This window comes from Salmo salar, chromosome 20 (genome assembly GCF_965601325.2).
Source record: "Salmo salar chromosome 20, fSalSal1, whole genome shotgun sequence".
Lineage (NCBI taxonomy): Eukaryota > Metazoa > Chordata > Actinopteri > Salmoniformes > Salmonidae > Salmo > Salmo salar.
In genome coordinates, this window is record NC_138310.1 from 22,358,892 (window position 1) to 22,430,980 (window position 72,089).

Genomic DNA, 72,089 nt, shown 5'->3' on the forward strand with positions numbered 1-72,089 from the left:
AGATTTTTCTTTCATTATTTGTATCTGGCATTAGTGCTTAAGCTTTAGGTCCTAACTGTATGCACGCCAAGTACATGACAATCTCCAAATGCTTTTGGGAACTTGGGCAGAAAAAGCTAATGTAGATCCTAAATATTCAATAAATGAATTAGGAAATGTTGAAGAAAAACGTCCTTGTTCAATAAATGTTCAAGAGAAAAAAAGTGAACTGTACAGCACATTTTCTATATTTGCGGGTGAGGGTCGGATGCAGACCTCAGATTTTCACTTTATCACATATAGTCGGGCGGTTGCGGATGGGTTATTAGCAATTAAGGGTGGGTGTCTGGAGCCAACTCAAGCCATGTTAAATGATCCTGCTCTCTTTCTCTGTGACCCAAACTACTCATCTCACCCTTTCTCTCTTTCTCTCGCTCTCTCTCTCTCTCAAATCATAAATGAACATGGTTGTAAATTTCATCCATTCACACAGTTTAATCCAAAAAACAACAAACCTTGCGTTCCATCTCTATAACAACTTCTACACCATGAAAATACATGTTACAATTCCTTCTGGGTCACAAAATGATGCAATTGCTATTATGATGTTCAGTCTTTTTAGTACAAATGTGTTTCAGCGTAGCATGAATTAAGCTATCATCAGGAGAAGAAATATTGTTTATTCAATGAACCAATCGACTTTGGTAATTTAGCAATTTCTTAACATTGAAAATTTACATTTGACATGGTCTCAAGTCTGTATGAAATAAATAGCACAATTTTGCTCATTTACAGCTTGGCTGAAAAAAAGGGTTATGGTTCATAATTAAATGGCATACAAATGAATTGTGATAACCATGAACTCACTAATTACATAACAAAATGTTCTCCTGTTTAAATAAAGCTTTTCAGATTCATAAGTACCTTCAAGAGCATGTTATAGTTAAATAAATAGAATGTTTTCCATTTTAACATGCACAACCAATCTGCTTGGGAAAGTATTTACACCAAACGGACACCACAATGCATCTTTATTTTTCTGAATGTTTATATCTCTCACACACTCTTACTCAAATACACACACACATACCCACATTGTCTCTTGTGAACACACTGTCTATTTACTATGAACACAATATCTTCTCTTTAGGGCTAAAACTATCAATGTGATCAAAATGCTAATGCTGAATGCATTATAAAGTGGACACATCTCAACAACTCACAGGTTTTTTTTTCTGGGTTTTTCAGTTTTATGGTCATACGATTAACTATGAAGTCATGCATTATGATAACTGGTGGGCCTGTAGTATTTGGTTTGCCTTTTTAAAATCGGTGGCTCCATTGATTTTCTTTTTGTTGACAAAGAAAGGTGTGCAACTTTTCTGGCAGTAATATACAAATATGCTACCAATAATCTCTAGAAAAAAAAGAAGACAATTGTTTTTTTTTCCCAGGGAATTTCCACTGTTGAGAAACTATTTTTCTCTATTTGAGTCCATTGTCTGCACATGATCCAGGAGTCATTGGAACAGGTCGTTGCTTCTGTCTTGTCCATAGCAGTGTGGAAACTCCTTGATGTGAGGCAGTTGAGGAAGGCAAGAAGCAGAGTTTGTGGATGATCTGCTATATTACATAATATAATTTCTGTACGTGATTCTTTCATGATGCAAAGTAAGAGTTCTGCATGGAATAGAGTCGGTCAATGGGTCCCACACGTGCTTGCATGTTCATTTCTGAAGATGCCATGAAGCAGTCACTGAGGCTGGTTAAAGATGTGTCGCTGTCTATGTCATGGAAAATTGAATCATTACCTATAAAGAAGAGAAAGAGAAAAATAAGTTGCAACAATATAATAACTTACAGTCAAAGAAAATACTATACACGGGGCATTGAATAAAAGCAAACTGCACCTTCCAATTGCACTGATAATAAATCTGATATATTTATGACTGTCTTGCAAAGTGATAATTGTTAGTCTTGATGCCCACTTTGAATGATTGTTATTACATTCCATTATAATTCTGAAAACTGTTTTGACAATAACTCTCCGAAAGCATTGTCCTGCCCTCTCTGGGACAGTTACTATGGATCTGAGAGGACAAGAGGCAAGAGGCATCTATCCAAAAGAGCTCAATAATAGCAAATGTTTACGTATCTCATAATTTCTCTTCCTATTATTTTTCTTGTGGGAATTGTTAACTTTATTGCACTCCAGATTTTAATGACACTGTTACAAAAGACAGGGACAGAGTGATGAAGAGACATATCTTTTAATGTGTTGGCAATATCATCCTTCCCTCTATTTATCCCATAAAAACAGAGGAAGTGTGATGAGACTGGGACTTTGGGTGTTGCAATTGCAAGACACAAAATGGAGGCTTTCAGAAATGATATTAAGTTTAGTAAACGATCTTTATGGGGTTGGAGACACTGCTCAAAATTGTCTTCTACCAGTTTCAACCCATATATGTAAATTAAACAGAAGAATAAAATAACTGATTCAAGTTTTATTTAAACATTTGTGATTAATTTCCAATTGCATCCCTGTGTTGTCATGTGTTGCTGCCATGCTATATTGTTGTCTTAGGTCTCTCTTTATGTAGTGTTGTGTTGTCTCTCTTGTCATGATATGTGCTTTTGTCCTATTTATATTTTTATTTTATTTTAATCCCAGCCCCCGCCCCCGCAAGAGGCCTTTTGCGTTTTGGTAGGCCGTCATTGTAAATAAGAATTTGTTCTTAACTGACTTGCCTAGTTGAATAAAGGTTAAATGAAAAAAAAAAAAAAAAATCCCTGTGATTGTCACATTAATCACATACAATGGTTATTTCGCATCGTGGTACATTACTTCACTCATCATTCTCACCATTGTTTTGATAATAATTTACCGCAAGCCATTTGGATGATCTAAAAGCGCTTCACATAGTCCGCAATGCAAACTGTCAGATAGCATAGCATTGCATGTCACCAAACCCCATGCACAGACAGAGAGAACGTATTGAGTGATTGTGGGGTGGGAGGAGGAGGGGGAGTAGAAAACATGTTGGATTGATTTTGAAATTAACTTCAAAATAAACCAATGGCCTGTGAGTATGTTTGTGTCATCTCATGTGGAAGGGGTCTGCTTGTACTTTGTGCGAGCAGCCTAAGCCAGGCCTCTGTGGCCTGAACACATGTCCCACACTGGGGAGCATGTAAGGTTGAGCAGGGGGGTAGGGGGGGTGGATGCTCACCATATGGGTTCATGTGGTCTCCGGGCATCTGTGGGGGAGTGAGGCCCTGCTGGAAGGGGTCTGTACTGTAGCCGTTCTGATCCATGGCAACCAGTTGCTGCTGGGGCGGGGCCAGTGGCGTGAAGGAGTTCATCATACCCTCCATCCGATTGGACATCACCTCTGTAACACAGCCAACCACGTGGAGAAAGACTTTACATGAAGACTCTTGTGTTCCTGGGAGGAAAATCATCAACTCTAAATCAAATACAGAACATAGACCATGAGCACTGTCTCCATGGAAACCCTCTCTGCTCTGCTGTGGCCAAGGGAGATTCTCCCAGCATTCCCTTGAAGAAGGCAGCTCTTGACTCACTCAGCGGTGAGTGGGACGCACACACAGCCCTTGTGGGTTTGAGACTGGAGCCCACCACCCTGCACTTTCCTTTACAGTGGTGAGCCCTTGTGAAAAGATGTCTGTCATTCATTTATTTTGGGTTCCAGAAGTTTCCATCACATATGTCTGCTGTAATGCTTTCTTGTTTAAGTTAACTGTACTCAGTAGATTTTGTTATCTAAAATACATATATCTCCTCACATACTATCCTATCCAGTATTCACAATATGCACTTTTGGGCAACAGCATTTCAGGGCACACTGTATGCCTTTCTCTACAGAGTTTGACAAAATATTCTAGAGCTGTTGAGTAATAAAATGTTAATGTAAGCCTTGGGATTTCCACAGTAAAGAAAGGTAGCTGCTTTAGCTTGTACAGCTATATTTATGTGCTGTTTGCAACATCTCTTAAATCGTGTATCTTCTGTCTTGTGTATACTTTGTGTGGATTCTTCCTCCTCAATGTTATATATCTTGTGTTTTCTTACAATATTGTGAAACCAAATCCTTTCTTCATACTGGATGTGTGTCTTTCAATTAAGCTTTCGTCTGTGCCTGGAATCATATCATTACCACCCTTTTATCTAAGATCCCAAATATAATATGATTTGTGAACATTTTACTACCGCTCTAGTGATTCTTCCTCACGGTGTGGTACAGTGCCAAGGCATTAAGTGCAATATTTCTTCATTTTCTCTGTTTTTATTTGTCTTGAATTCTGAGAAGATTGCCCCTGAACACTTGTTGGTGTGGCTCTAACCCTGACAAACAGTGTGTATGACATCATTACAGGAGTGCAGTTTCTGAACGGGAACGTGAGAGTTTGACCTGGCTACAGCATGCGGACTACAGTACTCACACAGGATGGGTCATTTTATATACAAGACTGATTAACAGGTTTTCATTTGTAAATCTCCCCACCCACACACACAGCTGACACGGTCTCCCATGTACCACGCCTGACTGGGGCCAAAGACGCTAGCTAGCCTCCTCCACCCCCACACACCAGTGGAAACCAGGGCTAATGCGTGGGAGGTCACACATGAGCAGAAGCCATTACGACCGTTCTACTCCAAGGGTTCGCATGTTGCCTCAATTAATGCCATCTTTTGGAGTGGTCACACAGCGCTGCGGTATACCGTATGTGATTATCCTGCCTCTGTGTTTCTCATTGAAGTGCCATGCTGCACGTTTAGCTGGCTGAATCATCATTTTTATTTCTGTTTATGTGATAATCCCAGATCACAATTTTTAACACCATGTCAAATGCAAAATAATTGTCTAAAGCCATGGTAATACGGAAGCAGTAACATCTGTTTTTAAACTACTGAAACGGCTACTGAAAATGATACTGGGGCAGTGGTTATTGGACCTTTTCAGCCCAAACTGTAGACTGTATACTGTACCTTGGCCAAGCCTTTGAGAATTCTGTTGTTCTTGTTGCTGTTGCTGCCTCCTTGCCATCTTCTTCATCTAAAAAAAAAAAGACACAGAGTTTTAAGTAACTCCCCAAACGAACGTGCTGTTTTTCATTTGAAAACGATGCTTCTTGTTGCTCACCCCTGAGTGAACTACAGGAACACGTATCTGACTGTACTTCGTTATCAATGCCTTTTTAAGATAATATCAAAAAAGGAGGTGGGTGTAGACATCCAACGTATGACTGAGGTAGATTTGAATGCGTCGCACTTTAACTTTATAGAGTTAAATGGAACGCACTGAAATAGTTACATTTATTGTTGATATCTGTGGTGATTTGTTAGCTCCAATACTGTAATGTTTGCCCATTCCTGCCAATCCATGTGTACTGCAATGCTATTACTACATTGGTCTCTTGATTAGTAAAAAATAACATCATTATCACAAATAACACTTTCTTTAGGGTGGTTGTGCTCTCACCTTGGCTCTCTGGTTTTGAAACCACACCTGCACCACACGAACACTGAGGCCTGTCTCAGCAGCTAGGGTCTCCCTTACCTTTAACAAGTCAACACAAATGCATTTCAACATCACACAAGAAGACAAACACTTAACTACAGATTGTGGCAGTCCTTGTGGACCTATTGGCTACTGCCTCTTCAAAGCTTTGGAGCGGGTGCAGTGAATGCTTTTAGGGCCTCCACTATGGATGCAGTTCCTCTCTCTCAGAATGTCATTTGGCGCAGGACAGACGGGCTGCGTTACCCTCTACCTCAGTTAACACAGACCAGAGTGTTGCTAGCCACTTCAAAGCACAGCTCTGAGGTGCTGGAGATTTTTCAAATTTGAGAATTTTATTTGTAAAACTACTGTAGACCTCATGGCCTTCCTCCAATTGTCCACATGTCAGTCTGTCCATGGGGATATTATGAAGTATTAGTATTGGATTTGCATCTACTGTATACTACAAAAACAACTCAAAGTAAGCTTAAAAGATTGATTTTGTAGCTTGTCTTCTCACAAAAGCCAGCTTTCAGTTCATACTGTGTGTATACTGTAGCCGTGCAGACATTTACAGTAGTTTTCCCAATGTAGGTCATTCTTTCAGGTCATTCTCTGTAGCCTAAATACACTTGTTCCTCATAGCTACTTTTGTGCTCAAACTGCAGCTAGCCGCCTTCGTGCTAGAGGTTAAACAAAGTGTTCGTTTTCACCTCCATTGAGTGTTCAGTAGGCAGACAGTGGGATTAACTCTGTCTGTCTGGTGAAAATAGAGCTTCTTTGGTGGTGACTTGGTCATGTGGAGGAGAGGAGAAGGTCTCACCTTTCTGCAGGGCTTGGAGGACACCTCGAAGGAGGCTTTGAAGGCTCGTCTCTGCTGAGTGTTCAGAATGGTGCGGGGTCGCTTGGGCCTTCTGGGGTCCTTCCCATCGTCTCCCTTCCCCTGGCCTCCGGTGCCTTTCTCCTGCTTGATACCCAGATCCCCATCGTCGCTTTTCTCTGCATGGAGATACAACCATTTTTCATCAATATCAGTATGGGTTTGAGCTGACACCTTCTCAGAAAGTCTGCTGATAAATAGATGTTCTTTCCAATTCCAAGAGATTTCGACTCCGTAAGTGTATCCATAATGGAAGGAGACACGTGGTTTTAATAGTTTCTTATGAATTTATTACAATACGAATAGGCCACATGGACAATGAGACTTTCAGAGGACTTACCAGAAAAGCACAATGTTATATGCACATTTGTCATTGGATTTGACATTGTGTCATTGGTAATGAATTACACTCAGCTTTGGCTGTTTTACACCAAATAAATCTTTGGTAAGAATCCTACATAGCGGATCCACCACAACACGAAAAGGCAGCATGACCACATATGGGAAATTAACTCGAAATATCAAATATAGATTTCAGAACCTGAAAATAATAGTAAAATGTACACTGGGTCCCAACAGACAAAAAGACTAAAAAGATGCTATGCATAAAGAATACAACTGGAAAAGGTTCTAAGACATTCTTACAAAAAAGGTGGAAAGCTGATGGGTTTTGTTATAGTCTATTGTAATTGCATGTGTCCATAAAGGGATCTTGGTGACTCTCTATTGGCACACATAATGTGCCATCTCAATAAAATAGCTAGATGGCTTTATCATCACATAGTGTGATGGACATTAGATCATTAATCTAACAAGCAATATCAGTGTACATAATATAACGATACTCATACTTAAAATGCTAAACTTCATGAGTTTAAAAAGATAATGATCAAATCCAATGTTAAATAATGTATCCCCAATGCATTCATTACAAAATTCAAGGCCTGGGTGAGTGAAAGGCAGTGTTCTCAGAAACAGCAGCACTTTCAATTAAGGCAACAAATGATGTGGGCTTCCCGTGATGGCTTAGAGATGCATACATGATGGTTTCGTTCTGTCTGCTGTCATCTGGTTCTGATTCTCTACTGTAAATAGTGTGGTGTAGTATGCTAAACTGTATTTCACCAGTTGATTTCTATATTTTATTTTCTGTAAATGCCAAGGTTAACCTCTGTTCATGTAAAATCTTGAATTTGGAGACACTCCAAAAGAATGCCCATGTGATACACTAGGACAAAACAAAGCGTGGAAGTAAAATAAATATTCCTTTAAGTTGACAAAAGTTGACACAGACAGATGTGTTTGACAAATTCTCTGCCTTTGTGTGCATGTTTAAATGAGAGCCAGATGGGTCTGAACAGTGAGGCTTGGCGAGATGCCTCATTGTGTGGAGGCGAGGAGTACAGAGGAGAAGATAAGAGGAGCTCCACTCGGCCCTCTGCAGAAAGACCCTAAATCCTCCCGTCAGTCATCATGATACACTGATTTAATTATTTCCAGCAAAAGAGCCCGCCGGCACAAGGACCCAACAGCCATTAATACAGAGCCTGTTTGTCTTCCCTGTTTCCACTTCCTAGCCCAATAAACTTTTGCTCCCTGCCCATAATATCCATTGTACATAGAATAAAATGAATGAATGACTGAATAAAATCACTCAAAACTGTGGGTCTCACCCAGAATACGTTTTCATACTTTTCTGTGTTTGCGTGAGTGCGAGTGGGCGTTCTTCTGTTTCTGCATGTACTGTATTGTACTGTACTGACTGCGATAGGATTTGGTCTTACCTGAGTCGGAGTCGTCCGGGCTGACAGAACTGAGCAGGTCCTTCTCCTTCTCATAGTCACTCTTACACAGCAGCTGGCCCTCCTTCAGGACAAATTCATCCCCTTTTCTCAGCTGCCGGTCACACACACAGCAGGAGAAGCAGTTGAGGTGGTATACACACTCCAGAGCACGCATCACAAACTCTGTGGGGGCGATCTTCTCCAAGCATCCGCTGCACTTGGCGGCAAACAATCTATGGAAGAAGGTGAGAGAAAAGGCACCATTACTAATCAGATTAATCAAAAACGTACGTTACATTAATAATACAATCTGATCACAGAATCAAGGGGGGTCAACTTAGTCTCCCGAGCTTGACCTGTCATCATGGGCTTTTGATTAAGATGGTTTGAGGGTGGCAGGCCGCTGTGGCTGATCCTGTGGGCAGCCAGTACCAGCGAGTGGTCCCTTTGACTGGAGCTCATGTGTGTAAGTGACTAGGGTCCACCTATCCCCACGCCACTCCAACAGAGCTTGGTCATGGGCACCTAAATGCCTCTTAGCCTCAGACAGCTGACAGACACTGGGTTCAGTCAGTTATGATGCTCAATTAGAATCAGCACATTAAACCCTACATGTCCTTTTTTCTCTTTTTACTTGTTAATCGTAATCACTGTTTCTCTGTCAGATTAGCATCTGATTCTTTGCAGGTTGTCAGCATGGTCTGTTTGAGTAATGACTAGGAACTGGAGCATGCCCACTGTGTTCTCATACTTTTCTACACCCACTATATCTGATTAATCTCCTCCTACTTATCACACTGTTTTAAATCTCATCTGGCCATCCTAAACCAGCCTCTATGCTGCACGGCTACATTAACACCTCCATCTTCCATTATATCCTTTCAGGAAGATGTCAAACTGTTTGTATTGTTTTATTGGTGGCTGGGAGAGTTTTAATTCATTTGCTGTCGTTCAGAAGGAGAATCATTAACTGGGCAAGGAGGCAGAGAGTGTGGTTGATCTTGTCCAGCCGTGAAGCTGGTTTTATTAGCATGCTCTTTGTTTTCGTTGGTCTGGAGGACAGCTGGCAGCCGCCTATCTATTTGTGGTGAACATCTATTTCATTGTGCAAAGGATAGAGCGAGAGGGAGGGAATAGAGAGAGAGAGAGAGAGAGAGAGAGAGAGCAGCAATTGACATCATCTGCTGTTTCAGGACAGGGATGAGCGATAGTGATGAATATGTTTAAATATGAGGGGAGAGAAACCCAGGGAAGGTTTTGTCATGCTAATATTATTGTAGGTGCTGATTGAGAACTGATAGGGAGTTTGTGTCTGCCACACAGTTCAGTAGAGCAGCTGCTTGCATGGTTGAAACAAGAGACACGTTTGGTTGCTGTTTCTAGTCTCTACATCTCATATCAGCTCCATCGTTGAGCGGCCATTTACTACAAATCAGACTGTTGTCAGCAAGCCAAACTTTTCTCACTATAATGGCAAAACAACAGAGATATCAGAATTGGCACACGCATGCTTTAATCTTTCAATTATTACAATACATTAAGAAGATTATAATTAAACTATGGAAAAACCTAGAGGATAATCGCTTAGAAATATATATTTTTGACACATTTTGCAAACAAGCTGACTTCTTGTGAAAGCAACCTGCAGACCTACAGAATGATGCTTATCTGCTCAACGATGAAATTACTTTGATCCAACAAAATATGTAATTCATATAATCTTAAACATCACCTAATATTAATTTAACCTTTGTTTAGGCACTGATACCAAAGTCTCTTTTGCAAGGCAGCCCTGCATTACATGGGTAGCAAGCAATTACACATTAAATATTCAAGCTGTATCAAACAATAATAGCAGGGACATACATACAGACGTAGGATCTTAATTTGAACCAGTTTACTACAGCAGGAAAATAATCCAGCATTAACGGGAAATGTGAATTATTATGTGGATTATAATTAATGGCATTATTTTTGTAGGGGTTGATATATTTTCCGTTAGGGCAAATCAAGTCTGAAATTTTAAAGTGGAAATTGCAAACTTAAACATTGAATACACTAAAAGTTTGCATTTCCTGCTATGCAGGACAATTCTCAGCAACAACAGAGTGAACAAATTAAGATCCTACATCTGTAATCCAATACCTACCGCAAAAGTGTAGGAGTAAAACAAAAAGTCCACATGGATCAACCTTACAGTTGCATGGAATGTTGGCTATCGCTGTTTAAACAAATCAAAATATTCACAAGATAGATTCATAATAAATCATAACTTTAGAGAGAAGGACTGTCTAACTGTTGCATGCTGGGATTGAGGGACATGAGGGGATGAATGTGTGGTGACCAGCCCAAAGGTCCAGCTCTAATGTTTAGCTAATGATTGGCATCTGAGAGGAGAAAGGCAGAGGAAATGACTTGTTAGTATGGTTTTGATATGTCCCAGATTCCACATTCACCTTCAACCGCTCTCTCAAATCTTCTCACCCAGATAAAAACATTCTTATTCAGACCATTCTTTTCTTTCTTTCTTTTCCTCTACGATTCTAATCTTGTAAGCCATTATTTTTCTATTTCCCCTCTGTCACTTTGCATTATTTTTGGTGCTGTAATTCCTATTTGTCCCTTCTGGAATCTTCCTGTCCTGCTTTGTCCTCTGGTCTAATCCGGACTTCTAGCCTGTTGTCGGCCCCTGTACCCCATTCTCAGTGGGGTTCAGATGGAATATCCATGCATGACGCCCCTTCTATGGCAACCACACCTCCACAGGAAGGCAACGGCGACTTTTCGGATGGGCAGAGAGGGCCTTTCAGAAGCTGGCAGCAGAAGTAAATCCTTCTCTAAGGAACAAGGGGAATTAGCAGGGAGCACTGGACTAGGGATTTAACCCCTCTCCTTTGAAAGGCCCAGTCACTCCGACTCCCGCGGCTAGCTACAATCAAACAGAGGGGGGGTGGGGGGTCGCGGTGCAGAAAGGAGAACACAGCTCCCTGAATGACACAAGCACTGGATTGTGGAGGAGCCTAATCTCACTTTAATACCTTTCCAAGTTCAGCTCCTAAAGAATGCTCTTTAAAACAACACCAGTGTGTGAGCAGTGAAGGACAACCAGAGGGAGGCACGCTATTCAACCGCCATAACATTACCTGATTAGCAGATAGAGGCCCAGGCGGTGGGGAGAACATGCCCACGGGAGACAGGGGAAAGACACAGATGATGATGATCACGCTGATTTGTAAAATACTATAATAAACACATCAACTATCAAGGTCATGCTGACTCCAGCCCTAAGATGAACAGGGTCTGCAGTTTGAAGTGTAGGCTAAGCTCTTTATAAAAGCTAATGGGGCAAGAGGGACAAGATGCAGCAGTTGGTGTAGTGATGGGCTAGCGTGGTTTATCAATATCCTTTTACAAACCGACTCATCATATCACTCAAAAATGACCAACTGTCTCAAGGACTCAAAATGCCATTTGAAATCAGAATCTGCCCAAAATGAACCAATGAAAAAAGAATGCATCATGTTTCTGCTGCTGCCCATAGTGACCCGTCTATTTTAGCCTGCGTTAAGAAGTCTCTTGTTTGTTGTGTGCTCAGCATTTGTGCTGTTGTTCATTTACTGAGGACGGAGATAGAGCACGGACCACAAAGAGGACCACCAGCAGGATCCTCTGTCCCTGCTTTCGTTTGCAGTCAGGATCTGCGTTTCTCTCCTCCCACACCTGAGCGCACAGATCAGCCCATAAGACCCTCTAGTGTGGATCAATGACCACGTTTCAAGCAGCAAAGTGCCAATATTTGCTGAGGCGTTCTCAGCATTGGACCTCATCAGTAGAATAAGAGATAATCTCAGCAGATACCTTTAAGATGGCTCCCAGGGGAATCATTCATCCTTCCATCTCTTAGCACTCAATATCTTTGCTTCTTATTTTTTCTCTATTTATTCTTTCTTTCTTTCTTTCTTTCTTTCTTTCTTTCTTTCTTTCTCTCTCTCTCTCTCTCTCTCTCTCTCTCTCTCTCTCTCGCTTTCTCTCTCTCTCTCTCTTTCTGTCATGCTCACATTCTAGCTAGCTGTACTGAGATTCACAAGAACCTATACTCTCACCTTGCTAACAGCAATGTAAAACAGTAGATGGAACAGCAGCATTTCATCATTACTATGGCGAATTCAGCTATGCACCCTCAAAGCACTTTACGATGGAAAATACTCAACTTTTTGAAAAGCTTCCTCAGATAGAGATATTTAAAAAATATATATCCCTGGTCTGGTCAAAGGATAAGCTCAGTGCAGCTGAGAGGCCTCAGCCTTTGGAGTCGTGGGTTTTCATCTCCCTGTTCCTCTTCTTTCTTTCTCCTGCTAAGGCCCACTGCAGACGTATGCACTTTCCCTTTGAACAGATTAGAAGCAACTTAAAGTGTGACAACATCTTAAGCTTTCACCACATGTTGCCAATGATTTCCCACTAAAGACATTACTTTCAATGCTTCTGCCACAGTGATAAGGATCAGGCTGAGAGAAAGGGATAAAAGAGGAGCCCGGAGGATGAGAAAGAGGTATGGAGGAGTTTGTGGCTTGATAATCATGGTACATTTAGCAACACATGGTCTCGTCTCACCTACTCCCCTTTTGCTATTAAACAACCAGAGAAATAGCATAACAATTTAGTGGGAGAATAGCCCAGGCTATTATGTCCTCGCATCCCCTTCAAAAGAAAGAAGAGATCAGGATTAACCCACGGAACAGCTGTAAACAATCACTTTGAAGATGGCCCTCCTTGTTTCACTAGGAAGCGGGTGGGCCTGTAAAGCTGGCCATGTCAATCAGCCAGACGTGAAGGATGTGGTGTATGGACCAGGGTCACAGCCACAGGAAGGTCTCCGGACACTGAATGCAGACTGAGGACCTGTGGAGCAATCGGTCAACACCGCATGGCTGGAAGCTCATTGATTTACAGGCTACATCTTTGGCTTGACCTTTCTCTCCAGCCATCCATCTCCACCGCAGTCCAACAAGAGCCCAAGTTGCCTGTCTCCTGGAAACCAAGGAGAAGGGTGGAGGCAGCGACCAGAGGAGAGAGGAGTGGAGGGAGAGACCAGAGGCCAAGGATACTGATAAACAGCAGCTCCAGTTAAAAACATGGTAACTCTGTTCCAAGGAAGACTGAAGTGTAACAGCATGAATATTAGATAAAGAGTTGAACAGCTTTACTGGTTGTGGATGTATGTTACGTACAAAAACATTTGATGCCCAGATGTTCCTTTGTGCATAGATGGCGATCCTTAACATTTAGAAAATGACTTTGTTATGTACAATTGTGTTGGCTACTAGACAGCACGTTAGACCACAGAGGCACGTGTTCTAAATATAGCAGCCTCAACTATAACCCTACTTTGTCTAATTGCTTACAGTGATAACCACAGTTGTAAAACACAGCATAGAGAGGGACTTGCGAGAGTATGGACTGTCATCATAACTAAAACAACACTAAACTTGTTAATTTACACTCAATTACATTTCAAATCTAGGGCGTAACAAAATGGTCATCTAGAGCACCATTACTTTTAATAATCCTAAAGGATATGGCTCCATAGCAGTATGGTCTCAGCATGTATCTTAGGTTGGTGTGTATAGACGCGTGTAGAAAGTAATGAAGCCAAATAAGAAGTGCCATCCTTCTCGTCCCCAGGGCTAGCTCCAGTCAGCCCTAAAACCTGCTTAATCACCCCCCTCTCCGCTAACAAAATATTAGCATAGTAATGGACTTCAAATGGAGACGCTTTGTTTTTTAATTAAACTCTCAGCAGGTAAAAGTAACCCATTAGAGGAAAATGTACACACCACTAACGGCTGAAAGGTGCCTTCTCCATCACTTCTCTCTCACATGGGCTCTCCCTCTATACTATATAGTGAGGCTGGCATTTGTAAGATGCCTTGCTGAAGGAAGCTATGAGCTCATGTGCACCTGACCCAAAATGCCAATGAAAACATATGGCATAGTGTTTGGATATCACTATGTTTTAAACATTAGTTACATAGTGAGTCACAGTCTGGGCTGAGGTGTTATTCTCATCACTTGACCCCCACTGCTGGTCTGGCTCAGATGAACACACTGTTTCTATGACTACATGATCTCCTATGTACTGGAATGCTGAAAGATTTCTTCAGGCAAGCCTGTGGCCACACGGACAGCCAGCCGGCTAGTCATGTTAGATTGGGCAATATGACTGTATTACAAACCTCTGCTTTTAGTCACATTCAAATGATCACATGCCAACAATTGTGTTTTTCCCACACTAGTCACGAGATGAAACAAGGTGAAACAAGTTGTGTCATGTCGTTCAGTATCAATATGAAATGTCTTCACATCGCTTTAGATGGCAAAATGCATGAACTTCTATGGCAGGTGTTTGTTCCCTTAAAATTGAAATGTGTCTACCGCAGCATGTTGGTCTTCCAGGTTCACTAGATGCTGTAAACCCTGTGGGCACAACCTGACAGTCAGCTGTGGGAGGATAAAAGGACCTCTCACTGGGAGAGCCTCATCACACGTATAGGAAAAGGCCAGACACCAACCAGAGCCCTGGCATGTTACTGCTGCCTATCATAAGGCTCTGTCTATCATTTACCAGACATTCTGCGGCACTGGCAATCAGAACACAGAGCTAGAAGCAACACCTACATGCCTCCAAGCATTGATCAAGATGTTGTGCGCTTAAGACTGCAGTTCTTTGGGATTCCTTACAGCCAGTGCTCCGTGTCTGTACTATGGAGTTCCATAGGGTTGATGTTGAGCTTAAACGCCTGCTTGTGTGACATCAACACCATTTTTCTCATGAGTTTATAATAGATGCAAATTACACCACAGAGTTAAGCTCTGTCTTTGTCACTCTGTAGTCAAGACAGAGAGAGAGGTAACGTTCTCTGCATGTTAGGGAAAGAGTTGTGCTTCAAGCACACAGTGAAAGAAAAGCTCATGTTGAAATGTGAAAGGACAGTGAGATTGCTGGCCAGCAGAAGAGGCTGAGTACACAACTAAGCGGGTGAGCAGGCAGCCAGGTACACAAGTGCTGTTTGGACAGCTGTAGTTTCTGTGGATGGACACTCAATGCAACATCGCATTCAAGCCCTGCTTCCACACAGACAGTGTCATCACTCACTTTGCATTATAGAGTGGGGTACAGGGTTGGGTAGGTTACTTTCTAAATGTAATCCGTTACAGTTACTAGTTACCTGTCCAAAATTGTAATCAGTAACGTAACTTTTGGATTACCCAAACTCAGTAACGTAATCTGATTACATATAGTTATTTTTAGATTACATTCCCCTTAAGAGTCATTTGAATAATACAAAACTGTATATCTTGCTGGATAAATCAATGTTAAAGTTTACATAGCTGGACATATATGGATGTAAAATTGTACTTTATGTGTTGGTTATGTGGGCCTCTTCTAACCCATCACTTTTTACTATATATAATAATACAATTAAATGATATCTTTACATTAATATATATATAATTTATGAGTGCAAAAATGGATGGAGCAACGACAGATTGTCTATCAAAAGTGTGCGAGTTTGAGCATGTGTCCATTAGGCCTATGTATAAAAAAAAAAGATCAGCATGAATTAGATTGAGCAATGAAAGCCCATAGGCTGTGATCCGCACTGTGCAGCTGTTGCAAGAGCGCATTTTTCACTGGCTGTCCACTGGTTTCAAAAACAATGATTGATAGGCAGCTTAAACTTCTTGAATTCAACCATTATTGGGTTCAAATACACATTTAGATTTGTGAACAGCAATCCACAACAACCACAATCCGTAAGGCGCAAATAGCTAAATGAGAGAGCAGCAGTGTGATTCACATCAATGCGCTATGTAGGTACCAATAATACGTGATTGTATCGCCGTAGACTACACCACTGCTGTCATCCTTACCTCCAAGCGTTTATTCAAATTGGATAATCTTTGGATGTCGCACCATTGGAAGACATACCTTGGACTGTAGCCTACAAAAGCCTATTCGTGCTCTTTTCCCGCGATTCAAACACATTTGGTGTGTCATCACAGTGGTCAGACTCGTTCGGGTGGAATACAGCCTTTTTTAAATGCTGATTTGAATGTCATTGAGAAAACAGAGAAGTGTCAAAGATTTTTTTTCGCAAACATCCTTTCTGAATTTAAAAGTAATCCTCGAAGTAATCATCTAGTTTTTCCAAAGTATCTGTAATCTGAGTACAATATTTTTGCTGGTAATGTATTACAGTTACAATTGTTTTGTAATCCCTTACCTGTAACTCCCCAACCCTGGTGGATTATTTAAAAAAAATCTAAGAAATGAGCGAGTTTTACGATACATAGGATAGACTAACTTCCTGATTAGTGCATCTAGAAAAGAATAGAATACAACTTTATTGTCCATCCTGGAAGGACATTTTTCTTTGGCATCACCTTACATTAAAAATAGCAAATACACATCCATTTTCATATCACACATTTTTAAGCCAGTCAGTCCATCATACAGCATACACTAAAAACATATGGAGACACTGATACCTTCACTCAGAACTGACCGCTGACCCAACTGCACTGTTAAAATAGATAGATAAGTACATATACCGATATAATTTACGTTGTATTTAGTAGTCCAACAGTACAAGGAACAAATGAATGTTTAAACACATTTACTAACTAATAGCATAATATTCAAGGTAGTAATCAATAGACTGTCTATAGGTTTTCGGTCCATTACATCATCGTAACTGTCTCTAAACAGGACTTTTATCTTCAATTCAAAACAGCTGAATTTATTTGTCTACAAATGAGGCAAAAGGCAGTGAATTACAAGGCTGGTATTAATCGTGATCTGCTTCTTCTCACTCCCCCCAGTCAGTCCAGCCGACAGTAACTGAAGCTGTTTGTATGGCCCATCTCCCCGGCCGCCCTGCTGGAGATGTGACATCTTTACAGCACATGCTCTGCAAATGAGAACCCGCCGAGAACAGAGCGAGGGCTGGGGACAGCTCCCATTTAAAGCCACTGTAAATTCCTCCGCACCCATTTTATATTTTTAATAACTCTATCGCAGGTCCTCTGTCTGTCTGCCCCTTCCAAGCGAATCTAGGTGAGGTGTAGCAGACCCCCCATTAAGGGCTTGGCCCACTCAATGAGGCATCCTGGGTGATTGCTCCTTTAGAGAGGGGGAGCTGGGGATGGCTAGCTACACTGGTAGTAATAGCTATCAGATGTTGTGGGGTATACTGCTGCCTGTAACTGCCCACATCTACGGTCTACGGTCTGCTGCCTATAACTGCCCACATCTACGGTCTGCTTTTCACAACAGTGGACCTGAGGCTTGCTGTACTCAGCCCAGGTTAGGGCAGTTAGGCCAGAGGAGGCTCTGAGTCTGTGTGCTCATTACCAGCTAGTGCATCTGAGGGCTGACCTCATCCTTCAGACATGGAGAGGCTGTACTGTAAACGCACAGTACATAAAATAAACCAAGGGTAATGGCTAATGTTCCAGTGTTTTCTGTAAGTAAATTTGGAGGTATCTGATGATGAATGACCTGATCCCCTATCGAACATCAATCTAGGAAGAAAAGTTAAAGACACAACAAAACTATGGTTGTTTAACTTTATTGAATAAATGGGTGCTAATTACTAAAAACTGGAATTATATTTTGGGGAATTTCTTGGGGGGAAATATATATGGAAAATCTGTTTTCACATTATGTGCTGAAATGGTTAAAAACCAACATTTGGAGTGGAGGGCTTTATAATTACTATTGACCCCAGAAGGTCCTGGACTAAGAAATAAAACAAACAGTAATATGAGGTGCTCTAAAGCGGAGGTCTGCAAATATGCAAAGACAGGGTCTGCTGGAAAACCTCACGTTTTGGCTTCTTTTCTCCGCTCCTAATCTGTGGGCGAACACAATATTAAGACGGCTTTGGTGCCACTTGTGACCCAGCTGTTCACTAATGAAAAATTCCACAGCTCCGTGCAGAGGCCAATGGGGCCTGCCCCCCTCTAACCCAAACCAAGCCCTGTCCATCTTGTGGAGTTTACCATGGCTAAAAAGATACTGGATTAAGAGGTAGAGAGGGAGAGGCAGACAATCTGGAAGAAAATCCCATGTGTGTTTTCCCCCTCCGCTTCCTCCCATCCTTAGGATATTGGTGTGAAGACAAGTGTTTGCCCAGGTTTTAATTATGAGCAATGATGTGGTGATTATTGTGATGGTGGATAGTTGGATGAGGGGCTTTATTTATTCAATAGAGATTCAGGCTAAGCCTAAAATCAGTCTGGAGAGAAGAATCTGAGACTGCCGGGGTTTAGCCATTGTCAATGAGAGCCGGACTCATCTGTTTGTGTTCCTGCTTTTTCACCCTCTCCACTGATTCCCTGTCTTTCTGAGTGACGTAAACCTCTTAACTCAGACTGCTCCGATTGATGGAGATGGAGATCACTTTTGATAATCCCTGCCTATTATCTTCATTATAGAAAAACACTGACCATATGGAATCAACACCAAAAGTGTACATTTCCAGCACAACTATCACATAAATTCTAAATATATTTCAATAATCCTCAAGGGTCCTTTATTGAAGATCACCCCATCACCATGTTCCTGTCTGGCTAAGTATACAAATACACATTTAATAGATATACTGGAAGTTGGCACCTAGCTGTGAAACGGCAAGGCACAGTCAACAGCTGCTCATCTGATTCCCCTTAGTTGACTCTGAGTCTAAAATACTATTTAGGCTGTAAAATGACCTCTAATCTAAAGATACTGTATCAGATGTATATCATTTCATAATCACATACTTTGACGAATTGACAAAAGACTCCCTTAAAAACGTGGGCGCTTAATTCCGAAAAGGTTTTGACATGATATTCCTAGAGTGCAAGGCAGGCAATTTAACCATACTGCTCTTAAAAAGACCTGGTTAAAGATTGTTTTGTGGGAAAGCATGTTGCCATGGCAGCATTGGCAGGAGCTATAACATGAGATGTGTGTGATAATGTCCTGGAGGGTCTCAGCGTGAGGACACCACAACATCCTCCCCACAGCCAGGAGACAGAGGCAGTGCTCTTTATTAAAGGACATTTTCTAGGCAAGGAGCACAGCACAGCACACATTAACCAGGGAGATGTCTGGGACGCATGAGAGAGAAGGAGGTTTACTTTAAATCCCACTGCTGCTTCTTTTAGGGAGGACGTTCACTGGGGGACCTCTGTGAACTCTGATTCTCTCAACATCAAGAACAGATCACAAAGGCTTTTTCTTGACAGGGATCTCAAAATCAGAAATGTATGCATTGGAAAGGGCACCAGCTTTACAAGATGAAGCCACAGATAATGGAAAACGATAGAGGGAACAAATGAAAGAGAGTGGGAGAGGATGAGAGAAAAAGCCAAAGAAAAACAAACAATATTTTTCAATGACAGGATGTTTCAGGACCCAAAGGTTGGGGATTAACACACAGATTAGCATGCAAATAATATATTAGAATTTCTGATCTGCAGGTCCCTTCAAAGGAATAAATCCAAGATTAGCAGGCGTTATGCTAAAAAGCTTTTTGTGTGACATAGTTACACTAGCCAAACAAATATGTCTTTCAGTGAGAAGGGCTGGCATGAATGTATTGCCGTAGCCATAGAAGCCAACTGGTATCTAAGAGCCTTGGAGAGGGGGCAGTGTTGGAATGTGTCAGACAGACAGAGGGGCGCGCACACACCACAGAGCTAACCAAAAACCTGCTGTTTCACAAAAAAGCATAATCTACTCCACTATTCTGCTTACAGACCACCTATAAATATCAAGTATCTTTGGCTGAGGAAAATAAAAAGGTTCATTGTGAGATCACAAAGCTTCTCAGTGCCTGATTATCAATATTGTCTATGTTTTGTGTGGGAGAGGAGCCAATTGAGGAAGATTGACATAAAAAAATGAGCATTCATTAAGTGAAGCATTCACACAAAACATGCAATTTACTGAAAATGACATTGTGACGTACGGTCTGTTTTCTAAAGTCGATGGAACATATGTGCATATAAATGCTGAAATCAGGTGTTCTCCATTTTGTTGGCTAAGAATTGTCACTCATATGCCACTGACAGGGAGTTGGCGAGCTTTTAAAGAAAGAGAGCCTGAGACTGCAGAGGATAAGATCAGCTACAACAACGGCCCAGGATTTCTCTGGCGGGAAACTGACTGGCTGAAGCATTCAGGAAATTCTGGCAAAGACACTGCATGACGCATGGACCGGCAACGCCATAACGAGGTCAGTACAACAGTGACATGGACATGACTCGGTTTTGTTTTCACACACAGGGATACAGTCACAGAACTGGTCTGGTACCACTCCAAATTAAAACGATGGGGAAAAAATCCTGCACTGAAATATCACTATTAGGTATTGGTTTGTTTTCAGATGCTAACGGTTTTGATTTGATACCGTTATGTAATTGTAATAAGGGATGACAATCAGAAACGAATATTCAGCATTTTCCCTGAGATGGAATCATCAAACTAGAGGGCAATCATAAAGTCATTTGGAAAGGTCTGCAAACATTCATTAAGAGGTAAGTTACTGCAAAGTGCAGGCAATGATCGGGTTAGCAATTCATTCCTTGTTCACAGATAGTGAGCTTTAACATGTCTGCTGCTTTACAGTATACTAAAGAAAGATTCAGATACAAAGTTTGCAATATTGCCTAAAATAACATTTACAACACTTTATGTGGTCTTTTCTGTGATTTAAACCTTCCATCTTGAAGATGCCAGATGCACCTGAGCAGTAGTATTTTCCCTTTGTGAAATAGGAATGATTATATTTACTGGGCGAAGAGAGCCCAGCTATTTCTATAACAAAGGCATTAAGAACATAAAACATTCTCCACTGCAGCGAGAAAACCATGAACAGCAATGTCTCGGCATCACAGAGGTGAGAATAACATACTGTAACGTCTAGACATTGTGCAAGAGACAAATAACACCCCAAAAGAACAATAAATGAATTGTCTGAGATTTCCCTTACTTGCTGATACTTGTGTTGTGTATCTGAATTGGAGGTATTTGTGTGTGTTTCATCTTGACAGGGTTTTTTCCACCCTACATGTTACCATCTAATGTTACCGTGAGGCTATTCTGTTCATGTATTCAAGCATGTATTTTGCCTCCAGAGATCTGGCAAAGAGGTTGTCTGTCTGCGTTGCCCTCTATCTTTCCCACACACACAAACACACACGGCTCTCTTTCATGCAGTTGACTGAGTGTTTGTGTGAATCACTCCAGCTGGAAGAGAACAGGTTTGACAAAATTCCATTTTTTCCACGTGGAGCCTTCGAGGCACAGAGAGGAACGGCAAAGCATGGTAGAGCACGTCCCATCTCCCCACAACCCAACCCACACTCTGACTCCCCACATTCCCTACCAGCACTGACACCCAACTCATCTCGCTGGTTTAAACGTGGCTCCTGACTGCACACTACCTCTCTGACTGGCCATTAAGGGATTGACCCGTGTAGTCAGAAGTGTTTTTTAAGGGCAAAGACACCTTAGCACCACTTCTTTCTAAACACTACATTCAGAACCTGTAAGTGGATGTGTACAATGAGGTTCTTGTCTACCAAACACCATTCCTGATACAAATAATTAACATGAATCTCTATTTCTCTTCAGAAAGTGACAATGCCTCCTCCTGCACTGACAACCTCGGTGAGCCCTGTATTCACCAGCCAATTTTACACTCCCTTTAGACGTGTGCAGCCCCTCATTGCGCTTGGGAGCAGCCCATTCTCTGACCCTGCCGGCAAAAAACAGCTGTTGGGATAATTCAGTTGCAGCACTTTATGTTACAGAATGACACACGAAGGGGAAGAGGCAGAGCTTAAAGCCACTGAAAAGCATCTGAAACACACAAGAGGAAATGTACACAAATATCCACTCATACAGTATGAATATAGGCACCAAGCAGGATGGGGTGGTGAACCACAGATACAGCTAGAGGTTATGGGGACGTGCTGAGGGACTAACAGGCGGACGCGTCCCACCAGCCGGAGCTGCAGTCCCAGGGGGTGAGGGGGTGTGTGGCTCTCTGCCCCACCAGGGCCTGTAGCTCGCCTATCCTCAGGGCAGTCACCCTCCTCTCAACCTCCCACCTCTATACGCTAATGACAAAGCCCTGAGGCCTCGTCACCCCCTACCTCCCCTCTCCTCGCCCGCTGTCATTCCCAGGTGCCTGTCAGAGGGGTGTCTGTTTCACGACTGGTGTCACCATGGCCCCAGGCCCAGCCTTTCATTTGAAGTGCCCTGGCCCAGCTCTGCCACGGCCTGATCCCATGGCCCGCGGCCTGGGCCATTGTCTTGCCTCAGAGAAACACCATTATTTCAACTCAATTTACTGTGAGTAAACACTGAGTGATGATCCCCCCCCCCACTCTCTCCCTGACCCATGGGCTGTAATATACACAGCTAACAAATCATTGCTCTTTTCCCATTTATATCCGTATCTCCAGAGTGCCACTCACTAATTCACTTTCCAGCATAGAGTGTAAGACAAGCCCCATGTGCTTCTGAGTACGCTTTCATCACTGAATGGGATTTTGAGGGCTGCTGGCCGTATTGTGCACCCTTATAAATATCAGGCTCCTCCATTCTCAAATCCACAACATACTGTGACTATATTGTGGTCACCATGGTCCCAAACAAATAAATAGTCACGTTAGTCTCAAAGGTTCATAGATGGTAGAACCTCTGGTTTTGCAATGAGAGACAAATACTGAGACAGTTCAACTGACCTGGGAGTAAACATTTTGGTTGCTTTTGTGTTCCTCAGACAATGGCCACAGTGTGATTTGAAACACGCAGCTGCAGAATGCGACAACGTTGGGAGTGTGTGTCTAATGTGGTCAGAACTGTTAGTCCACACAGGCCAAATATATTTTTTTACCAGCATTCATTGATTGACAGGTCAGACAAACTGTGATAATGTAGATGTAGCACAGACATCCACCAGACTTTGTCAGGGGTGCAACTTTGGTTTTACAAGTGGGGGGACATAATTATTTGTATTTTTTTATCCAGTCGGATAAACACTCCAAACAGCCTACCTGACCGCTCGGAGTCGTCCGCATGGTCCTAAAGCACACCGTTTCCTCGTTTTGTATCACATTCCAATGATAAAACTGGGGGGAACAAAAATGCAATTTCAGAATATGGGGGGGGACATGTGCCCCCCGTCCCCAGTGAAAGTTGTGCCCCTGGTATTTGTCACAAAAAAAAGGTGCAAGTACATTGTTGTTTGGTGAAATAGCACCATATTCCCATTTAAAAAGCCTTTATGTGAGAGATTGTACAATATGTCTTAATTCTAGGGAATTATCAGACAGCTTTAACTAGCGGTCGTTTACACTGTCTCTGCCCAGCATTGGTAATAGGATTATTTGGAGTGTATTTTATCTTAGGCAGAGAGAGGCTGACACAGTAGAACAAACTAATGTGATACAAGCTCCTGCTATCACAGCTTGATTCAAATATTTTAAAGGTAACTGTTTATGACAAGGTAATAATGCTGCATGAAAAAGGCTGGCCTGTAAATTGGTTAGTTAGGGCATGATGGATGAGGGACAGCCTAACCTTATTTCCAATAGAGCCGCTTGATTTCTAGAGCTGAGGATAATGAATTTGATTTAATTAGCCCATCCCTTATTTAATTAAGACCTTAAGAAATTTGACCCTGCATGTAGTCACATACAAAAAAACAACTTTGTGGTGAAACTGATGAAAATATCTAAATCAAAACCCCCGAAATGATGGTTTTTCAAAATAAAAGACCACAGTGCGCAGGAGTAAAAGTAAAATGGGTATAATGCATTCTAGATATTTTTCCCTTTACATGCCAACTGCTCCATCCATCTGTTTAAATATGGCATCATACATTTTGTACATACTATCGTCATCTCTTTTACCAGTTCCTCTATCAACAATAAAGAAAGCAAATACATGAGGAAGTGTTGTATACAAACCTGTAAGAAGTCAAAAGAGAGAAGGCGGCTAGGGATCAAGCAGTAGCTATAAAGTGTTAATTAAGGTAGTGATTCATCATCAGATTATTAATGAAGCTTGTGTTGGGCCCTCAGCTCCACAGTAATGGGCTTGTGTATATCCCTCTCCTCCTGGCCCTCTGGGTGGACCTGGGCCTGGTCTAACACTGCCAGCTAATCTCTTTAACGGCCAGGGAGAACCGAGCTGCAGGGCCCTGAGGCTCCACCATGCCTCTGAAATGTTACCCATCCACGGGTCCTCATGCCTTTCCACACAGGCCTGCCTGACACCTCTTATTGTGACTGCTACCTTTCACTATTCCACCTCTCTGAACAGCCTTCTCAAGTCCATCATTCTGACAGCCCCAGGTATGTGTCAACCTATCACTAATTGACCATGCATGTGAGAGCCGTTCAAAAAAAAAAGCACAAAGAAAAATAGAGCTGAGAACAAACGATGGGTTCAGCCACTGCAGAACATGCCCTCCCTCTCCAATATAGGGCCTGGTGTTTATACAAGTCAGGGGTTTTTCTGGAGTTATTTAGCTAAAGCCAGCTTTGATTTGCTGTGGGTTATGTTGATGTCTAAGCTTCCTGGTTGAGAAAATCAGCCCGCATTAAAACAAGACTTAGAGAGACATACTTATCATTGACAGTCCATCTCGTGCTCCCTCTGGTAAGCTTGGGGAACAAGAGCAACAATACACAGCCCGTTGATGCTTAAAGAGGGATAGCACATTACAGATCCAATTACCTGTAATACACACTTCAGTTTATCTCACTCCCAGTCATTATCTAAACTGCCGACATATCATTAGGGTACCTGGTTGAGAAGTGTGTGTGTGTTTTTCTGTCTCTTAATAGGCCCCAAAGGGACATTGTTGTTTTGTAACTAACCCTCTGTAGGCCATAAAGGCATGGGTTTATAAACCATTTTAAAAAAGGGAGGCAGGACCCCCAGAACACTTCACTATCATGCACCAAATACAAACATATCTGAGATGGCGACGGTGAGCTCTTTCTCCCTCCCTGTACATTGTAGAAGCAGGAGATTAATTATGTGATTGTGGAGAAGAGAAGGAGCCCAACCCTCAGTCAGACTCAGACCATTCCCTCATTACATTACTGAGGCCTCTGGAGAAACCCAATTGACTTCAGACCCACGCAGCTCCACTGCTTCAAAGGTGGATATGAGAAGTACCTACCTGCCCAATGTAGATTTACACTGATTGAGAACCACAACATCGATTAAGGGTGTATTTCCTACATCTCACATAATGTCTCTGTGTAATTACACAAGGTCAGGAATAAGTTGCAGAGGATAAAATACAGTTGTAAGCTAAAACTGATTCTACTTGCAGAATAATTCTAGTACATTTCAATTCATATACATCAAGGGGTAGTCAGCTAGGTTCAGCCGCGAGATGATTTTTGAAGCGGATGGTAGGGGAGGGGGGGGGGGCAGAACATAATTATAATTTGTACACTGCAAATTGACCACAATTAAGCACAATAATGGATTATATTTGAAATGTACAATAATTTCATACACTAGATGACCAAAGGTATGTGGACACCTGCTCGTCAAACATCTCATTCCAAAATCATAGGCATTAATATGGAGTTGGTTACCCTTTGCTGCTATATCCGCCTCCACTCTTCTGGGATGAAGATGTTAGAACATTACTGAGGGGACTTCCTTCCATTCAGCCACAAGAGCATTAGTGAGGTCAGGCACTGATGTTGGGCAATTAGGCCTGTCTTGCAGTCGGCGTTCCAATTCATCCAAAAGGTATTTGATGGGGTTGAGGTCAGGGCTCTGTGAAGGCCAGTCAAGTTCTTCCACACCAATCTCGACAAACCATTTCTGTATGGACCTCGCTTTGTGCACGGGGGCACTGTCATGCTGAAACAGGAAAGGGCCTTCCCCAAACTATTGACACAAAGTTGGAAGTACAGAATTGTCTAGAATGTCATTGTATGCTGTAGCGTTAAGATTTTCCTTCACTGGAACTAAGGGGCCCGAACCATGATAAACAGCTCCAGACCAGTATTCCTCCTCCACCAAACTTTACAGTTGGCACTATGCATTTGGGCAGGTAGCGTTCACCTGGCATCCGCCAAACCCATATTCGTCCGTCAGGACTGCCAGATGGTGAAGCGTGATTCATCACTCCACATTTCTACTACACTCCAGAGTCCAATGGCGGCGAGATTACACCACTCCAGCCGACACTTGGTATTGCGCATGGTGATCTTAGGCTTGTGTGTGGCTGCTCGGCCATGGAAACCCATTTCATGAAGCTCCCGGAGAACAATTATTGTGCTGACGTTGCTTCCAGAGGCAGTTTGGAACTCGGTAGTGAGTGTTGCAACTGAGGACATACTATTTATTTTTGTACATTTATTTTTACACGCTTCTGAACTTGAGCTTGTGTGGCCTACCACTTTGCGGCTGAGCCGTTGTTGCTCCTAGACGTTTCCACTTCACAATAACAGCACTTACAGTTGACCGGGGCAGCTCTAGCAGGGCAGAAATTTGGCAAACTTACTGGTTGGAAAGGTGGCATCCTATGACGGTGCAAGTTGAAAGTCACTGAACTCTTCAGTAAGGCTATTCTACTGCCAATGTTTGTTTATGGAAATTGCATGGCTGTGTGCTTGATTTTATACACCTGTCAGCAACGGGTGTGGCTGAAAAAACTGAATCCACTAATTTAAAGGGGTGTCCACATACTTTTGTATATATAATGTACCTTGATTACATTGAGATACGATTTATCATATGTCTCTTTTTTTTTATTTGTGTTGAATACTTGGGAACATATTTCCTAAATTAAACAACATTTTAGCTGAATAACTGGTGATTGTACAGTCTTTTTTTGACCAAAAACTAAATAAATCACTCGTGGTCCGGTTTTGGCCCGCGGGCCGCCTGTTGCCGACCCCTGGTATACATAGTCAATAAATATGTTTGTCTCTTATGTTATCAATTATTAGCAAATCATAATGTTCCTGTATTCTCCTCTACTGGATTATCCATACAGTATTGCATGAAAGAAATGCATTATGGCTCCAAAATGGAACAATCCTTGAAAACCATAAATAATCATTGTGCATGACATTTGAAATGCAGCTGCTTTTAAGAGCAGTGTAGTGCATTATTTCTGACCACCACAAGAATTCCTTTTAAGATGGGGGATTTGAGGAAGAAATGATAACCCTACTCGGAGCCAGCCAACAAAAATCCTATATTACATCTCAAATACAGATAAAGGACTTTAAACCTTTCTTTAAATGTAAAACCACGATGCATTGGCATTCAAATAATCCCATTTGTGGACTGTGAATTTATCCTTTTCCATTTTTGAGTAACATTATGCTCAAGCCATGCCATGCAGTCAGTCAGTTGCCTGTACGACGGCTCTGTCTGTGACGCTGATACATGCCGAAGGAACAAAGAGACTGAGGCATCTCTCACTCCTCACATCTAAAGCACCAGCGGCAGATAACATCTCTTGTCATCATAAAGATATCCATGAGATCTACGACCATGGCCTTCTCTCGGAGAGCCACACACCTAGGCAATTACAGAAAAGGTGAGGCGGAAAATGCCTCATCCATAGGGAGTTTCACACAAGCAATAACATGCTATGAGAGAGATAGACAGCAAGATTAGATAGAAAGACAGCTAGACAGGCAGAGATCAAGCTGAATCCCAAACCTTCATCTGGCTACATGTTCACAGGTCAGGCTTAGCTAATCTAATTCCTGGGGTTTCCCACAAAAAAAGGCAAGTGCCACTCAGGAGAAGTAGCAGGGAAAGAGAGGGGTTGAGGGTGGATGGAGGGAAGGGGCTTGAATAATTATGAATCGGGGAGATTAACCTTCTGGGGAGTTAATTTGAAGAGCACTGGGGATAGGGGAAAGGGACTCTTTTATTTCCCTGGGGTGCCCTAATGCCATTGTGTGGGAATGGAAAGATCAGGCTGCAGAGCAATATTGTGTCTGTTAACGGCCATATGATGAGCTGACCCCACTGCCATGCCCACAATCACACCTGCCGTCATCACGGCTAATTTGTTAAACACATCAATAGCGCTTTATTGGCCTTTTCTTTCCTGTATCGGCCTATTGATGCTGCCACTGTGCTGAGAGACAAGACCCCCCCCCCCCACCCCAACCCCCACCCCAACCCTTACAAAATAAAAAGGAATATCAAATTCCCAGCTATCTATTGGGTGAAATAACTTAAATATAAGACAATACGTTTTATAGCACAATAGATATCAGCATACAATTGAATAGAGATCATTTTGGATATTTAAATATAAATGTATTGTAGGCCTACTTATATGATAGTGATTCCCACACTCCTCAAATCCTTTCACTGATCTCCCATATGTAAGTTGTGAGAGACAGAGGCAGAGAGGGGAGAGAGCAGAGAGAGAGCTGGCAGTGAGGAAGGGAGGGGAAGGATACAGACACAAACCAAGGGTTAGATAAATCACAGCATGTGCAAAAATGATACTTTGCAGCCCTTGGCTTTGTGAGGGGGTCTAGCTGGAATTCTTTCATTTCGAGCAGGGCCCCCGTACCCAGCTCTCTCCGAGAGAGTCTCCTGTCATGTTTGCAGCGCAGAGGCTGAGAGATTGGATCGGTGGATGGCAGAAAGGCCCTGTTGTGTGGCTCTGGCAGCAGCCTAGGCCTATGGCGGCACGGGCCGTGACATCTGGATTGAGTTTGCTGTGAGCACACTCAAACAGGGCTGCCTCTGCCAAGAGGAATCTCAGCCCTTTGATTCCTACTCCCATGGCTTGCTCTAATTGTCATCTCTGATTATTTAGTTGAAGGTGCAGGGATGAATCATAAACTATTATGGTGGGATGACATTCTCCTCTCCAAGTGAATTCCTCCTCTCCTTCTAGCTCTCTCCCCCTTCTCGTCTGATAAAATAATTTGCCTTTTTTTTCTCAGAGGAGGAAAAACTGGAGGATAAACATTGCTCATCTCTCAGACCGGAGCAAGTTTTTCTTTGCTCAGATTTGGCTGAGAGGGACTTGGAATTCTCCACTGGAGTTTCTTCCAAAACCACAATCAACATGAGATGAGAGCATTGAACGTTCACAATGATTTAATGAGAATGTTCAATTAGAGAGGACTTAGAGAGGACTTTGTCTTTTTTTCAGGAATTCCTCAACACAATAAGGGGAGTCATTTCCAGGCTAGGGTTTAACCAGTAGCAATTGTTGGGATGTGTTTACTGTTTTATGGAGAGTGGCGTGCTCTAATAAAGAGCTTCATATTGAGATGGTGGGTACTTCATATTTTTTTTATTTTACTTTTATTTAACTAGGCAAGTCAGTTAAGAACAATTTCTTATTTTCAATGACGGCCTAGGAACAGTGGGTTAACTGCCTTGTTCAGGGGCAGAACGACAGATTTGTACCTTTTCAGCTCGGGGATTCGATCTTGCAACCTTTCAGTTACTAGTCCAACGCTCTAACCACTAGGCTATGCTGCGAATCAAAAGCATACTCAATGGGATTATAATATTTAAATAATTTATAGCTAATGGACACTATGTCAGGGAGCTCCAATTGTAAAAAAGGGTGGGGGATCTTTAGAGTATTTCAACAGTATCGGTGAATAAATCTGAGAATTCTCTGAGGTAGCTGTGGATCTGTTCATTATTGCACTCCATGCAACTCCAAGCTATTATCTCTACATTTCATGGTTGAGGCCCTCTGGTCCAAATCTGCTCGAACAAATAAACCTTTGACATTTTGATCAGATCATCTCCCCAAATGAATCTTTGGATATACTCTGACAAAAGCAACATCAGAAACGTGAATGATAACTAAGTATTGATAATTTATTATTGGGAGAGAACTCGGATTACAATACAATGCAAGGTATTCGTTGTTTCACTTTCTATGTCACACGTTTCTGTTGTTCTTATATTACAGTAAAATTGTAGCATTTTGTTAGCCTGTCATATCGTACTAAGCACCCATAGTACAGTCCTTGTTCAATGTGGCCTATACAAGCCTTAGGTCATAGGTTCAGTGAGCCTAAACTCCTATCGGGTGGTGTTAAAAAAAAGTCACACATAGCTCCCAATTATAGCTATCTAATCCGGCTAGCTATGTGGCTGAGAAGTACGTCAGTCAGTCAGTCAGTCAGTCAGGTGAGAGCAGGTTAAGTTGCACTAATGTGAATGGGTGGGGTCTGTCTTTGACAGGGCGCGGTCTGCCTTTGATATATCAAATGTTTGTTTTGGAAACAAAGTCGGGGTTGAATATGTGGAGTGTGTGTGTGTGTGTGTGTGTGTGTGTGTGTGTGTGTGTGTGTGTGTGTGTGTGTGTGTGTGTGTGTGTGTGTGTGTGTGTGTGTGTGTGTGTGTGTGTGTCCTGCTAGTCAACCCACTGGTGGTATGCTGCTTTCTGCTCTCTATGACACCCACATCACACTCCTCTCATGCCATACATTCTATATGGATGAGCCATGGTAACCTTATGTCTAGATCCTTGGGCTAGAGTCACTCAATTCACTATAGGCAATGGATATTCATACTCCAAGAGATTATAAACAACCAAGCAATTAAGACATAGCTGGCCAGAAAGTATAATAGGAGTCCTATGTACTGAGCCACCAAATGTCCCCACTTTCTTATCTAAGAGACCATGAGAGAGTCCATGACAAGTACCACTTGCATTTGCAGGCATATTGAATGGTTTAAAATGAGGCGGAAAGATGAGTATCACTTCCTTCTTCCTTTGACTGCTCTGTTTAAAGTAACCATTACTCATTCATCACTGGTTGGTAGGGCTATTTCTTTCCTTTTGTGTGTTGAGCATACCATCAGATTAGGCGGGCTCTGATTTCAGCACTAATTGTGCTCGTCCACTTAAGAAGTTGACAGCTCCTCGAGTGAGGAAGCAGGCCTTGGTGACACGACACTCATCCATCATCGGCTAACCGATCACCTCCCTCTCATGGGCTACATGCTAACAACATTAGCACTACTGCTGGGCATCTGACTAACACATCACTCGCACAGAGCTAAATGCTAACATCATTAGCTAGCTCTAATGTTGGACTTCTAACTAACACATCACTCACAGAGCTACATGCTAACAGCATTAGCTCTGCTGCAAAAACACCCCGGACCACAATGCAGCCCTCTAAAACAATCAGATAGATTATTTTGCCTCAACACCCTTTGTGGTTGTCATGAGAATAGCCCTCATTTGTCTCTGAGAATGTGGTATACAATGTTAGGGAGAGAAATGCAGTTTTGATTCCACCCTGTTTTTCCAAAAAAAGCTCTATACATTTTATTGAATGTACAATACATGCTTCTAGCAGAGCAACGGAAGCCACCATTCAAATCCTATTAGAATATCATATTTCACATAAACATTGAACACCGAGATTATTTTTCATTAGAACCGAAATCAGTCAAATGAAAATGGGGTAGAGACAATAAAAAGAGGAATGTATTCATCTATGGTAGGATTCTCTGGCTTTATTTAAGATCTGTGCCAATGTGCTAAATCATTAACAGCATTAATGATGTTATAAAGAATTATGAGAGGAAATCAAATTTGCCTCGCCACTTGAGCGCCACTAAAATGCCAAACAATAAACTACCAGATTGCAAATTAGATCAGTAAAAATATCAAACACATTGCGGTGGAAGAAAATCCATAATTGCGTTTAGCGCCGGGGCTCTCCTGGGAGGCGAGACACTAAAGATCATCAGCACACTGCTACATGGTAGCTGCTATATTGGATCTGCTATTGACAGAGCAGTAAAAATCGACAGGCTAACTAAATAAACACTCCAGGCATCATTAAATATTCAACAGCTGAGATTTGACTGGAACTCCTGCTTCTCCCATCCCCTTCAATGGCTTCTCTCCCTCTGCAGCTCATCTTCCCCAGCCCCCCCCATCTTCCCTCCCTCACACCCCAGCATACCTCCCCACCTCCTCCTCCCCCTTGGCTCCTGACAGCAATAAATGATGCGGTGCCTGAGGGCCCTACTCCAGCGGGAGACCAGGCTGGGAGGACAGGGCAGGAGAGCAAAATAAATAAAGAGGAGACAGCCTATGACCAATGACCATTAACTGATGGCTGAGGGCGAAGCCCTGTGGCATCCAGTGTCCCCCCTCAGTCTTCATCTATAGAGATGGAGAGTGTGTCACACACACAGACATCCACCCACCTGTGGCATCACAACTAACTTTCTCTGTCAAGATGTCCAAAAGACAAAATGTTTCAGAGAAATCCCACAAATCTGATCCCACCCACATCATACTGTTCAAAAATGCCATTGTGTCAGCAGAAAGACCAAAGGACATGGGGAAAGACAATTATATTTCATTACAGTATCAGAGGCCAATACAGTAAAACACACAATAGATTGTGTTGTCCTGGTAACCGAACCACAATCCAGCATCTGTTTCATCATAGCCTCTGCATTTCTAGTACTAGCTGCATAAAGGAGAGAAAAAACATATATCCATAAATAATATCAACTCCTGAGGCCCATGACAAGATCATATGCATTCATCTGCCCGGGTGAATGGAGCGGGGTTATGCAAATGACTGATGACAACGTTATTGTGTGAGGAATATCGGTGGAGTAATTACTGTTACATGTCGGGCTGCCCCTCCACCGCTGAGTTCTGCTCGACGCTCTTCATTTCTCAGCCGCTCTCGCTCTCGGGGGAGAGATGAGCCACACGCTCTCGAGAGCAGAGCTAATAACGGCAGCTCAGATATGGGCACAGCTTAGACAAGCCCTGAGGTCCTGAGCCACAGACTGCTAAACGTCGCTCGGGTCTCAGGAGAGTTCCCCGCACAGATCAAATGATTAAAAAACCACCAGAGCTGAGTGACAATCATCAAATCAAAATCAAATGTTATTTGTCACATACTTTGTAAACAACAGGTGTAGACTAACAGTGAAATGCTTACTTACAGGCCCCTCCCAACAATGCAGGAGAAAAAAAGATAAATAATAGAAAAATAACAGGAGGAATAAATACACAATGAGTAACGATAACCTGGGTATATACATGGGGTACTAGTATTGAGTAATTGAGGTAGATATACAGTTGAATTCGGAACTTTACATACACCTTAGCCAAATACAGTTAAACTCAGTTTTTCACAATTCCTGACATTTAATCCGAATAAAAATTCCCAGTTTTAGGTCAGTTAGCATCACCACTTTATTTTAAGAATGTGAAATGTCAGAATAATAGTAGAGATAATGATTTATTTCAGCTTTTATTTCTTTAATCACATTCCCAGTGGGTCAGAAGTTTACATACACTTAATTGGTATTTTGTAGCATTGCCTTTAAATTGTTTAACTTGGGTCAAATGTTTTGGGTAGCCTTCCACAAGCTTCCCACAATAAGTTGGGGGAATATTGGCTCATTCTTCATGACAGAGCTGGTGTAACTGAGTCAGGTTTGTAGGCCTCCTTGATCGCACATGTTTTTTCAGTTCTGCCCACAAATATTCTATGGGATTGAGGTCAGGGCTTTGTGATGGCCACTCCAATACCTTGACTTTGTTGTCCTTTGGAAGTATGCTTGGGGTTGTTGTCCATTTGGAAGACCCATTTGCGAGCAAGCTTTAACTTCCTGACTGATGTCTTGAGATGTTGCTTCAATATAGCCACATCATTTTCCTCCCTCATGATGCCATCTATTTTGTGAAGTGCACCAGTCCCTCCTGCAGCAAAGCACCCCGACAACATGATGCTGCCACCCCCGTGCTTCACGGTTGGGATGGTGTTCTTCGGCTTGCAAGCCTCCCCCTTTTTCCTCCAAACATAACGATGGTCATTATGGACAAACAGTTCTATTTTTGTTTCATCAGACCAGAGGACATTTCTCCAAAAAAGTACGATCTTTGTCCCCATGTGCAGTTGCAAACCGTAGTCTGGCTTTTTTATGGCGGTTTTGGAGCAGTGGCTTCTTCCTTGCTGAGCGGCCTTTCAGGTTATGTCGATATAGGACTTGTTTTACTGTGGATATAGATACTTTTGTACCTTTTTCGCACCAAAGTACATTCATCTCTAGGAGACAGAACGCGTCTCCTTCCTGAGCAGTATGACGGCTGCGTCCCATGGTGTTTATACTTGCGTACTATTGTTTGTACAGATGAACGTGGTACCTTCAGGCATTTGGAAATTGCTCCCAAGGATGAACCAGACTTGTGGGGGTCTATAATTTGTTTTCTGATGTCTTGGCTGATTCCTTTTGACTTTCCCATGATGTCAAGCAAAGAGGCACTGAGTTTGAAGGTAGGCCTTGAAATACTTGCACAGGTACACCTTCAATTGACTCAAATGATGTCAATTAGCCTATCAGAATCTTCTAAAGCCATGACATAATTTTCTGGAATTTTCCAAGCTGTTTAAAGGCACAGTCACCTTAGTGTATGCAAACTTCTGACCCACTGGAATTGTGATGCAGTGAATTATAAGTGAAATAATCTGTCTGTAAACAATTGTTGGAAAAATTGCTTGTATCATGCACAAAGTAGATGTCCTTACCAACTTGCCAAAACTATAGTTTGTTAACAAGACATTTGTGGAGTGGTTGAAAAACTAGTTTTAATGACTCCAACCTAAGTGTATGTAAACTTTCGTCTTCAACTGTAGGTTAGGGTAAAGTTACTAGGCAACAGGATAGATAATAAACAGTAGCAGAAGCACATGTGAGGAGTTAAAAGAGTTAGTGCACAAAGGGTCAATGCTGATAGTCCGGGTAGCTATTGGGTTAACATCTTAGCAGTCATGGGGGTAAAAGTTGTTCAGGGTCCTGTTGTTTCCAGATTTGATGCATCGGTACCTCTTGCCGTGTGGTAGCAGAGAGAACAGTCTATGACTTGGGGGCATTCCTCTGACACTGCTTGGTATAGAGGTCCTGGATGGCAGGGAGCTCGGCCCCAGTGATGTACTGGGTCATGTGCATTACCCTCTGTAGCGCCTTGCGGTCGGATGCCAAGCAGTTGCCATACCAAGTGGTGATACAGCCAGTCAAGATGCTCTCAGTGTTGCAAGTGTAGAACTTTTTGAGGATCTGAGGACTCATGCAGAACCTTTTCAGCCTTAGTTAGTGCCCTCTTCACGACTGTGTTGGTGTGTGTGGACCATGATAAATCCTTAGTGATGTGGACACCGACGAACTTGAAGCACTTGACCCGCTCCACTACAGCCCCATCGATGTGGATAGGGGCGTGCTCGGCCCTCTATTTCCTTTAGTCCATGATCATCTTCTTTGTCTTGCTGACATTGAGGGAGAGGTTGTTACAATGGCACCACACTGCCAGGTCTCTGACCTCCTCCCTATAGGCTGTCTCATCGTCGTCTGTGATTAGGCCTTCCACTGTCGTGTGGTCAGCAAACTCAATGGTGGTGTTGGTGTTGAGCGCGACTATGCAGTCATGGGTGAACATGACTGCATGTTCACCCAAAGCCTTAATTTTGCTGGACCCCATGATAACTAGCTGCTGCCTTGGCAACAGCTAATGGGGATCCATAATAAATACAAATACAGGAGGGGCTCCGTGTTGATGTTTACGTGGAGGATGTGTTGTTGCCTACCCTCACCACCTGGGGGCTGTTTGTCAGGAAGTCCAGGATCCAGTTGCAGAGGGAGGTGTTCAGTCCCAGGGTCCTGAGTTTAGTGATGAGCTTGGAGGGCACTATGGTGTTGAACGCTGAACTGTAGTCAATTAACTGTAGTCATTGAACAGCATTCTCACGTAGGTGGTCCTCTTGTCCAGGTGGGAGTGGGCAGTGTGGAACGCAATATAGATTGTATCATCTGTGGATCTGTTGGGGCGGTATGCAAATTTGAGTTGGTCCATGGTGTCTGGGTGATGGTGTTGATATGAGCCAGCTTTTCAAAGCATTTCATGGCTACAGATGTGAGTGCTATGGGGCGATTCTCATGTAGACCGGTTACCTTGGTGTTCTTGGGCACAGGGACTATGATGATTTGCTTGAAACATGTAGGTATTACAGACTGGGTCAGGGAGAGGTTGAAAATGTCAGTGAAGACACTTGCCAGCTGGTCAGCGCATGCTCTGAGTACACGTCCTGGTAATCCGTCTGGCTCCGCGGCCTTGTGAATGTTAACCTGTTTAATGGTCTTACTCACATCGGCTAAGGAGAGCAAGATCACAGAGTCGTCCAGAACAGCTGGTGCTCTCATGCCTGCCACCTAGGAAACTCTCTCTATGTGTGGGGGTCAAACCAGAAGCTCTCACTTTAATTAGAACAACTGATGAACAACTGATGAACTTTTACCACAGCAGATGACCATCAGACACTGACATGTGTGATTAGTCCACAAAAACGTTGTCATTATACAAATGGAATAAAACAAACTAATCCACACTAATGCTACATTATTCAGAAAGATCATTGTTGAAAATATCATCAAGTCAATATGATCAAATATCAATGCAGATGAGTACAGTATGTTTTGTAACCATTCAGTCTGATATGGGCTAAGTCAATATTTTCTGTACAGTAATGAACATGTCTTTGTTTTGTTGTTACTGTTAACGACAGTCAGCTGCATGACGTAGATGAAGAAACGAAATAGCATAGTGGGTCAATTACCACAACAACTAAGAGCGTTGAAGCATGAGGCTCAACTTCTCCGCTGTTTTGGTGACCCTGCTACAGCATGAAGTGAACCAGTGCACTTGCACAGATACTGTGTGTGACAGCAAAGTCTTGCATCTTGCTCATGTCAATATCTGCAGTATATGGCAACATTATTTTTTTTTACCTAGGCAAGTCAGTTAAGAACACATTCTTATTTTCAATGACAGCCTAGGAACAGTGGGTTAACTGCCTTGTTCAGGGGAAGAGCAACAGATTTTTACCTTGTCAGCTCAGGGATTTGATCTTGCAACCTTTTGGTTACAAGTCCAACACTCTAACCACTAGGCTACCTGCCGCCCCAATTTTGCTGAGTCTACCTTGCAAGATTAAAGTGATCCTGTCCGATTTTTTAAAATATGTCTTGGCAGCTGGTCAATGAGCAGATACTTTTAACATGTACATGTTTTCTATTTAAAGCTCAAATGTGTTCAAGTGCCTAAGAAAGCACTCTACTTTCCATTAATCTATGTGCAATAGCAGAAATCTGCCTGAAGAGCTGTAATATGTCACCTTCATCATCTTTTGCAGATGAGGGATTGTCTAATAAATAAAAAGGGCAGATGTTTGCTTTATAGAAAGAGAGAGATAGAGAAGAGTGAGAGGAAACATTAAAAGGAGGAGGTAGACTTGTGTAGGCCCTGAGGCTGTCAGTTAACACACCAACCAACCAGGAATGTTTTCTCCACAAACCTTACCAGAGAAGGAGAAACGACTGGTTCATACTGTGAAAACAAATCTTATTGATGGGACTGTATTTCTGCATAAAATCTAATCAAATGAAATGTATTTATAAAGCCCTTCTTACATCAGCTGATATCTCAAAGTGCTGTACAGAAACCCAGCCTAAAACCCCAAACAGCATGCAATGCAGGTGTAGAAACACTTGAAAAGAAGAAAACAAAATGTGTTTGTTTATTTCAATTAATGGCCAGGGACAATTTCAAGATGCTAGTGTAAGCTACCGTTTCTCTGTAAGCTAGAGAATGATCTATTGTGCTGCAGTGTGGGTTGAGGAGAGAGGGGCAGGGGTTGCACTTGTACCCTAGCACCATTCATTTCCTGATCAGGTGCACCTTCTTGCAGTGTAAAGACACCTCATATATCTCCCAGAGTAGGATCCGGCTTATCTCCACATTTATCTCCCAAGTAATAAGTCCCACTTAGACCTGCACAAGCTCCAGATACCTGGGTGGTAGGCTACACTGCTCCTAACACAGGCCTGACTATGAACACTGTCATCTTCCCTCAAACACCAGACACGCACGCACGCATACACACACGGTACAGCTAAGACATTGCTCCAAGCTCTGAAACAAAAGATGCATTCCAATACGAAGCTGTCTGTCAGAATGTGCGAAACACATAAGAAGTCGTTCACCTACTGTCCTCACTCTGTACCATTTTCACAAAATACATCTAACTTTTTCTCCCACTGATGTAAATCACACATCAGGCCTGAAACTATCATTTATCATTTTGACCACAAGGCTGAAACAACACCCCCAACAATGATGCTATTCCAAACTGTTTTTAGGCAGAGGTTTAGTCAAAAAGTAGTAAATACCATTTGGGCCAATAGCTTCAAGCTCAGCTAGATTTCAGCAATAAAAACATCGGTAAACAGAGAAGGCTAAAACAGTCAGATCAATTAGGCTTCCCTAGCCGACAAACACCAGAAGACGGCTGAGTAACAGAACCGAGTCACACATACACAAGGCTCTTGTCTGACGTTAAAATGCTTTATTCACACAGTGTGCTGCTCAACGTTTCCTCACAAACCCAGAAATGCATTGAGAATGAAAAAGCTGTCAAACAAGATTTTCATCCAATCAGTGTTCTGTTTCAGTCCTCGACAAAGAAAAAAAATATTACAGAGCAATAAAATAAAGAGCCATAAACAAAACATACTGTATGTCTGTGGTGTGAAATATCAAATGTTTCTGTGAGTTTTTTCCTCTCCCTACTTTTAACTGCTATTGTTCTTATGCTTGCGTCGTCTGGTTTTAATTTTCTGTATTTTTTCACAGCAATAAAGAATAATATAATAAAGAAATTGGCCTCTCCCCGGCATGGTTTCTCACCGTGGGATGAGTCGTAAATCTGATAGCATGATTAACAGCGCATGACAAAAATAAGGCCATTTTGTTTATTTGTTCCTGTTTCCTTGCCTAATGTCCATTCAACAGGGCTTTGATCCCTCTAACCTTATGGATCTCCACCGTAAACACTTACCTTCTCATGACACTTTTAGTACCATGAGGTTTGATGCCAGGCATCTGCACGGAAGTCCAGAAACAGATAAAGTCACAAGGCACAAGAACATATCGTACAACCAGCTCTCCTGTTGAAGTGTCTTGGGATTATTACATTACACTGATGGATAAAGGACATTCAAGGACTTTTTTCAGTTATTGCATTTCTGAAGGTAATGTTGTACAGACGTTGCTGTTGTGGTGAGGTTGGATCTTGTGAAATGTTCTCTCATCGTGACATTATGCTATTCACAGGGAGATGACTGAAGCTTTATCTGTGCTGCAAAGATACTGTACCTGGCTTCTCTCGCAGCCAAAATGCCAGCTACACCCAATCCCAGGAAAATAACTTCATCTGAAGCTTTGAAAGGCATTGCTCAATAACCCACAACCAACCTAACGCCCTCTGCCGTGAGGCATCTCTACAGATTCAAAGGGGCAGTTTAGACATGACTTTTGTTCAGAAGAATGTTACTAAGACTGCTTTGATACTGCCCGACAGACACATTATCGTCAACAAGTCGGTTCTGACCCTGACTTATAATTTTGACCTCGATACTACCATAGTAATTCTATCGATACTACAACACTGTCTGCTAATCCTGAATATAGAAAACATCCGTAGGCTAATAGAGCTCATCTACTATTATACATAATATTATACACAACTCAAACACACACACACACACACACACACACACACACACACACACACACACACACACACACACACACACACACACACACACACACACACACACACACACACACACACACACACACACACACACATACACAAAGACCACCACAACAAAGCACACACAGCACACAACAATAAAAGCAAAAGAGCTCCCAGTAGATTTGCAGAGAGAGAGCATAGAGACAGAGCATAGAGACAGAGCATAGAGACAGAGCATAGAGAGAGAGCATAGAGAGAGAGCATAGAGAGAGAGCATAGAGAGAGAGCATAGAGAGAGAGCATAGAGAGAGAGCATAGAGAGAGCGCATAGAGAGAGAGCATAGAGACAGAGCATAGAGACAGAGCATAGAGAGAGAGCATAGAGAGAGAGCATAGAGAGAGAGCATAGAGAGAGAGCATAGAGAGAGAGCATAGAGACAGAGCATAGAGAGAGAGCATAGAGAGAGAGCATAGAGACAGAGCATAGAGAGAGAGCATAGAGACAGAGCATAGAGAGAGAGCATAGAGAGAGAGCATAGAGAGAGAGCATAGAGAGAGAGCATAGAGAGAGAGCATAGAGAGAGAGCATAGAGACAGAGCATAGAGACAGAGCATAGAGACAGAGCATAGAGAGAGAGCATAGAGAGAGAGCATAGAGAGAGAGCATAGAGAGAGAGCATAGAGAGAGCGCATAGAGAGGAAAACATAGAGAGAGAGCAAAGAGAGAGAGCATAGAGAGAAAGCATAGAGAGGAGAGCATAGAGAGAAAGCATAGAGAGGAGAGCATAGAGAGAAAGCATAGAGAGGAGAGCATAGAGAGAGAGCATAGAGAGGAGACCACAGGAATTGTTTATCAGAGGCAATCACAAACAGGCTTGGACTTCTCAACCTGTTAGAGGTCCACAAGTTTCTTTATCCTACACTGAGACACGTGCCATGGCATGACACTGCCCTCTCCTCCTCCTCTCCTCCTCCTCTCCTCCCAGACCCTGTCACATGCCCAGGCAGACAGCTCCAGAGGAACACTCTGTGATGTACCTCTCTTTCCCAGCAAGACTACAAACATTCAGCCCGAGGGCACAGTAAGCAGGTCACCATGCCTTACTCAAGACAAATGTTCCCTTTCCTTTTGGTTTATTTATCCCATCAATAATCATAATTATCAGCAGATAATGCATATTTCTTCCTCTTTCAACCATGTGTTCATGACCGTGTTTATCAAAGACGCAAAGGAATAATAATAGTAAATAAAAAATAAATACAACCAGAAAAAAGGGGAACGAAATGTGATTGCTAGGCAAAGTAAGAGTTTCCTTTAGCAGTTGCCAAGGCGCCATTAAATGTTATGGGCACATCAGGGCCCACAGAGCATGTTGGTCAGCACAGTGGGATTATGACATCTTACACTGTGCAGGTCTACATTCTGGACCGAGGAGCCAGCTTCAAAAGAACTAAACCATCAAGAAAAACAGAGTTTGTATGAGGCTACTATGGAGCCAAGCAGCAAGCAGCACTTAGTTCGACAATTTTTTCCTATAAGAGTTCAATTTAGCTGTGTCTTCAGGTAAATGTTATTAAACAAGGCAAACAAATTCAAGAGTATAAGTCCTGAAAGTCACTCAAATAACAATAGTGTAATATTGTACAAGAAGAAGGGTAAAAAACTCAAACAAGGCAACAGAAATGGAGAACTACTGCCCATGAGGGATGTTTCAGAGCCACTCAAATCCTTGTCAGAGCAGTTTATTACTTCCCTGAAATATCTGGAAAAGAGAAGCCACTGAGCAAAAGCAAACTGTTTTAAGGACTTAGGGTGTAAATCTCTTTTAATGTTGCTGATCTGTGTGTTAGCGGCGCTTCCAGAAACCACTCGCTGTTTCTAGCACTCCACAACTCCCTCATCAAATATTGCAAATTCTAAGCGGTTTTCAAAGTTATAACTGCAGAGAATGACTCTGCCAAGAGTCTGTCGCTCTGTTTTTTTTGTTGTTGGTTAGAAATGCCATAAAAAATTCTTTGCTCTTACCATACATTACAGCTCTGACTCTGCTTCTATTTCTACTGTGGATTCAGATTCAAATTCCACATTGATAATAATCAATAGATGTGACATATCTGGTCAATTGAGTATTTACTAAACAATATATACATTATAACGTTGACCATCTGCATCATCTGCCAATGCAGCAAATCTGTCCAGGCAGTGATCCCCCCCCATCTCTTCTCCCAGGTTAGGTCATAGTGGGATGTTTTTCTGTAGAGGGTCCTTCCTCCTCTCTCTCTCTCTTATCTTCCTGCCATCTCTCTGTGGGACGGCGGTACATGACTCCCTCACTGGCTCCAAAACCACACGCCTCCCCTGGACCCAGATTTGCTGCATGACTCCATGTGTGTATTCTTTGAGGGGGTGGGGGGAGTATATATGTGGTGTGTGTGTGAGTTTATTAGTGCCAGGATATGGGGGGGGGAGGGAGGGAGGGAGGGAGGGAGGGAGGAGGGAGGGAGGGAGGGGAGGGAGGGAGGGGGGAGGGAGGGAGGGAGGGAGGGGGGAGGGGGAACCTCTCTGGGATGTCTGCATGTACACTATCTAAACAAGACAGTCATCAAACCCTAAGCAACATCACCGCACTATTAAGAACCCTGACATGACAATTACTCCATCAGACAACACACTTATAATAATGACGATCCCTATGCCAATGCATCTTTATTTATTTAACCCTTATTTTACCAGATAAGTTGACTGAGAACACATTCTCATTTACAGCAATGACCTGGGGAATAGTTACAGTGGAGAGGAGGCGGGATGATTAGGTTACCGTGATGGTATGAGGGCCAGATTGAGAATTTAAAACCACATCTATTAATGATATCAGCAAGCAGTTATCGATGTAATTCCAAAAGCTCAATACTGCACGGTATGTCAACGCTCCGTCACATGTGCATTAATACATGTGATTTACGAGAGGAAACCTTTGAAACACGTATAATGTACAGTCTTTACTGTGCACATTTGGGAAGCGGACAAGAAAGACCGAAGCGGTTACCATACGCTCTGCAGTCGCCTCAATGATGTTGTGTTTTTTTTTTTTATTATTACCGATAAGATCTAAATAATAATGAATGATAAGAAAAACATCTAATCTCTTAACTTCAACTACATCAACTACACTACTATAAGTAATCCAATGAAGGGCATTTAGAACAGGAAAGAGAGGAGGAGGAATAACTGTTACACTTTTCCTTCCTCTGTATAATTTCCATGTCAGAGTTGAGGTGAATTTAAAACCTGTAATAAAATCATGAACAGCAGCGTGTGTGTAGATGATCTCTCTCATGAGAAATAGAAAACCGTATGTTGCTTAGTGTGGCACCAAGCCTATATTTCATGCATGACTTTGGAGAATGTTAATAAGGATTAGAAACATACTTCAAGCTAATGTACTTTTCCTTTGCAAGGCCAACGGTATTTTTTACTTCTGTCTCTGAAAGAGAGGGACATGGACTGGGCCAATTTACAAAGACATACAACTTCATTCATTGGTTATAAAGAGAGATCTAATATTTGATAACGTTTCTAAAATATCAGTGGAATGTGCAAAAGGGTATCTCTCGGAAGAGTCTTGGAGAGATCTCTGTAGTATCTATTCCATTGGAGCTGACATGTCAGAGGGCATGATCTGACCCGAGTGCCCCTTCAGCCGGTGCATGGGTTCTGGTTAGTGTAACTGGTTTCCAGCTGAAAGCTAAAAGAGGCCTTCATGTGGAGATGTTATGTTTCCAAGGAAAGATGGACCAATTAATCTGATTATGGTCACAAATCCTACAACATGTGTAAGCATGTCTCTGAGCATGTGGGATACAGATGTTTTTGGGTTAGTGTGTGTGTGTGTGTGTGTGTGTGTGTGTGTGTGTGTGTGTGTGTGTGTGTGTGTGTGTGTGTGTGTGTGTGTGTGTGTGTGTGTGTGTGTGTGTGTGTCAAAGTCTTCTCGGTCTGTTTGAAAACACAACACCAGAGCACTTAACGGTTTTAAACAGCCTCTTTTCACTGGCATGGCCATGAATATGTCTATTCTGAGAGCAATCCTTTCGTTTTCATGTAAGAAATCTGAGTCACTCGGTCTTCCGGGGGGGTGTGTGTGTTGTGCCACTGCAGACTGGCCGTGCAGAGGGGTGAGCGGAAGGGGAACGAGGAGCTGACAGACAGGGCCTGATACTACACCTCCACCGCAGGCGAATCCCCAGCTAACCCCTGTGCTGAAAGCCAGGATGTAGCACTCATCCACAGGCCATAGCCCAGGAAGGGACAGCAGGGAGAGGACCAGCTTGCTGCTGATGGAGGGGGGCTGTGGTTTGGGTGGCACGCATCGCTTACTGCCTCCAGGGCCGCGTAACCGGGAGGAGAAACCACAGACTGTGTCATCTGCCAACACCGTGTCCAATGCCTGGCTGTGGGACAGATCCACTTCAAACACAGACTTAAACATTATGCACACATTCACTCACTCACTGTATGTACTACACAAACACAGATATGAACATAGTATGCACACACACACAAATAGTCACATTGTAGTCATGCTTACAACTACCCCCTCCCCCCAACCTAAATGTTTTATCAAAAAAAGACATCTACATTCAAACAGGACCTGTGAAATATCTGACACATTTCAAACAAATACAGTTGGGTATACTGTAACTGCTTTCAATTTACTGTAGATACAAACTGACTACAACCCATCTGTCTGTTGTGTTTGAGTCTGCCAATAACAAGTCTTATATCACCACTTTGTACAGAGCAGAGGACTCTCCAGTCCCAGTGTGCACACTGCAGTGGTGTAGAGTAGACTGAGCAGAGGGAGAGAGGCAACTCGTGACCCCAGTTCCACACTGTGCAAGAGAGGGCCCCGGTCAGAGCCAGTGCTGTCTCTCCAGCTGGGATCACAACGCTAGACTGAGGCTTGGGTTTCAGAGCAGGACTCCGGCCTCGGGGTGTAGGGGTGGGATGCCTGACACTTGTGCCGGCAGGGGCAGAGGCAGAACCCAGCGGCAGGCCTGCAGGACTGACATCAGACAGACGCCCACCCCAGGGGGCTGGGCCCGCTCACCCGCCCGCTCTCAGGAGGAGGCAGCGACAATCACAGGGGCCCAAGACAGATTGGGCTGCCATAGGGCTGCCATAGACCACACGTTTGCCTTTTAAACTGCTGAGTTTGGATTTGCATCCCACCACAACGTATTTCCATCGGGGGGGGGGGGGGGGGTTTCCACCTCACTGACTCAAATGAACAATCTCAATAAGGCACTGGTATTAAACTAATGTAAAAAGCCACAGGGCCAAAAAGAGCCAAATCAAAAGAGATGATGGGGGTACAGTAAAAGTTGTTGAAATGATGATGTGGGAATAACTGAGCAAATGAAACGACATATGGTAAGTACATCAAGTCATCCAGAAGCCATTGAATAAGATTCACACCATTCTCAACATAGACTATAGAATCCATATAGTGACAGTTCTGATACAAAAACCTAATTATGTGTTTCCTATTCAATGTTCTTCACACTTTCAACAGTATGGAGACACATATATCTTCATTTATACAACGGGTGGGTCTAATCCTGGATGCTGATTGGTTAAAATCACATTCCAGCCGGTGTCTATTACATTACTTAGCAACGGCTAAATATCTATTTACTGTTCCACCTCACTGTCCAATCCACTGTCTCATAAGCCCTAAGTATGTTTTTCCTATTCAATGTTCTTCACACTTTCAACAGCATGGAGACACATGTATTTTCATTAACACTTCAAAACAAAATATATCAGAATCAATGTTCTATCTCATTCCGTAAATCATCCATATTTCATCCCCTTATCCAGCCCTCTCCAAGGTGCAGGATCATTTTGCAGCTCACGAGTGCTGGAATTTCCCAGGAAGATGTATTGTGGCTGTTTTCTGGGAAATATTAAGATCCAGCCAGCAGCGAGAGAAGGCGAGGGGGGGTCACAGACGCTCAGTATCATCGTCTCTCTGATGATGAAATGCCTCTTATATCCCAGTTCTCTCTCTCTCCCTCTCTCTCCCTCACTCTCCCTCTCTCTCCCTCTTTTTTGCTCTCCTCTTTCTTTCTTTCTTTCTTTCTTTCCCTCATTCTTTCTTTCTTTCTTTCTTTGTTTCTTTCCTTCTTTCTTTCTTTCTTTCTTTGGCTCTACCTCCTCCACCTTTCTATCTTTCCCTCCCCATGCTTTGCCTGCTTCGTTTTCTGTGTATATTTCTTTCTTTGTCGCTCCGTCCTCCATCTTTATCTCTCTCTTTCCCTATCCCTCACTCGCCTCTCTTTCGCTCTATTTTTTTTCTCTCTCCCTTGTCCCCCCTCCCTTCACATCAAACATGGCGTCTGTCTTCTCCAGGTCTCCAGGGCAGAGTCCAGGGTGGGCAGGGCAGGCAGCCACTCAGTTCACTAGTGAACACTCTCCCCTGTCATCACCACAGTACCACAGAGCCTCCTCATCTGCATTGTCTTACACTGGTCATCTGCACTCCACACCCCTTCACCACCCCCTCCTCCCCCTCTCTCCCACTCCTCCAACTCCTTCATCTACAGCATCCAAATATTTCCCCTTGGAGCTTTTTGAAGCTTCCATGGGTCACCGGACCTTGAGCACAAATCATTTTAGCTGGTTTTGGGGTGGCTTACCAGAGAGGTTGGGAGAGACAATGAAACCCAATCTGCAATGTTTTCACTGCAGGGTTATTTTTCTTGCCAAGACAGCGATGGTCAATCAGCGGTGATCCTCAAACAGAGAGGTTTAGGAAGCCCTCGCTGGTCTACATGTCGTCGTTGCAGTTTACTTAAACCTTTCTCCCCCCCTGCTCCAGGGGAATAGGCCAAAGGCATATTTAGAGTTCCTGACAGCCTGCTGTGTCTGGCTTCAGGATTCAGCCCCAGAACCACAGCACTGGCTCTCCTTTGATAAATAGAGAACACAATACATCTCCTGGTTTCCAATAAAACTGAGCTGTTCGTTTTGACAGTGTGACACCTCACTTGCCGTCCTTGTTGTTACTGAATTATTGCCCATTGAGCAGGGGAGCCAAAAAGTACTAAATATGTCTGAGACCCGTCTCCTCTGTGCAGAAAACAACCCTTACTTCAGTTGCCCCAGCACTACATATTTAACCTATACCCTAAAATATTGTGGAGAGAATGAACTTCAACCAACACTTTCATTTGCAGGCCAAAACTGTAAGTCTATGAGGTGATAATTGTCTAAACATTCATAGTGTATACACCTTGGAGGCTACTCTACAGCTAGCATTCATAACACCTCTGTACGCCATTGGCCTGAGAGACAGAGGGTGCTGATAGACAGGACAGTAAGCCAGGGAGATGAGCCAGAGCAGTGCCAGTGACCTGCCCACCTGCAGCCTACATCAGCTCTGAGACGGGAGAGGAAAGAGGCTGGGGTGGAATCTGAAGGCCTGGTTAAAGTAACCAGATTGTTTCAGTACATCTGATCTGCAGTCTAACAGACTTCCAAACAGTTGAATGAGTAAATAAAGTGTCCCCAAGGGACTTCTGCTGGAGACGGATTACCGTAAGAGTGTACACAAAGGAGTCTAAGCCCCACAGTACCCAGGGAGCTGCAGACAAAAGCCAATGTTGGGGTTCTACCAGGGAACTGGCCAGGTTTATTAATCTCATTCTGGGTTGCAGCAACCTCCTGCTATAGCAAGCCATGCACTCACACACATACACACAAAGACATACTGTACATGTGCTCAGGTGTATGCACACACACTTGCATGTACTGTACTTACATGCGCGCGCCACACACACACACACACACACACACACACACACACACACACACACACACACACACACACACACACACACACACACACATACACACACACACACACACACACACACGCACACACACTATAATGGATGTTTGTGGGTGTGTGTGTGTGTCTCATAAGATCAGTCTCTTGCCCACTTGGCTGTGGAAGAGGGCTTAGGATGAAGTTGGGGCTGTGGCGTTATGCAGCCCCATCCCATTCTGCCCCATTCTTCCCCCTCTCTGGACCTGACACAACTAAAGGGATTAGGAGCCCCTGTTTCCGTCAGGGCCTCCACCCAGGACAAAGCACTCCACAGCTTAATGTCACAGTCTATGATAAAAGTACAGATCTCTGTCAGTCAGATTGGGCAGAAAGACCAGTGTTTGGAAGCTAATCTCATTAAGAGATGAACAAAAAGAGTGGCAGAGAAAGATTTTTTTGTTGTTGACTAAAGTGTGTTTAATGACAAGTGCTAACGTTATCAACGTCAGAGCACATACATGTATGTATGTCAAATAAGTCACGAAATGCGCCAACACGATTACATTCCTACTGAGTATGACATATACAATTAATCAGTGAGTGTAGGTAACACAGTAATGATTTATGAGTTTTGAGTGAATGTACTGCTACAACGAAATATGATTACAGACTGCACGTTGGGCAGAAGAAAGAGAAACAGAGAGATAGAGAGATGGAGAAAAATCCACTGGTTGAGGGTAAACATACTGCTATGCACAGATCCTCATGTGGTGGCAGAATGTGTGACGTTAGTGTGAGAGTGCGCCAAGGGCACACAGCAGTCGGACTGCAGCGCTTACCATCCTGATGCCACCCCTTTCTTGTGTATCTGTGAAAAGCCTACGTGTTGGAAAAACATTCCAGTGTGATCACATTTACGGAGTGCAGGGGGCCAGCTCTGAAATCCTGAGCCAGAAGAGGCCTTGTCTCAGTTCCACATGCAGGTTCGACTGGGGTGCTTGTACAACAGGCATGGACAGATTGTTGTTCTGCAGATACAGTACAAACACTAAAACATTATTGTAAAAAAAAAAAAAACAGCCTTCTAATTATTGATCTCATTTTTTCACATCAATCAAATCAATGAAAAAAACAGCCGTCCTAATATTTTTTTCACAAATTGACACGTCTACTAGTGCCATTAACCCTGTCCCTTTTTCCTTGTGTCTTCTCTCTAATGCTCTCTCTTTCTCTATATATAAAGAGATAACTGCAGATTTTGCTTTTTTACTACAGTCTAATATGTAGATTGGATGCAAACATTTTCAGTATTTTTTGATAGTTGTCACCCTCTGCCAATGATCCCCTGAGGAGTTGAAGATGCTGATGAAAATCCCTATGTTCCCAAGCCTTTACTCATGGTTGATTAGCATTCCTGTCTGACTGACAGGTCCCACTGACTCCCTCACTGGATCTCTAACTTTAGGAGCTGAGGTTAAGTTGTGGCTCCCAACAAATTGCATGCTTGAGTTGCTTTGCCCCCTTTGCTATCATTCTGAGTAATGTGAGCCCACCAGGCAGCTCCCAGTACCGATTGCGACTCCACTCCTCCACAGGCCAACAGCTCCCCCACAACAAGCCACAGAGGCGTAGCCCCACATCCCTACGCACCAGCCTGGCCTCTTAAGTGGTGATGGGCATTAACATGGCTGAGCCTCTGTGGCTTGCCAAAGTATCTTGCTAGCTCGTCCTTTTTCAACTGCAGTCATACACATGCGCCAGCATGCACACACGGACAAATGCAAAAAGACACAAAGACACACACAAACACACACACACACACACACACACAAACACACACTGTGATTAAAAGAACAACTAAGCCTAAATTACCATGGTTTGGATTTTGGGAATAAAATATTTATAATTTAATGTGGGTGGAAGAGAGCGGCTTATAATTGCAAACTCAATTAACCATTGGGAAATACACCAAGTAAATAAAAAGTGCATACGGCATTACAAATAAATACCCCCTAAAGTACCATTAACAGGTCACGATGAGTAGGGGGAAATGGTTTGTACGTCATGAGATGACAGATGATTGCATCATATTATGCTGCTGGGACAGGCCAGGCAATGTTGACATAAAACTCAATACTTCCTTACAAAGGAACACAGCTAGAGCAGTCAGCTTCTTGCCGCGCCATGCACTAAGAATCCAGGCAAGCTGAAGCAATATTATCCAGCTTACGGCAACTAACGTTAGATTTGTCTTTCTGCAGGGGCCCTCCACTTCTATACCAGTGCTAGCCATAGCAACTCCATCATCCCCTTTCTCGTTCTTTTGGAAAAATTAGAGAACAAAGAATGTTACGTCTCGCAAAATACGTCTCTCTGTTTCTGACCTGGCTAGTCCTTTATCATATCATCAAAAGCACCATGACATAGCTACAGTGTAGCCAATGTGTAAGAGTAACTTTGTCCTCTACTCCAGAATGTCCCTGTACACAGGGATGGAGGCGGCATGAGAAAACCTTGACCATTTTGCGTGAATCCCTGTTCACACCAAGAGCAAATGCCACACAGGAGTGTCGTACACTACAGTGAGTGGAACACAGAGTGAGCTAGTACAGCTAGTGTAGAAACCTAGCTGTCAGCATGTATCCACCACCTCGCATCCTGAACACAGCTAATTAAAAAACAACATTTCACAGGAGGACACGCCTAACAGGCCTAAAAAGCACCAATCAGCACACCAGGGGCTCGTCCAGTGCTGATAGTAAGGGGCTCTGGTGTCATGTGTTCAGTGGTTTGTTATAATAATGTGCATAGTGACTTGAGCAATACTGCTGCTTCAACATATATTCAAATAGTGGATCAAGTGGTTAGGAACATAGATTAGAAATTGTAAATATTGCAATAGATAGCAGAAATATTTATTTAGCAAAAAAAAGCATTCTAATGGAAATATTTCACTAGGTCTGTTGCCACCTACCTGCACTTGTCTGAGCATCACAATATCATAGTTTGCAACAATATATTTTCAGAAATAATACACCTTAAAGGGATACTTCAGGTTTTGGAACTGAGGCCCTTTATCTACTTCCTCACAGTCAGATGAACTCGTAGTTACTGTATCAGTTTTTCTCTCTGCGTGCCGTTTGAAGGAAGTTTCTAACTAGTGCAATGACTGTAAGTCTATGAGTATCTGCTAGCATGCTAGCAGACTGGATGTTTATGGGTATCTGCTAGCATGCTAGCAGACTGAATGTTTATGGGTATCTGCTAGCATGATGCTTGGTTAGGGAAAACGCCCCTCTCGGGGAGATACATGTGTCCTCTAATGATGTCTAATTGAACTCCCAACACCAGGTCAGAAGCAGCTCTCAAGGGGATGATGTATTTCCCCTCCACTTCTCACACATCATCTCCCGACCGACCGACCGACGACCACCTCATGGTTTCTACAGTTACAGTTTCCACCCAGCAGACAACAAACCAACCTATTTACTTTGGTTAGTAGTGGTTTTACACCCGTCCTAGTCTAAGGTACTTTGCATACAATCTCAATCATGTATGGAGAATTGAGTAAAATAACACATTTTAAAAGGCACATGACATTATATAAATGTACAAAGTTTTGCATTACATTTTCCATGTGATTAATAAATAAAAAACATGTAAAGAATTATTGGGGCCAGTGGAAAATGTAATTAATATTCTGTATTATATCCATTTAATTTTATTAAAATGTATTGATAAAAAAAAAAGTGAAAAGGCAAAATTTCGAAATTCTTATAAACTGTGCATTTGTCTAATGTGTAAATCTTCTATTTAGTAAATTGTGGAGAAAAAAAATGTGCTTCAACATTCTCTACCATTCTGAAACTTAATTAAATACAGTTGTTTATATATCAACAGGAGAAAGTCTTAAGAACATTTAAAGAATTAAATCCTAGCCTAATCCTATAATAAGATTATTCATCCTAACTCTGAGCCAGGTTTTGTAAAACTATGTTGGAGGGAGAATTTAATGGGCCACAAAATCATACACTTCCTTGGTATGAACTTAAAGCTGTAAATTGTGCCAAAGGTGTGAAAATGAACATTTGCCAATCCCTTGATTTATGGTAGCCAGAGATGATAATGGGGCATGAATCATTTGCTGTAGGAATGTAATTAGGCACCTCTCCCTTTGTATGGCAAGGAGCCTGCCTTGCAGCTCATGGCAGTTTGTGGGCTGACAAACGCATCTTAAATTGGTGTCATAAAAGTCAAAAAGGTGCCAATTACACCTCTAAGTATCCCATCAACGCAAATGAAATAAACAAATAAATACAGATAGTGTTGTGTACACATGGGACCCCCCTGCTAGTTGTTGACCTGAGAATGATGGAAGGTGAAGAAAGCGAGGCTGGATGGTGTATTGATGGATAATAGTATGGGTGTACATGACAGGAATCAGCAGGATAGTGTTTAGAGGCTGTGGATACCCTGGAAGGTCACAGCATTACAACGGTTACAACACTTCACGGCCAAAACAACACTCCAATTGTGAAAATAAACTACTGCCAGCTCAGACCTCATACACAATTTCACAGACACACACGCACACACACACACACACACACACACACACACACACACACACACACACACACACACACACACACACACACACACACACACACACACACACACACACACACACACACACACACACACACACACCACAGAGAGAAAGGTGGTGAAATAACTGGATCCCTCTCCGTGCCTGCCTGCACTGTTTGTCTATGTCACTGTTTCCTGGCTGCATCTCCCAGGCAATGGCATCCCGGAGCTGCTGCTATGAAATTCACATTGTTACTACTAACTGCCTAAGGTCATGTTGGATAGAGCAGGATGAATAGCAGACAATGAGAGTGATGCAGGGCAATAGATGTAGCTCATTGTTTGATTCAGGGTATCTAGCAGAGAGCTATAATGTACCAGTGATTGAAGTAGCAATGTTAAAAAGCTCTGACACAAAAAAGTTTAAAATTGAGTGACAAGCATGAAGAGCACTGATGCAATGAGTGGGAACACAGGGCACCCCTAAGTCCACATGCTACACAAAGACTGTGCAGGGAGAATACACTTTAGCCCCCCATCGAGACAACAGCAAACGCCATCAGTCAGTTTGCTTCACCATTGTCAAGGCTTTATTGGATGCGCGCAACGGTAAGTTTTCGATATCACGCATGCATGTGATCTGCCACAAAATATCATTACTGTATCCATGTTCTTGCTGTTGGTTATAGAAAAATAAATAACTACATATATAAATGTATTTTTTATAAATTGTTTTACTATACATTTCCATTGACGTTTAATTAGTCTACCAATTAAACGTGTCCAAAGTAAAAGTTTTAAAGGTCATAATGATAATTATGAATATTAGTAGTAGTAATAATAATAATCATCATCATCATCATCATAATAATAATAATAATAATAATCATAATAAGTTAAGCAAATAATATTTTTAGTTCTCAGAGTAAATGGAGAACATTTACGCATGCCATTGTTGCTTTTCGCAGGCCGTTTTTGTTATTTAAAATGGTCGAATGATAACCTATTATTCCTATAATGTAATAAAGGAACATAACGAAATACAGCATTTTCGTATATAGGCCCATTATATTCGCAAAAAGGCTGGTATCTCCTTCTAGTTATTTTTTATAATCTCTCTCTTTCTCTCTCTGTGTGTGTGTGTGTGTCAGTGTGTGTAATTATTACAATGACATCGGATTAATAACGAAATAATATCAATAAACTATTCAAATGGGTGGGTCTACATGTTTGGGTTGTTGTTTATCTTGAAACGAGACAAAGGCCTACGCTGCATTTAGACCTACAATTGTCTAAAATATTTGCATCAAGATAAAAATGCGCTCCGATGTTGAAAAGTTGAGGTTTAGACATGAACCATGCCGTCCCACTACCATGAACAGGGTTAGGCTAAATGCTCCACTGAACGCTGCAGTGAGTACCATCGGTCTCCAATCCAACGACAAATTAAACACTTGCCGCAAGAGATCCACGTCATAACAATATAAAATATCAACGAAATTGCAGATAATAAAGTGCCACTAAAAACCGACTGTTCTGTGACTGACTATCATTTCGACCAAGTGGTGGACACTGCATAGGCTACCTACATCAACGTTAGAAAATAATTACGACTAACACTAACGTGAATTGAAACTGGCTGCCTGTTATCACACGCCATATAATAAAAATACAGAAAATATTGAACAGCTTCATTTTTTTCAATTATAGGTCTATGATAGGCGTAAATGTTGCCCATGTTTTCTAAAGAGCGATATAAGTCCAGGCAACTGACAAGTAGGCCTAGCGGAGGCGCGTATCTGGGCTTGCGCAAGAGGACCGCATTCGACCGCGTGAAGAGTGGAATTATTGGAAAATTGAACACACCAGCTAACAGTGTAGGCCTGATGACTTAAATTAAATCAAAGTGGGTTATTCTGCTGCAATTGTGAAATGGTTGGACACACTCTAAACCAGAATTCTACTCATGCTTCCCAATTGGTTATAGGCTAGGCCTAGCCAAGGCCTACTTGCTGATTATCCTTGCGCGTAAAACAACCACACAATATATATATAAGTATTCTTGTCCTTACTGTTGGTAGTCATGTTTGCAGTACAGTTTCCTATCCCGGAAGTAACAACTGGTAGTGAGAGGTTGTTGACACACAGCGCACTGCAAACACTCCTCGTGCCATGAGGAATCGTTGACTCTCATCAGAAACCGGTCAGATATTGGACGCTGGCATCCTTCACATACAGATCGGTGATGGTATTCTGTCCCTAAAATGGATGCAAAATAAGTTTAAAATTCCACAATAATATGCATACTAGCTCTATTTTTGTATTTCTATATTTACCATTTAAATGTTCAGTTTAGATATTAGATATGAAGTAATAGATTATAAACATGTAACTATAAAAGAGAAAACACAAGCAGTCCTTATCACACTACAAGACCAGGTTGTAGGGCCTAGTCTAATAACTACAATGATCATGGAAATATAGACCTGGAGTGCTTAGTGAATGTGTTTTAATATCTATACCAAAACCACTCAAATCAGGGATGATAAGGCCAGCTAGCGGTGAAATATTGGTTGAATGTGATAGCCTATGCCCTAACAAGCAGCAATCAATTACAGTAACTTTCATCAAATTATTTGACGTAGTAATAATTTCACAAATGAACGAAACAGGCTATTGTGTCAAAGTAATACGGAGATCGTGAATACAGTGATCAGTCATTTGTGTTATTTGTTGCTAAGAATAAAATACATTCATATTTAAAATTACAACTAAAGAATATTGTAAAATATATAAAATGTTAAGGCAGGAGGCCTACGGGTCATGAGAGGATATAGTCTGCATAGCTGCGGACATACAATTACAGCGATGGTGTATTCATCAAATGTCTCGTATTGTGTGTGCTATCTGAACTCTCCTGCTCTTTTAATACTATGGATGCAGATGAAACTAAGCAGGACTTACCAAGCATGACTCCAAGGGTAGCTTGACGATGGGGATTATCTTCAATCTTTATACCGTCTAGCATCCTTGGGTACTTGGAATGGTTTCTCTTTGAGAAACAGCGTTCCAGTGACTTGGGACCTGTTGCAATATCCATAACAATGTACTGTCAGACCTGTTTTCGCTTCAAATCCTAGCTAAAGCCCAGAATATGTGCTGAGACTACTCGCACACACACATACACAAACAACGTGTGTTCCCAGATCGCTAATTTAAAAAATAAAAAATAAAAAAGGCGTCCCAATGTTAAGACCGGCTCCACTTTTTGTGGAGCAGAATCTTCAGATGTCACAGAATCGTAAGAAGCGGCAATAAATTTGACAAACACTATTTTGAGCAGTCACCTGTTAATTCGGACTGAATACTTTTCGGCTATCTTCTTGTTTGCACCCGCGCGTGGCCAGGAGAGAAGGCTATGGAGGAGGAACCTATTCGCTCAAGACTTTCGCTTCTAAAACAACAAAAACAACAACAATTGTAACTCCAAGAAATATGAGTGAAATGTTCCAATGGTAACTCTTCAAATACTATGTCCCTCGGTCGGATCCCTGCAGCTTGAAAAGTCTCAGACCAAGATTGAAGCCAATGGATCCTCCTCCCACCCCTCCGTGGTCACGTCACTTTTTTTGGGACTATTTACTGACATTGGGATGCTATTGGTGCTCACTGTCGGTGCGCTCTAAAGAGTTGAACTGAGTTTCGGCTATCACTTTGAACAAAGCTATACACAATATGGTGAGAGAAAAAAAGTACAGTCAGTGTACAGCAACTATAAAAGAGGCAACTCAAATACTGTACATAGCAAACTAAAGGTATATCAAGCAACTTGCTACGACCATTTGCAATATATTTTTATTTAGTTAAAAGTGTACTGTTGTTAAGATGATAATGCATTATTATTGTTTTGATGATGATAATGATAATGATGATGCTGATAATGCTTATTTTTATTATTGTTATTATTATAATTCTTATTATTACTACAATAGTAGAAGTAGCCTAGCAGGCCTATTGTTGTTGATTTTGATGGTGTTGGTGAGGATGATGCTTATTTTTCTCCTCCTTCTCCTCCTTCTCCTCCTTCTTCTTCTTCTTCTCCTCCTCCTTGTCTTCATATAGGTTAGTAAATGCTTTGAAATCAAGTATTGGACCATCACGCGTTCGAAGTGCACATGCTTTGTGGTATTGTGTCCACTACAAAGACTTGAACCTAGTGACCCCTCTACCGCCGACGCACCTGGCGATGGGGTAGCGATAACTGAGCAGCGTGCAGCGTACATGCCGTAGCCTATACTGACTTTTTAAGCAGTAGCCTATATCCATTTGCGATGTATTTTAAAAACAGGATGGAACCCTTTTCATGTCGTTCATTCATTCATTTAGAGCTATCATTTTAACAAAGTGGGTTTATGTTAAATTGTTAATAATACTGTTGCCTAATACATTATGAAATGCGACCTGTTTGCCTGTACACCTAATTTGCATTAGCCTAGTTATTGTATGAGGTTGGATATCCTTTTCTTGTTGGTTGTGTGCAACCCGAAAATGTTATTATTGTGGTGTAGTGTAAAATTATACTAAACAATTATGCATTACAATCACAACATTTAGCAAAAACAAATAAGTGTAGTTATACTAATTATTCATACTGACACAATTATGCTGTTCTGTGCCGGACACAGGCCATCATTATAATTCAGCAGAGGGCTGATCCTTTCATCTGTTTTTATCAATCGCAGGTGTCCTCAGTTGTGACTGAGATGCACACCGATTTATTCATGACAGGATGGCTCAGAAAAGCAAGCCTTGGAATCGAAAATAGTATCCCCAACGAAAAAAAAAGCGTCACATTCCTCAATTCTAAATTATTCCCAATTTCAACCAATGATACACATGTAAAAAAATAAATAAACCATGTTAAACCATTAAAGTAAATGAAATGAAATGCAACGAGTTTCCACTATGTAGGCCTAGCCTATATAACATAATGTTTGTCCTATACGTAAAATATTTTTGCTTTCCAATGCGGGTTTTGTGTTTTAAGATGTCGGCAAAGGTGAGGAATGCGAGTCGCCCGTAGCTGAAATTACAGGGTGCTATACATAATTCGTTATGCCTCCCCTTTTGCAGTACTCCAGGGATTCAGTACATTGGAGGCATTAGGACACTTCGGGCAGTCACTCTGAGATACCCTACCTCTTATACCTCATCCCTCTCTATCTCTACAGTAGGCCTATACACCACTAATTACAGGCCTGGAAAATCTTGCAATATGCACAGCTTCATGGTTTTGAGCATTCCTTAGCCCATAGTTTTGGGTATGGAGAGTCTTCAGATCAACGGTTCTAATGTGATTCTGGTCTCTGTTTGATCAAGCACAACATCGGGCAGGAGGTGGGTTGGAAGACACGGCCTCTGCTTAAGTTAATTACTCGAATCAGCTATTATTTATCGCCGCGCGCCTAAATCCAAAGGATATCCTAAATGTCCTAGTAGTCAAATAAATACTCAATCAATCTCAAACCTACTCGTCAGCGAAATAAATGAAACTGCTACATTTCTTTCGTTGTTTAAATAGCTTAAAGGATCTAAATCAGGTTCTAATAGTTGACTGCATTTAGTCCACAGGCGACTTTAAGCAATATTGTTTCATGTTGCTGCTTAGTTGATACGTAAATAATGCATAAGAAATATGTCGAAGATGCCAGAAATATTGTAACTCAAATTTGATTGCGAATAACAGCACTTTACACTAAGAATTTGCAGCCACATCAAATACAAAAAACCAAAACAATAATAACAATAAAAATATGAATAAGAATACATTTACAATCGCAGTTAAGGCATTCAAAATAGCCAGGTATATTACCATAGAAAATAACAGGAAAGCAAAATTAAATTAAAAAATGACAATAAATGATCATATAAAATGTTTTAAATCTTAGTTTTAGGTTAGGCCTACCGTATCCATATGTGTTCTTGATATCCTTTGTGGACAATATGGTGAACTAGCCCACTTTGCAATGTTCAAAGCCATAGAACTGGTCCATGATTTGTTTGCGATGCCCTCTGGCGTTCAGAAGAAGAACTGCTAAGGACTGGGTCTGTTAAGAATTGTGTTGAACACAATGCTTCATGCGTCGAATATTTAGACATATTCAGCATTGCAATTGGCCTGGATTTGATTGGGGAAATATATTTGTTTATATGCAAAACTACTGCCTCAACAGATACTAATGTATTCTATTTACTAAGCCTTTATACTGTATGTCAGAGGCATCAGAAAAAAAGTTTTTTTGAAAAATAGATAATTCGAGGACATTAGAATAATATATCCATAATAGATAGACAACGTAGGCTTCATGAACCGTATTTCTATGGGATTGACCTGCCTGACTAAGGATGGTTGCCTATACCTGCTAAGGATGACTAGAAAAGCCCTGTATGACTGTTTGTAAAATATCAACCTCCTCTCATTTTCCATTTGGTAAATGTCTTCCGTATATTGGACTAACTATTCAAAGGGTTGAAACAGAATACTACTCTTGGTCTACCATTGTGTCATATCGACAAGGAAATTCAAAATTATTATAATGAACCCTAACTACTGTCAGTCGGACACCAATCGGATATGCCAATAATAAACCAAATGCTGGGTTTTTACCCGAGGCGTTTAATGGGTCTCTACATGAGAACGCCTCCCCCTAAACTATTGAAGAAACTTCACGCAGCAGGTGTGTTGCATGTGCACCCTGGGAAAAGGTCCCAATAAGTATGCTAAGAAGGTTATGAGAATCTGTTTTCAGTAAAACAACCCATTTCTATTGCATCCACCGAAAAGGTAAGAGGTTATTGTTTAAATGCAATGCATGAAAGCTCAAGTTCAATTCGTTGCTGGCCTATATGGCAACAACGACATTGACTTTATTAAGATTTTAAATAGGTAACAGGCCATACAAGACATAAGAAAACGAAACAAGTAGCCGAAGAATAAACTTCGTATTGTTAATTTACAGAAATGTCTAAATAGGCCCATGCGAGTCACATTTTTTTAGTCGGTGTGTAAAAAAAACTATATTCTGCAACTTAATATAGGCTACTTTGTCACCCAGGTTAATATATTATTTAATCAATTGTTATTGCGTTTTTCCTATGGTAAAGTAGACAATAATGTAGTAAAACAAACCAAAAATCAAAAGGCAAAAATGTAAAAAGGAAATAAATTCGTTAAAGTCATTTGTTTATTTGTATTTATTATTTCACCTTTATTTTATCGGGGAGTCCCATTGAGACCGACGTCTCTTTTGGAAGGGAACCCTGCATAAGTCATCTTATATTTCAACATTTATATGACTACCAAATGTGATTCATTCTTCATTCTTCACGTTTTTACCCTCCATACCGTGAAATGTTAACTGTGAGAGCCCGGGGCAAAGAGTGTGTGTTTGTGTGAGATTACTGAGAGAGATGTGAAGGGTCAGGTCAAGACCTATTTCATTATTGGCTCTGAGAACCTTATGTTACTTGTTATATAATCGCCAAACCTACTATAACAGACCGATAAGGAATTAAACACAGGTTATAACAACTATATCAAAAGACAGATTATAGATTTATAAAACAACTCAAAGACCACTTTATATCTTTACCGCCATCATAATGATGGGTCTCAAACATGTTGTGATAACTAGTTGAATTACAGCAGAAATTCGTTGTATTGCAGTTGATTTACTGTTATTACTGTTATCTTTGTACAATTATTGTTACCATTCTTCTTATTATTATTATTGTTATTATTAATAATAATGAAAACCTCAAATTGTGGTGTAATATTGCCAAGTAGACATTCATTTGATTGTTATGTATTTCAAGGGTATTAACTTGGAAACTATATTGCAATTTACTTTAATGCAAACTCTTACCAAAAAGTCTATGAGAGTCTTTACATTTTTAATATTGTAATATTCATCCAGCTTTAGTTTTACTGTAATTACCAGCATAAACATGATTACAAGGTTACTTCAAAGTGACTTAAAGCTTTTGTGAATAGCTTGGAAACACGTTTGCTTACACTAAAATGGAACATGCAGAATATAAGTAAAAAATAATGTGTTCGCATAGGGATGGATGAACTACAATAAAAGCCAACCCAATACCTGATTTTGAATGCTATAGTGATTATGCATCAAAATATAAAGGTGTCAAAATGTGTCAAATGTGTTCACTCACAGTAGTAGAAAATTAGTTTGTATGGACACATAGTTTTCACTCTCTCTAGTATGAAAGTTTTTCTATTTCAATATTGTGCATGGGGTACAAAGGGTACACACTATGATTTTACAGTATTTTGGGGATGAAGAAATTGATGGGCAAACATAGAATGGGTGGATTTGAGTTACAATTGGTACTATCTGTAAAATTGGTTGGTTGGCTTTCAACATATCCAACAATAATCAACATAATAATGGAAATAAGCACTTAGAGATTAAACATTGTGGAAAACATTGTAAAGCTTTTTACAAGGGTCTTATATTCTACAAAACACTAACCAGACTTGAAATACATAAGATCGGATGATATGAATGTCAAATAAATATTATTCCAAAATATTGAATGGCTACAAAAGGATATAGAAATACGGGAATGCAAAACAAACTTCCCTTTCATAAAAACGGATGGCTTATTTAGTCTGGAAATCTTTCAGCCAATCCCTGACTGAAAGATTACACCAGAGAAATACAGTAAATTGCAGTGGCTGAGGACTTTGGTGGTTTAACTCACTTTGATCTTGTAATGAATGTTCCTCAAAACCTTTGGCTCTCCATGATGCTTCTTTAAAGACAAGGATAAAACCTCTCTAGCAGTCTTGTTTGCCCCACACAAGATATGACTTACGCTAGTTTAAGTAGCTGCTTACAAGCATAGGCTGAGGTACACAGAACATGAGATGTCTCTGGGATATCATACAAAATAGCCATAAGATACTTTTTAACTATAGGTGTTGTTTTTTCAACTCTCACCTCTTGACTTCTGAAGGCCACACCTGGAGAATAGACCATCAGAATCCTTTATCGTGCAACTCAATCATGCCCTCTTTGATTCACTAACATCCCAAACTACAAATATCCTTGATTTAGCCCAATGAAACATAACATAATATAATAAACAGTGAAACGATGAGCCATAAAAACACCATGAAAATGAGTTAAAATTGTGAAATATGAGTGCATATTATATGTATATCATGTAGAAATCTCAAAGTGGCATTATCATTTTAAAATACACTGGTAACCCCTCTCTGAACAAACAGGTAGTGTTCACAGCAGAATGTACTCACACAGATACATATAAATAAGGAACAGAGTGCTGTAAGTATACTGGCAACGTCAATAAAAACAAACATACTTTATCATGCATCAACAACAACAAAAGAACAACACAACAACAGTGTTGAAATGATCATTTTCACAGTACCTGTCTACACCCGCATGAGAGAAACCCCATCTGAAGCACGATGGCTCTCCTCTATAGTATAACAGAACTACAATGATGCCCCCTGCTGGATAGTCTAACACTATGTGACTCAACTTGTGGTTCATTCAAAACACTGAAACTCTCAGCTACTGTTTCAGCTCCAGAACTACTTCTAATTGAATATGGTAACAGATAATATGGTAACAGATTATCTAACAGTTAATATGGTAGCAGATGTGTAATGACAAAATCTTGAATGCATGTTATCTACAATAACTGAGCATGTCAAAGTGTTACACAAAGTTACTGTGAACAGTAATGTAATGTTGCATATACAATGAGTGAGTAATATAATCTGAGCAATATTTCTTGAGAATAAAAAACGATATCTGTCATTCAGAAATGGCTTAATTCCAGACTGGCACATCATATACAAACACTAATCAACAGATGTAGAACCAAGTAAAGAGTACTGGGTTGCCAATGAAGGATGGTTCTGTCCCCGCCATTACTGCAGAGTTTCACAAAGCACACACAAAATGTGTTTTGGAAACGCCTATTGCATGTCATTCACATTGATCAAAAAACTTTCCCCACCCAAGTCCTCCTTCAAACCGTACATCTAGCACTGTGGAGAGAGCAGATGAAAGATGGGAACACATTAAAAATACTGTCAAACCAGCAGTGGAAAAGGCTTTTTAGGGATCTCCTTCTCCTTCTCTTCTCTGCTTCGTTTCAAATATATATATATATATATACAGGTTATTGTAAAACAGGTCTTCATGCAGCCAAAACTTCTCAAACACCTAAACACATTGAAAACAATCAAAGTACGGCAGAATTTTGCATTACCAAAACCACATTAATACCAAATCTGTGTCAGTCAGTCAACATCTATCCGTGACACCACCCGACTGGTGGTGACCATAGTTAAAGGTTGGTATAATCCATCTGGCATATGGATATTGCTGTGACTAAGAAACATTAGGCAACTGAGGTAATTGCAGAACAGAGCTGTAGAACAGTACACAGAAAACCAAGCCACATCTGGAGAAGTTAATAGGCCAAATAGACAGACAGGGGAGTTGTGTCTGTGACTGGGAGATGATAGAAAGGCCAGAGCAGAGACTACTCAGCTGAAACAATAGAGAACATACATGTTCCTCCGTTTACTCACATACAAGTTCCATTTGCTCACAAAAATAGTCAGCTAGAGTATCTTTCTTGATAATTCTATAAGATGTGAGTGTAACAGATGCAGAAATATGGATGTAGTTGCTTTGCCTGCTTTGCTGCTCTGGTGATGGCAAATGTTTCTCAATTCGAGCACGATTTACATTGATTCTCGTTGGATTGTTATGTTGTCCATATGATTTGTCTCCAGGACAATAATGTATCCCTGACAGAAAGCGAGGCTGCAGGAGGTTCCAAACATGATCTTGGGATATGTGCCATTTACAGCAGGCATACACAGCTTTTACTCATGTGGGACACATACATTCTCCATGTTCCTACAGACCTTGTGGCTAGAGCACTGAAAGACATTCTGAATGGATCTAAAGACTCTGTCATGTTTGCTTTAGGACTCCAGAAAGATGTATAATCATGATGAACACCACACTATGGAGAATCCATTATAGAGATACTTGGACAAAACTGGCATGAAACCAAAGGCATGTTTTTTCTTCACTTATTGCAGTTATACATGCATGCAAAGTAAGTCAGAAGCCATTAGTACACGTGTGTTGGCTATGTTACAGTCACAACTGCTGTGCAATGGCTTAGGGGCCACAGTTACCAAGAAAGGTATTTAAACTAATATTTTTATTTATAGAATCGAGTTCATTACTTTAGGTAAATGTCACTTTTCTTGTGCAGTCCATCGGTGTACCACGGAGTTCTTGAGGAAATGTGTGTGTGTGTGGTGTGTGTGTGTGTCTGTGTGTGTGTATGTGTTTGTGTGCGTGTGTGTGCGTGTGCGTGTGCGCGTGCGCGTGCACGTGTGTGTGTGTGTCATTATAAGTCTGCACTTCAGAGAAAAGGTAGAAATCCACCAGATGTTTTTCAGCTGGGTGGATCTGGTAGTGAAGATTTAGACAGCGTCTGTCACAAGCAAACATTTCCAATCTGTCCTGAACATTAGGCAGAGTAATCTAAAACCCCTTTCCATCACAACGTGCTGCTCCTTATGTGCTGACCACAACTTCAGTATATCCCTTCCAGAAACTAAGAAATACTTGGAACGTCTGACTGAGAGAGAGAGGAGAGAGAGAGAGAGAGAGAGAGAGAGAGAGAGAGAGAGAGAGAGAGAGAGAGAGAGAGAGAGAGAGAGAGAGGAAAAAGCTCTCTGGCTTTTGTCAAGATGAGAAAGCCAGAGCAGAGAACCATAAAGTCTAATGAATATATTAGTGGGTGTTTTCAGCCCCTTAAAGGAGAGCTAACAGGCTAAATTAAGTTATCAGAGCACCCCACCTGGGGCTGAAGACCAGGGCTTTGAACTAGTGGTCTAGTAGTACTCATGGAGGTCACTAGAAGAACAATCATCTACTGTGTAGACATACAGTACAGGACAAGGTTTCTTACTAATACTGTTTTGATCATTATGAATGTAAAATGTTCTTAAAATGCATTTGGCACCATTTAGCTTTTTTTCTGCAAGTCACAAAACAATATTGTCAACAATTAAAGAATGTTCACCTAACATACCACCGGTCAGCTCTGTATGGTATTCATCAGTAATGTGGGAGTAACTGAAAGGGTGATTGTTAGAAAGGGACCTCGCCGGTCTGCAGGAATTTCCTTCTTGGAGTTCATGTGCCTAGTTACCACTTTGGCAAACTCATGCCCTATGAACTGACCCTGTTACATCCTCCTTCTGGGTTCAGCAGGGGAAATAAACCAATCCTCTGTGGAGCGCTACAACTAACAAGAAAACTCCTAGCCCAAATCTCTCAATACCGCTCTGTTTTCCCTCCGGACCACTTTCAGCTTAATAAACATCTTAACTGGGCAAGCGTCCCACGGGAGTTGCTGGGAAATCCCATGGGCAAGGCAACCGGAGCTCAGAGCTGACCCTTTATTGCATCCAGGTGGCTGTGTTAAAAAAACGCTGGCCAACCATAAATGTCCAATCAAATGCATGTGGCACCTCCAGGGGTGTACAGGGTCACTGCACCTGTCTGTGGAGTAAGTCTCTCCTCTCTCCTCATGGCCAGGCACGTGCACAGATAGGGCTCTACTTGTGCAGAGCACATGCCCATTTTCCCTTCTAGTCTCCAAAGTGCCCTTTTGGGTGGTGGTATAATTTCCACAAAATTTATTTTTTGTATACATTTTTTTGTCATTGCTATTTGGAACCCAATGCCCGTAAGTCACTGTGATGTCATCAAGTTCGACCACCCCATCCATTGGTTGAACCTGTTGATTTGCCCTGTATGGAGCTCATCCTTTTTACCCAGTCTGCCCTGAACAAATATTGCATATGCAACCATAACAATTTACATAAAAATACTTAAAACGCAGATGTTGACTTATGTCAATTAATAATGGTAAATGGCAAATATTAACCATGTATGCTGTCTATATTGCTTGTAGATCACATTTATCAATAAATATTGTTTTATTTAATAAAATGTGATTTTTGTAAATAAAAATCAATTATAATCAAGACATGGATGGGATAAATCATGTTTATCTTGACGAAATCTATATGAAACAAGGTTTTCATCACTATTGATGTTAATTGCTTTGAACTGAACAAATTGGAAGGACAAATCTTACATACAGTATTTATGGAAATTATAAATGAGCCCCATTGAACACAAATTAAGGCTGGTCTACACACAACATGCGGGATATAGTTTTACTGTGTGTATTGCAAATGTATTTCTTGCACTTGATGCATGTGTACTGTGTCTTCCTGTCCTTCTTGAGTCCACTCACATTGCAGCAATTCTTCTTGTTGCTACCGGCTGCAATCTAGAATGATGAAAACACTACGTTCAGGAATTTTACTAACATCTCACTCACTCACTCACTCACTCACTCACTCACTCACTCACTCACTCACTCACTCACTCACTCACTCACTCACTCACTCACTCACTCACTCACTCACTCACTCACTCACTCACTCACTCACTCACTCACTCACTCACTCACTCACTCACTCACTCACTCACTCACTCACTCACTCACTCACTCACTCACTCACTCACTCACTCACATATCTAGTTACAGCAGGCCAAGGTAGAAGAGTCAGACACACACACATGCAACAACATCACTCACACGTACTTCTGGTATTGGAGTTGTTGGTTCTGTGGGTCGGGCAGATGGGGCACCAGCATCCTCCTCCTGAATCCGCATGATAGCAGCAGAAGCTGGGGTCCTTGGGATATCATACCTCCTGTGGATTTGAGGTCTTACCAATGCCTTGGCCAGATCCTCGAGAAAGAGCTGTCTCCTCTGGAGCTTCCCTCTGTTCCAATCTGGGTTCAACGCCATCCAGATGACAAACACGTTGTATGCCGAGATGTCCAAGATGTTGAAGAATATCACAAGTGACCAGCGTAGGGTTCTTCTTTTTCAGCTGTAGCCAGTCACCAGCTTGTCTAAAATGTCCATCCCTCCTTCTGTGGCAATGTAATCCATTATGATTCCTGGTTTTTGATGTTCCTGGCCACAGATTCTCTCATCTCTGTGCAGCGTACTCATGAGTACCACATTTTTGCCTTTCTTTGTCATGTAGCACACTAGGGACGTGTCGGCCATGAACACGAACTTAGAGGAATTGATTGGCATGTTCTGTGTATTCAACATCTGAGATGGGAGCTCAGGCTTGTTTTTTGTACTGTTCCTACCATCGTCAGCTTCCTCTTGAGGAGCTCCTGTGAAATTTGCTTCCTATGTTATCTCTGTCATGGCCATGTGGTTATTCCTGAGGATCTTTAGTAACAGTTGATAATATAAAAAAAAGACATGTTGACTCATTAAATCGTTACGAAGCAGAGCACAGACTAAGCCATAACAGTTTGAACTTGACCCATGGTGCAATACTTGGCTGTGTCATCACACATTTCCATGGTTAGCGCAGGCAAAAGACGAGGGTACATCCTACTATTGTACACTATTCTCCCTATTATAATTATATGTACACTAATCTTTCAACATTAGCATGGGATAAATAACTGAATTTGGCAATTTTCTGAATAAATCAAACCACCATTTTCTTTCTTTCATATGTAAAGGCTCTCCAACTCTGTTTTTTTATGATTCACTTTCCTAAACCTAAATAATCTTTTTACATTAAGTATTTTTACATCTATTAATTGGTGCTGAAACGGAGACGAATTTGCATATATTTAGATGGGTTTCTTTCATTGATCCTTAATATTCTGCTGAACCGGTCTCTCGATATTCTATTGAGTCTGTCAACAAAATTCTAAATAAAAGGCATACCATACACCACAAGAACATGTGTTGGCCAGCAAGTGCGTGGGTTTTCAGCAGCTGAATTACATGTATTTTATGCGAAGCCGTTATGCACCTTCATAAAATAAATCTGAATACCAACTACCGTATGGGATTATAATGATGACAGACCTATGTGGGTTTGTATTTTGAATTTTGTGGTGGCACATTGAGATTCGTGGTTGTAAGTACGATTCGCAAATGTGTAATTTAAATTTGCAAGCTTGTATCATGATTTGTGAAACATTTAACAACGGTTGCAAACTTGTAATTTGATATTTGAATACATTCAATAAGATTTGCCAGTATAATTTATTTTCAGAATTATTACAATCCATTTACGAATATAAATATTCTATTGTGAATCAAAATAACACTTGCAGATTTTGAATCTGTGTACACTCCGAGTTCTGTCACTGTTGTCACATTACCAAGATATTCTTAAACTTGTACCAAGTTTTGTAAATTTGTCGAAAGAGATTTGCAAATCGAAAGAGATTTGCAAGTCAAAATGTGATTTGTGCTGGAGGGAGCAAATTTTACTCTTGACCAATCAGTTCCTTCTGTCAAAACCACAACCACCTAACCACTGGCTGGATTGTTCCATCAATCAAATGTAAGGAAGTAGCTACCCAGAGATTATATATATATATATATTTTAACATTTTTTAACGTTTTTTTTTAGCAAGAGAGGATGAGGTAAAATAAACGAAAAAAAAATCTGCTTGAAATCAATAGTCTCTTTTATTTGTGTTCATACATTTTTTTGTGTGAAAAGGCATGACAGTAGTTTGCTTATCATTTAGAATATAATGGTACATTTCAGACAAACTCCAGACCAGCTATTGCATTAGCTAGCTGGCCTCTGACATTCATCCTAGCTTCACTATCAACTGGCTAGCTTTATCAGGCAGCTTTAGATGCAAGGAAAACAAATATATTTGTTAGTTAGTTAACCATCTGATTGATGAAGTTGATTATAAATGCCATTGAAAATGCTTGGAAAAGCTAGCTAACTCCCACCATCATCATAAAGTGTAGCTAATGTTAGCTAGGTTTTTAAGAAATAAGACTTGTAACAGACTTTTGAACACTTGTCAAACTTCTTCATTCCATTGCCTGTTTATTGATTAATTGGTGACTGAAAAAGTTGGCTAGAAAAATGCCCCTCTCAATTTCACTGCAAAAATATTAGCTAGATAAAAGTAAACTGGTAAACTTGATCAAGCTTATGAATATGTAAAACTGTTTACAAAAATGATGGCACATTAAAGGTAGTTGGTGTTCTCAGTAACTTGAACCAGATCTGAAATTTGAGCAGTGAGGTTCATTTATTCCCACGTTCTGCTCTTTTCCTCCTCAGGTTGAAGCACATCCCTAACACCATACAGATCTACAGAACTTGGGAACCTCCCAGCCATCAGGAAAATAATCTTGTTCTTGGATTTTATTCACAAGGTTCGATAGAAATAGATCCACACATGTTAAATGCTATTGTGCAAACCTGTCGCTTAAACTTGTAACTTGGGAAGCTCATTCAATAATACAGACATGGGTGATTTATGTCCCAGGGGACTGAACTGTGTGCGAGTTTTTGTTAGATTTTGACCACAATTAGTTGATTGAGGTGTTAGTGAAGTGCTGGAACAAAAAACACTTGGCTATGGCTGTCATGACTTCAATTGACTAAATACAGTTACCATTTTATTGTGTTAATCTATGCAGGTTTGTCATATGATTTCCAGGAACCTGGTGAAGATGTATACAATCATAATACAAGACAGGACATTTCCCTGCATCTAGTTTGAGGCCTGCTACCAGCAAGAACATGGAGCACTCTATGTCAGTAAATCATGCATATTGTTTATATACTGTATATATAGCTAATACTCCACTCATATGCAGAGTGAGAAGCCCTACGCACCATACACTTGTCTACTCCTGGAGTAACTCCCTGTCCGAGAGATTGATTAGAGAGTTTTGGGCCATTGGGAGGTCAGGGGTGAGGTCTTAGGAGTGAGAGTGAAGTTACAGACATGAAGATACAACTTGAAACCCTCTGCCCCTTTTACTCATCCAGTTGACTGATTGGAAGGCACCCTTATAGTCCTCAATAATCAACATATACATCTTAACTCTCTTGCAAGAGCATTCAGTACCTCTATCCATCTCTCTACAGGTGCTAGAGACAGAATATTCCAAGGACCTCCAGAGCCTTCAGATCAACTACCTGCGATCTCTCCAAAGAAGTAAGCTCCACTGGTGCTAATATACTTGATGCGCTATGTAAACCTTCTTCACTATTGTTGTCTGTCTGTGTGATGACACATATCATATTATTGTCACACCCTGACCATAGAGAGCCCTTGGTTCTCTATGGTGTTTAGGTCAGAGCGTGACTAGGGGGGTGTTCTAGTTTTTCCATTTCTATGTTGGTGCTCTTAGTATGGTTCTCAATTAGAGGCAGATGATGTTCATTGTCTCTAATTGGGGATCATACTTAAGGGTTCCCTGTTCCCACCTGCTTTGTGGGATATTGTTTTTGTGTGTGTGAATGTTGCACCCCGGCTATCACGGTCGTTGTCTGTTTATTGTATTTTTTTTAATGTTTCACTTTAAATTAAAGATGTGGAACTCAACTCACGCTGCGCCTTGGTCCGTCCATTATGACGATCGTGACAATTATCCAGGGCCACTGGTTGGATTTACTGTACTCACTCCAAAACACATGTACTCTCCTCCCACTAAAAGTCTCCCAGACTTTAAAAAAAACGAACGTGTCCATCCCTCTGTTCCCAGGTGAGTCTGCCGGGCCATGGAACTCTAGAGCAGAACATCAAGAAACCTGCCACCACGTTGTCAGCTGTAAACAGTTCCCTGAGGAAGGATGCAACTATCAAGGCTTCCAATTTGGGGGATGACCATCAAATGCAATAAAGTTTTGTATAAACTACTTGTTCATTTTTTTTATAGGTTACAAAACAATTACTGTTTCTTAGCCTGTTCTCATTTTTACTAACTACTATGGTAGCTTAAACATCTGACAATATGCAGACTTTATCCATCAAGACAACACTTAGAGCTTATAATTCAAAAAGGTTAAAGTCTCATATCCAGGGTGAAGAAAATGTTTTATGTATAAAGGACATCACACAGGTGTGCCAACTGAAATACCCTGCTCAAAAAAATAAAGGGAACACTTAAACAACACAATGTAACTCCAAGTCAATCACACTTCTGTGAAATCAAACTGTCCACTTAGGAAGCAACACTGATTGACAATACATTTCACATGCTGTTGTGCAAATGGAATAGACAACAGGTGGAAATTATAGGCAATTAGCAAGACACCCCCAATAAAGGAGTGGTTCTGCAGGTGGGGACCACAGACCACTTCTCAGTTCCTATGCTTCCTGGCTGATGTTTTGGTCACTTTTGAATGCTGGCGGTGCTTTCACTCTAGTGGTAGCATGAGACGGAGTCTACAACCCACACAAGTGGCTCAGGTAGTGCAGCTAATCCAGGATGGCACATCAATGCGAGCTGTGGCAAGAAGGTTTGCTGTGTCTGTCAGCGTAGTGTCCAGAGCATGGAGGCGCTACCAGGAGACAGGCCAGTACATCAGGAGACGTGGAGGAGGCCGTAGGAGGGCAACAACCCAGCAGCAGGACCGCTACCTCCGCCTTTGTGCAAGGAGGAGCAGGAGAAGCACTGCCAGAGCCCTGCAAAATGACCTCCAGCAGGCCACAAATGTGCATGTGTCTGCTCAAACGGTCAGAAACAGACTCCATGAGGGTAGTATGAGGGCCCGACGTCCACAGGTGGGGGTTGTGCTTACAGCCCAACACCGTGCAGGACGTTTGGCATTTGCCAGAGAACACCAAGATTTGCAAATTCGCCACTGGCGCCCTGTGCTCTTCACAGATGAAAGCAGGTTCACACTGAGCACGTGACAGACGTGACAGAGTCTGGAGACGCCGTGGAGAACGTTCTGCTGCCTGCAACATCCTCCAGCATGACCGGTTTGGCGGTGGGTCAGTCATGGTGTGGGGTGGCATTTCTTTGGAGGGCCGCACAGCCCTCCATGTGCTCGCCAGAGGTAGCCTGACTGCCATTAGGTACCGAGATGAGATCCTCAGACCCCTTGTGAGACCATATGCTGGTGCGGTTGACCCTGGGTTCCTCCTAATGCAAGACAATGCTAGACCTCATGTGGCTGGAGTGTGTCAGCAGTTCCTGCAAGAGGAAGGCATTGATGCTATGGACTGGCCCGCCCGTTCCCCAGACCTGAATCCAATGGAGCACATCTGGGACATCATGTCTCGCTCCATCCACCAATGCCACGTTGCACCACAGACTGTCCAGGAGTTGGCGGATGCTTTAGTCCAGGTCTGGGAGGAGATCCCTCGGGAGACCATCCGCCACCTCATCAGGAGCATGCCCAGGCGTTATAGGGAGGTCATACAGGCACGTGGAGGCCACACACACTACTGAGCCTCATTTTGACTTGTTTTAAGGACATTACATCAAAGTTGGATCAGCCTGTAGTGTGGTTTTCCACTTTAATTTTGAGTGTGACTCCAAATCCAGACCTCCATGGGTTGATAAATTGGATTTCCATTGATTATTTTTGTGTGATTTTGTTGTCAGCACATTCAACTATGTAAAGAAAAAAGTATTTCATAAGATTATTTCTTTCATTCAGATCTAGGATGTGTTGTTTAAGTGTTCCCTTTATTTTTTTGAGCACTATATATATCCCAGACAAGACTTAAGAATAGGACAAATAGGCAGCCAAAGTAAGATTGTTTTTGCAGTAATTGGTCTTCTGATCAATCAGATGTGAACAGATCTG

At 41.7% G+C, this 72,089-nt stretch overlaps 1 protein-coding gene and 1 long non-coding RNA gene across 3 annotated transcripts; one reads left to right on the top strand and one right to left on the bottom strand.

The window, feature by feature from the left end:
- Positions 1-639: 639 nt before the first annotated feature.
- LOC106579895 (LIM/homeobox protein LMX-1.2) lies at positions 640-55,984 on the bottom strand. Of its 2 annotated transcripts, XM_014160245.3 has the most exons (9): positions 55,633-55,982; positions 55,250-55,369; positions 54,358-54,544; positions 8,172-8,404; positions 6,331-6,506; positions 5,487-5,564; positions 4,994-5,060; positions 3,213-3,374; positions 640-1,790 (listed from the first exon to the last, which is right to left on the bottom strand). In XM_014160245.3, the coding sequence occupies exons 2-9, from the start codon at positions 55,311-55,313 to the stop codon at positions 1,639-1,641; spliced, it is 1,119 nt and encodes a 372-aa protein (XP_014015720.1). In that variant the 5' UTR covers positions 55,314-55,369; positions 55,633-55,982; the 3' UTR covers positions 640-1,638. The 2 variants fall into 2 exon arrangements, with proteins under 2 accessions (XP_014015720.1, XP_014015719.1); XM_014160244.3 differs by having other exon boundaries at positions 55,250-55,984.
- A 13,427-nt stretch (positions 55,985-69,411) lies between these two features.
- LOC106579896 (uncharacterized) lies at positions 69,412-70,187 on the top strand. The gene is made up of 2 exons (XR_001322766.3): positions 69,412-69,483; positions 70,034-70,187. It is a non-coding gene; the product is annotated as an uncharacterized LOC106579896 (long non-coding RNA).
- Positions 70,188-72,089: the final 1,902 nt, after the last annotated feature.

Bases quoted from the DNA above. Each gene is read 5' to 3' on its own strand.
- LOC106579895 (XM_014160244.3), bottom strand. From the start codon at position 55,385: ATGGATATTGCAACAGGTCCCAAGTCACTGGAACGCTGTTTCTCAAAG. The intron at 5,565-6,330 runs GTGAGACCTTCT...GACTTGTTAAAG, and splicing joins CCTCCAAGCCCTGCAGAAAG to GTAAGGGAGACCCTAGCTGC. The intron at 5,061-5,486 runs GTGAGAGCACAA...TTTTTTTTTTAG, and splicing joins TTCAAAACCAGAGAGCCAAG to ATGAAGAAGATGGCAAGGAG.